This window comes from Triticum aestivum, chromosome 2D (assembly GCF_018294505.1).
Source record: "Triticum aestivum cultivar Chinese Spring chromosome 2D, IWGSC CS RefSeq v2.1, whole genome shotgun sequence".
NCBI classification, from domain to species: Eukaryota; Viridiplantae; Streptophyta; class Magnoliopsida; order Poales; family Poaceae; genus Triticum; species Triticum aestivum.
In genome coordinates, this window is record NC_057799.1 from 654,530,340 (window position 1) to 654,601,006 (window position 70,667).

Sequence of the window (70,667 nt, forward strand, 5' to 3'; positions counted from 1 at the left end):
GTAGGAAAGACCGCACTATTAAGAGGGGTTTGTGTGGATGAAAGTAGTGTGGGAATGCCATTGCCGAGCCTTACTCTCTTATCCTTCCCACTCCGATCACCTGAAGAACCTAGTGTGTGTGTTGTGGTACTCAGAAAGCTTACAACAGAAAGTTGCTGGGTACCCCGTGCGTACGGGGTCCTTTGACCCCCGTGTGCACGGGGTACTACGTAACTCTCTGAGTACCCCGTGCGCACGGGGTCTTTTGACCCCCGTGCGCACGGGGTACTGCGTAACTCTCTGAGTACCCCGTGAGCACGGGGTCTTCTGACCCCCGTGCGCACGGGGTGGTGTGATAGTCTCTGAGTACCCTGTGCGCACGGGGCTGACTTAGCCCGTGCGCACGGGGTCCAACGGGCAGAAATCCCCACCAGCTCAAGAACACTATAAATAGGGCCTTCTTCCACCTCCAACCTTTAACCCTAATGTCTTGTTGAGCTCCATCATTGCTACACCCCATTTTGCTCAATACTCTCAATCCCTCCACCCAAACTTGTTGAAACTTTGGGGATTGGGAGAGCAAGACCCGATCTACAACTTGACCAAACCAAATCGCGTTCCCCGCAACATTTCTTCCCCATTGACTTGTTACTCTTGAGCTTGGGCTCCTAGGCGGTTAGAGGTTCCTCCGGAAGCTTCCTTGCTTGTGGTGTGCTCCGGAGAAGTTTGTAAAGGTGTGGTGGTCGCCTTCAAGACCAACCCCGAATGATTCGAGGCTCATCCGTTGGGGGTGACTCGAAGGAGAATACGGTGAGCCTTCGGTGTCGTTCCGCAAGCTTTGGCTCCGGCACCGCTCCAAACGGGGAGTAGTTCTTTCCAAGGAAGAGTGAACTTCGGGTTAAAATCCGCGTCCTCGTCTCACTTGTGGTTAATCCTTTCCCGCACCTTACTTTGTTGTTGTTTGCTTGTTGGCTTGCTAATTAGTTTGTTGCCTAGCATATTTATCTTGGAGCCTGCTTGTCATATAGGTTGCATTCACCTAGTTGCATATCTAGTGAACTCTTTTATCCGCTAAGCCTTAAATACGACAAGAGAGATTAAAATTTATAGTCTCCTATTCACACACACACCCTCTAGTCGACCGTATCGATCCTTTCAGCGGGGCACTTGCACCCCAGACGAAGTCGGCAAAGGGCACGCGCACCCCACCGAAACACTCGAGGGAATAGACAGTACCGACGGCGAGACGCCCCTCGGCACCCGAGCACATTCCAAGGCTTCGTTCGTCCTCGTCGGGGGCAGCCAGCCCCCCGCCAATGAGGGTTATGATAGCGGCGCGATCCGATGCACCGGCAGTCGTGAGCCTGGGACGAGAACGTGATTCAGCCCGCGCTCAAGCACCTGCCACACCGTCGCTTCCTCGTCCGTCGTGTGCGAGAGGAGGGCAGGGAATGCCGCGGTGACAGGCCCACAGGGGAGCCAGCAGTCGAACCAGAAGGATTTCCTCCTCCCATCCTGCACTGCCACCCTGGAGAGGCTCCGGTAGAGCGGGAGCATGGCGCACAACGCCCTTCCGTGCTCCCCCATGCAGCGGAAGCTGGCAGGGCTAGGAGCGAGCTATCGTCGAGGCCCGTCCAGACCCATGCGGCCCAGCACAAGGACGAGGTGGCCATGTGGAGCCGGTGGAGCATCTTGAGAAGAAGGCACATGTTGTGTGTCCCGAGGAACCATCGGCCAAGGTGGGGAGATGGCCGAAGCACTGCATTTTCTGCGTCCCACCGCGCTTCAAGGTGGTCGATAGCAGGTAACTAAGGCCTGTTTGGTTCATAAGTCCTAGGACTTTTTTTAGTCTCAACTTATAAGTCCCAAGTCCCTAATAAGTCCCTACTTGTTTGGTTACTGAAACTTAACATGGACTAAAAGACCATATTACAACTATAAGTCCCTTCTTGAGAGTCTTATTTCATAAGTCCCAAATGTCCACTTTAAATCCCTATAAGTCCCTCTTGTTTGGTTTAGATGGGACTTAAAGAGACTTATTTAAGTCCCTACATCAATAAGTCTCTGTAACCAAACACCCCCTAACTAAGCGTCATGCACGCCACGCCACCCGCATCGATCGATCGTGCATATGTATTATATTACTGGCAAATTGAATGGCAGCGTCTACAAGCTACAGACGGTGTCTCTCGGCGCCCAGGACCTAAAATCCACGGAGGAGCACAAGTTGTGGGCCGTCCATCACCTCCTTGGCCGGGACAGCTGCAAGACCATCCTCGACCACCTCGTCACGGCCATGGAGGAGGTGGCCCACGAGCAGGAGGACACCTACATGGACCTGGGTGAAGAGTGGAGGGGCGAGGAGAACAGGGGCAAGTTACTTGAGATGATGATCACAAATGGTTGCTTCCTGCTGGAGGTGATGAGGACGGCCGCAACCCAGAGGGGGATTGCGCTTTGTAAAGAGCTATTCACATGACCCCGTCTTCAGCTGGTATGGCATGCAGCACATCAAGCCGTTCATGACATGCTCATGGTCAAGAACCAGCTTCCAGTGAGGTTGCTTCACCATGAACGGATGAGCTCTAGGCTGTCTGCTGCACTAAAAAAAACCTCCGTATCTTTAGTGTCAAGGGCATGAATCTGAAGATCGATGTGTGATATATGACTGCCCTAATAAATTATGGTGGCAGTCAGATGCCGGGGCGGAGGGATGCGGTGTTTCGATGTGCTCCCACACTCCCGCTGCTGTTGCTGCTCGACGGGAGGATAAAGAAGAGGGAACGAGAGAGGAATCAGATGTGGAAGGCAGGGAGGGTGCTTTGAGATACGTATTGCCATCTGTCAACATCTAAACAGGGTCTAACGATGGGGGGCATACGACCCAAGTCGTATAGGATTTTTTTTCCGCATGCATGTGCCTCGTCGATGATGATGATGGTTGAACCATGCATGCATACAGCGGCTTCCAGAAAATCCATGGTGCTCAATTTTCCGGGGCTAAAAGATGCACCGGTCGGAGACAAGCTGGGACTCCACCCACTCGGCATCTACCAGACGAGCCATCTCGAGAGCATCCAAAAGCATATTGATAGTCACAGCTGTCTGGTGGTGATGCGGTAGGTGAACCATCGTCCACAGAGAGAGAGCCCTGGCCCGATCGGCGCAGAAGCTGGCCGAGGCAGGGATCCGGTTAGTGCCCAGAGAGACAAGCTGCCTCAAAGACTTCAGGTTCGATGGGACTCATGGGAGGCTCCAGATGCATGACTCCACCGCCTATATGTTCCGCAACATGATGGTGTTCGAGGTGCTGCACCTCGTCACCTACCATGTTCAGATGCAAGGACCTAGTCGACTCCGCCTACCATGTTCGGCTGCTGGTAAGGAACGGGGTCCTGGAGCACGACCTTGCAACGACAAGGCTGTGGTGAGGCTCTTCGACAGCCTCGCCAGGGACATGACCAGGAACTTGGAGAATCAGCTGGGGAACATGAACGTGCGTCAAGGCGTGGAGAGCTACTGCACCAACTGCGTGCGCCTCTTCCTTTATGATTCGTGGGCCTACCTCATGACCAAGCACTTGAGTAACCCCTGGACGTTCCTTGCCCTCGTCACCGCCACCTTGATGCTCATCGTAGATATCGTGCAGGCCGTGTATGCGGTTAAATCGTACAAGGGTGGCAAAGAAATGAATTGATCTAAAACATTTCATACGTGTCTAGATGCATTTGTATCTAGACAAATGTAAGACAAGTAATATGAATCAGAGGGAATACTATTTTTATTCAATTGTTTTGAATTATTTCAGGCATATTTCATTTTTGAAAAAATAGTAACATACTACCTCCGTCCCATAATATAATATATAGACAAATCGTACAAGGGTGGAAATAAATGCACTGGTCAAAAGCATTTCATACATGTCTAGCCATATCTAGACAAATCTAGGATAAGTAATATGGATTGAAGGGAGTATTATTTTCAATTGTTTTGAATTATTTCAGGAAGATTTCATTCTTTGAAAAAGATCTGGTAACATAGTTCATATTTCAATAAAAAAATATTTCAGTAACATTCCATTTTTCCAATCCATGTTGTTTCAGCAACATGCTTCACAAACTTACTTACTTGCTAAGCCTTTTGTCCCAAACAAGTTGGGGTAGGCTAGATATGAAACCCTTTTACGAGGACTTCCCAGGAGGCCACCCATCCTAGTACTACTCTCGCCCAAATGGATTTCATACCCAAAGGATTGGCTAGTTTTTACGTTGGCTCGCCAAGCCTATCACAACCCTTAGATATGAAACCCTTTCCCGAGGACTTCCCAGAAGGCCACCCATCCTAGTACTACCCTCGCTCAAATGGGTTTCAAACCCATGGGACTGGCTAGTTTTTACGTTGGCTCGCCAAGCCTATCACAACCCTCCTCCTTTACCCGGGCTTGGGACCGGCTATGTCTAGAAGACATAGGCGGAGTTCAACATGCTTCACAAACTATTAATAAATATTTAAATGGGGGTTAGTGTTGGTACAAAGCTATTTTTCATGAGTCCTCCCTTAGTATATGTCATACACTCCACCCTCTTTTGGGTTTTTTTTCAACCTCACCTTGTCTCGGATTTCTTCTTCTTCTCGTGCATCCTCTGTTTTACTTGTAAACCTAGTCCGAGCAATGTGTCTGCCGATGCCTCTCTCTCTCTCCGCTCCAAATATCTACCACCCACGCCTTCGATACTGATTAACTCCGGCCATCTCAATTGGCACTGCTCCACGTGAGTGGGCCTCGTGGGAGGCCATGTGGGTAGTCGGCGTGGCTCCCACGCCCCCCCCCCCCCCCCCTCCCTCTGGTGCTTCTCTGGCAAGTGTCCTCCCTTGAAATTATGTGCTTCTGAGTTCTATTATATTTATGTTTGCTTCGGAAGGTCCTCATCAAAGACACTAAAATATGCAACTATCCCAAGTTGGCAGGTTAGTACAAATATAGTATGCATGAATTGATAAGGAAATGTCATGAAAATTCAAAAGTTATTGTTATGTTTGAGACGTTCTGTTCATAATTACGTAAGGTGCTCATATGATCTAAACATTGAATCCGATATAAATATATTGCTACATCGCTACTACTACAAACACATAGTCCAATGGTTGGATTATGCACACCTCATCAGGGAGTAGCTCAATGATGATATTGACAGTGTATTTCCCTTCCGGCAAGGTGCTGGAGAAACGATCTACAAGGGCCGCTCCGGATCGTGATATCTCTCCGTAGTGGCAGTGAAAAAAATGATATAAATAGTCTGGAGTTCAAGGGGTCTATATAAGCGATTAGTGATGTGACCAAAGGGCAAGGAGGAGGGCAAGGGGGAGGCTCATGGAGTGGTGTTCCCCGGCCTTTGTCCATGCCCCAGGGGTGCCCCAACCCCTGATGGGTCCCACTGCTTCCCCCTTTTGCAAGACGAAAGTTATCTTCGACCTTTTTTTTGCTCTAGAAGTTTCCTACAAACACTGCATACAACAAAGGAATTATGTCTGCTGGCATTTTATTGGTAATACACATGATTAAACTTCAAAATAAATTGATACGTTTAGGACGTACCATTCGTCAACTCCTATCGAAAGGCATATAACTCTTCAATAACAGCTCTACCATGAACTAATCTCCTGACTCCACCACTTGTACTAAGCAAGAGGAAGGAAAACAGCAAAGATCTGGATTGACCTTTTTGGTGGATTCTCTCATGGATTTTGATTGTATCTTAGATTTGTGTAAGCATTCATTCTCACTCTTTGTCCTTCCCAAAACCTCTCTTGATAATGCGGCTTCCATATAACTCAATCATAAAGAAAAGATATCCAACCACTTTACTTCACTTCTATCGAACTAAAAACATATTCATATACCCATGAATATCGTTAGCCGAGGTCGGGTGTTACTCATGCTTTGTATCCACTTGATTACAATTCGAGTTAATAAAAGTGTCCTTTATCGAAAAATGAATAGCATACCTTTCTTAAACTCTCGTGTGGCCTCCTTGTAGCCACTAGTAGCTTCTGTAGTCTCTGTGTACCTCACCCCTACTCTCCTGCTTCTGTACTTGCTCTAGCTACTACGCCTCCCCCCCCCCCTCCTCCTCTTTGTACATATGTAATTGTACTGCACTCTGAGACTTAATATAATGTCAGTAGGAGCCTCTCCCACTGTCCACAGTTTTAAAAAAATGAATATCGTTAGCCTCCTAGTTTCTTGTCACGAACACCAAAACCCACATGGCTGGGGGCAAAGATGTTGTTTCAAATTGTTGTAAGACATTTATGTAATGTGTAATCACTCGAATATGTGTGTTGTGTGTAGGTGGTATGGCCACAAAGGGTGGTTAGTTCTGCTTAATTTCCAATTGTATCTGGGGTAGTCTGTGTATCCGGCGATCTATTCGAGGCAGTCAAACACCACAAAAACATTAAAGAGACATACCTTCGAGGATGGTTGTAAGCAGTAAGCACACCCCAATGGTGGTTCTTGCCATGTCGTTGGGCATGTATTATTATTGAGTCTATTTTTTTTTCCTTTAGTTCACTTTGTGGACTACTCGAACTACTTTCTTTTGTTTAATGAAGATGGTTGTGTGCACCGTGATGGTGCTGAGGTCGGGGCAGTCTACTTCTAAAAAAAACAATTGTTGTCAGGTGACTGCTAGTGTGGTTCACGTGTAATGCCCGGGTTAAAAATGGGTCCACGTGATTCTCAAAAAAAAAAAATGGGTCCGCGTGTGGTAGTTTCTTCTGTGATGAGTGCTTTACGAAAATCCACATCGGTGAGCCACATCATTTATCTGAAAGCCACCGTCATCCACCTCCTACGACAGGTGGTTTTTCAGCGCACCCTTGTGAATCGAGCGATTACTGGCATATGTCATCGTTTGGTGGATGGTAAAGCGGTCAGATGACGCATGTGGTAGTAACGTGGATTAACTAGCTTTAGCATTCTGTTAAATATAAAAGGGCCGTAGCGATGCCACCCCAGTGAAGTTAAGCATAATGACAGAAGAATCCTACTATTTCCTTTTGGTAAAGCCTGATTTAATAGTAGTAGAAAACATCCTTCCAGCCAATGCTTTCTGCAAAGCACGCTAGTCTAAATGAAGTCAAGCATAATTCTGGTGTAATTAAGTTCCTTTGCACCTAACTCTAGGGGACAAGGCAAGTGACACCGTCCTATAATGATTCATTATCCATATCATGTCCCTATAACCCAGGCCTGCGTAAGTAAGGTATAATCCCGTGATAACACAGCAAGAAAGGAATATATATGGATGAGAAAGAAAGCCGGCTCTGTCAATTCTTCCCCTACATATACACAACAATTCAGAAGCACAAAGCGTGTGTAGGGAGACAAGCTACTTCACTTGGTTGCAGGATGTCGTCGTCGTGGGTGGTGGATGTCGACTACCTTGAGCCGCAGGCGAACGTGAAGGGATGGGTGGTGGACATGGAGAAGAAGCTCGAGGACGCAGAGCCGCCGGCAAAGGTGCAGAGATGGCCGAAGCACTGCATCTTCCGCGTCCCATTGCGCTTCACGAGCAAGATGGTGGATGGAATGTAAGCCGCACGCCCCATCAGACCATCACCCGCATTGTAGTAATCGCTGCTTTTGTATTTTTCTTTATGTGAAAATGTAATGGCAGGGCGAGCAGCGTATTCAAGCCGCAGACAGTGTCTCTCGGCCCATTCCACCACGACGACAAGGACCTGAAACCCATGGAGGAGCACAAGCTGAGGGCCGTCCGTCACCTCCTCCGTCGGGACAGCAAACTGACCCTTGGCGGGCTTGTCGCCGCCATGGAGACGGTGGCCGACGAGCTGGAGGACGCCTATATGGACCTGGGTGACGAATGGCGGGGCGAGGAGAACAGGGGCAAGTTCCTTGAGATGATGATCACAGACGGCTGCTTCCTGCTGGAGGTGATGAGGATGGCCATATGCATAGGGGGGAAGGGCTCCATTCCCAAGGACTACGAGCATGGTGACCCCGTCTTCAGCTGGCACGGCATCCAGCACATCGGACCATTTGTCCAGCGCGACATGCTCCTGGTCGAGAACCAGTTGCCACTGAGGTTGCTCGAGAAGATCGTCGCAGTGGAGGAAGGGACATCTCCGGTACTGACTGTTAACGTAGTAGCTAGCATCGTTGATATTGTACATTTGATAACGAAACCTGAACTGACAGGCCGTTTAATTTGCCCGACAATGATGCATGCATGCAGAGCGTGGCTTCGATAAACTCCATGGTGCTCAAGTTCCTGGAAAGGGAAGATGCCCCGGAAGGGACCGGCCTGGGACTCCACCCGCTCGACATCTACCGGACAAGCCGGCTCAAGGGCACAAGTCAGGTCAAGAATAACGGCAAGGGTCTTCAAAGAGGCGTGAATATGACGTCGGCGCCAACGGAGGTCGGCATCTTTCGTTCGCAGAAAGTGGTTCCCCGATCCGCATGGAAGCTGTCGGAGGCAGGAATCCGATTCCTGCCCAGCAAGACAGGCTGCCTCGACGACATCCAGCTGGACAATGGGAGGCTCTACATGCCCAAGGTCCATATGGACGACTCCACCGCCTACAGGATCCACAACATGATGGCGTTCGAGGCGATGCACGTTCGCACTGGGAACGACGTGACGGCGTACGTGTTGTTCGTCAAGGACCTCATCAGCTCTGCCGACGACGTGCGCCTGCTAGGGAGGAAGGGGATCCTGGAGCATGACCTTGCCGATGACGACGACGCTGTGGTGAGACTCTTCAACAGCCTCACCAGAGATGTGTCCAAGAATTGGGAGAGTCATCTGTGCCGCGTGCGTGACGCCGTGGAGCACCACTACACCAGCAACCATCTACGTGTCATCCTCTATGAGTCGTGGTCACACCTCAAGAGCAAGTACTTCAGGAACCCGTGGTCGCTCCTCGCCCTTGTCACTGCAATCTTGCTCGTCGTCGGAGACATCGTGCAGGCTGTGTATGCAGTCATATCGTATGATCCTAACGAGGGCAAGCCCAAAATACATTAACCAGGAAATGTTTCTCCTTTTTTGCAAAGAATAAAAAGTGAAATAAAACCAGAAAAGTTGTGTTACATTTTGTGTGTGTGTGTGTTAGGCAGGTGATCGTCTGACTACTTCTGTTGATGGTAACAAGAGATGGGAATGTGGACTGCTACCTTCTTCTCATTGTTTACTATTACCGCAATTATATGTGGGACAAAATGTTGCAGAAAAACATGTCAAAAAAAAATCTGTTGCACAAAAAGCACGAGTCACTCAGAGAGTCTGAGTGCAAGGTGAAGCTCATGGCATTCTATCTTCTAAAATTATGATACAAAATACACATAGTAGAATTTTAGAACATCATTTCGCCAGGCGTATTACTGGCATGTAGATCACCTGTGCACACTTGGGTCAATAATCATACCCGATTAGATAGTTTCATCTCTAACGAGTACTTCACAAAAATCCACATAGGATGAGCCATATCATTGATCTGAAAGCTACCGTCAGCGCCTATCTTATGCGGTTTTTCCAGCGCGCCCTTGTGGATGAAGCATTAGTGACATATGTCATCATTTGAAGGATGGTAAAGCGGTCAGATGTGGCGATTTCCACTCATCAAAGATGACCCACATTGCGATAATGTAGATTAACTAGCTTTATCATATCATTGTTAATTGTAAAAGTGCATTAGCAAGTAGCAACTCTACCACCCCATGAAGTTAAGCATAACCGTATGTTAGTCTTAGTTTGGCTCGGCCATGCAGCATCCTACTATTCCCTTTTGGTAAAGCCTGAATTGTTAGTGTTTGAAAACATCCTTCCAGCCAATGCTTTCTGCAAAGCATGCTAGTCTAATTAACTCTGCCACTACCCCATCAAGTTAAGCACATTCGAATTGGTAGTTTAATTAAGAACATTCGCATCTATCTTTGTGCCTAACCTAGGGGACAGGGCAAGTAACACGGTACCTATTGCTTTAACCACATGGCCTGCGTAAGTTTAAGGTACCTATTGAAATAATCACGTGATAATACAATTCGAAAGGAATGTGGATAAGAAAGCCGGCTCTTGCATGCTAGCTGTTCTTCACCTAGCTACATATATATACTCGTGCACACAGGAGTTCAGAAGTACAAAGCGTGCAGCTAGCTATAGGTAAACAAGGTAGAATTTGGTTGCAGGATGTCGTCATGGGTGGTGGATATGGAGAAGAAGGTCCAGGGCGCTGAGCCGCCGGCGAAGGTGGAGAAATGGCGGAAACACTGCATCTTCCGCGTCCCGTTGCGCTTCAAGGTGATCGATGGCAGGTATGGAGAGATACTTCATTGGTGTTGATTGCTTCAACATGACAATTTTTATGCCATGATATTTATTTATGTTTTTGTGTTTTCCTTTTCTTTCTTTCAATAGTTTGGGTGTCTGCTTCCTGAATGTGTCAATTGCACCTTCCAAAAATGAAATGTGGACTGCTGCTTCTTGACATTGTGATATTGTAGCCTGATATTAACATATCACCTTTCTTGAAAAAAAATAACACAAATTGCAGGGTGAGCAGCGTATACAAACCGCAGACAGTGTCTTTGGGCCCATTCCACCACGACGACAAGGACCTGAAACCCATGGAGGAGCACAAGCTGAGGGCCGTACATCACCTCCTCCACCGGGACAGCTGCAAGACCACACTTTCCGAGCTCGTCGCCACCATGGAGAAGGAAGGTGAGGAGCTTCAGGATGCCTACATGGAACTGGGCGACGAGTGGCGGGGTGAGGAGAACAGGGGTAAGTTCCTGGAGATGATGATCATCGACGGTTGCTTCCTACTGGAGGTGATGAGGACGGCCATAGGTGGGAAGTACTCCATTCCCAAGGACTACAAGCAGGATGACCCCGTCTTTAGCTGGCATGGCATCCAGCACATCAAGCCGTTCGTCCTACGCGACATGCTCCTGGTCGAGAACCAGCTGCCACTCAGGTTGCTCGAGAAAATCGTCACCGCAGAGAGCGGCAGATCTCCGGTACGCAGGTTACTGGCTTAGTGCTAACATCTACTCCCTCCGTTCCAAAATAGATGACCCAATTTTATACTAACTTGAGTCATCTATTTTGGAACGGAGGGAGTAGTGCTGTTCACCTAATCGCACAGTAAAAACTTACCCTCTCTGACTCTATGTATCCTCAATGTCTCAACTATTTTCTCATATCGTGTTATGTCATTGTAGTGGCTGGGTGTACTTGATACCAACTTATATATTGCCCTTTGTTTAAAAAACTTAACATAATGATGAATGGATGAACATGCATGCATGCAGAGTGCGTCTTGGATCAATTCCATGGTGCTTAAATTCCTGGAAGGCAAAGATGCCCCCGAAGGGTCCGATGAGTTGGGACTCCACCCGCTCGACATATACCGAAGGAGCCAGCTCAAGGGCCATCTGAAACCTTATCAGAGGGACAGAGGTGGCGTGGAGAACACCATACCGACAGCGAATGCCGTCGTTGCCGTCACAAGAGAGTGGTGCCCCGATCGGCGTGGAAGCTGTACGAGGCGGGGATCCGGTTCGTGCCCAGCAAGACGACCTACCTCGACGACATCAACCTGGACAATGGCAGGCTCCACATGCCCAAGTTCCATCTCGACGACTCCACGGCCTACAAGTTCCACAACATGATGGCGTTCGAGGCGATGCACGTCAGCACTGAAAATGACGTGACGGCCTACGTGCTCTTCGTCAAGGACCTCATGGACTCCGCCCAAGACGTGCGCCTGCTCGTGAAGAAGAGGATCCTTGAGCATGACCTCGCCGACGACGACGATGCCGTGGTGAAGCTCTTCAACAGCCTCACCAGGGACGTGTACAAGAACTGGGAGAGTAAATTGTGCCGCGTACGTGAGGACGTGGAGCACCACTACCTCAGCAACCGCCCGCGTGTCGTCCTGTACGAGTGGTGGGCAAACCTCAAAAGCAGGTACTTCAGGAGCCCGTGGACGCTCCTTGCCTTCATCACCGCCATCTTGCTCATCGTCGGAGACATCGTGCAGGCTGTGTTTGCAGTCTTATCCTATTATAAACCTGACAAGGATAAGCCCAAAATGCCTTAATTAGATAATTAATGCTTCATTTTTTTCTTTTTCTTTTGGCATGTTGGTTTCGAAAAAATAAAGGTGAAAACAAATCAGAAAAGCTGTACGCCACAAAACGCCCCCGATCTCTCCCTCTTCTGTTTGATGTTGTTAGAAGGGAGAGGGATTTGGTAGAATAGTTCGTTGTATTGCTTGAGCCTCGTGAGCATATATATAGGAGTACATGATCTACTTGGAGTACAAGACAAGTCAGAACACTTTTCTAGTCTATCCTATGTATCCAATACAATCACGTTACTCAACATCCCCCGCAGTCACAACGGTAGCGACGCAGACGCTGAGACTGGAGAAGAATCCGAAGGCAGCCCGACGGACACCCCCCACAATCGTAACGGTCGACGCATCGCGGAGTCGTGGTTGGAGTGGAAACCGACGAGGTTGCTCAAGCAAGGTGGTAGCCCTTTGTGCCGTTTGTCGAGGTAGCCGAGAGCGTATGGTGGTGCAGCCATGGCCGAGGTAGCCATGCGAAGAATGCCGTGGTCGATGTCGAGTCGGGGTAGCCGGTGTCGAGGAAGTCGCCGTGGAGCCGCGGGCTCAAGGGGGCGCCGAGTTAGTTGTAGGCGCAGTAGTGTCGAAGTAGTGGTGCGTCGGGGAGCAGACGTTGTTGACGACGCGTCGCGCCGGGGTTGCCAAGCCCGGGGACATACCATAGACGAAGGCACGCACCGGTGTTGCCAGCACCGGGCATGCGTAGACGGACGAAGACGAAGTTGACAAAGCGCCGCACCAGGCTTGCCAGGCCCGGGGACACGTCGTGGGCGAAGGCACGCTTCGGTGTTGCCAGCATCGGGCATGCGTAGACTGGGGCCTGCACGAGTTGTACGCCATGTCGAAGAAGTCGGAGAAGCCAGCGGAGAAGGACTCGACAACGGTTGCGGCGTCAATCAGGCGGGGCCGATGTCGCCCGCAGTGGTCGGAGTAGACGAAGTGGTCGGGGTAGATGACGGCGACGCTGACGACGGGCTGGTGCTGGACGAAGACGAAGGAGGTGGACGGGCGGCGGCGGCTACTAGGGTAGCGGCGGCGGCAGCCAAAGAAGAGCGGCGGCGGTGCTCGAAGTAGGCGAAGAACCCTGACAGTGTGACGAAGACCGGCGCGGACGGTGGCATTCCTGCGCCAAGGGAGGCGGCGCGGCGCATACCACAGGAGGTCGACGCGCGGTGACGGCGGAGTGGACCGCGGGCCGCGACGCTACGGCCCGAAGGGGCGACGCAGTGGCGGCGGGCAGGTCGGGGCGACGGTGGGAAGGCCTCGGGTCGGCGGCGGGGACCGCGGGCCGCGGCGCTACGGCCCGAAGGGGCGGCGCGGCGGCGAAACTCGGGTCGGTGCAACTGCGGGAACGGTCTCGGGACGGCGGCGTGGACCGCGTGCCATGCTCGCTACGGCCCGACGGGGCGACGCAGCGGCGGCGCAAGGGTCAATGTAGCCACGGGACGGCCTAGAGCGGACGCTCTCGGGGCAGCGGGGACCGCGGGCCGCGGCACTACGGCCCGAAGGGGCGACGCGGCGGTGACGCGGGTCGGTGCAGCCGGGAGAAGAACCACAGGGCGGCGGCGCTGCGGCCCGACGGGGCGACGCAGCGGCAGCCCATTGCTCGAGCGGTAGAGGAGCGCGCTGAACTCGGGACAGTCGTCACGGGGCCTGCGGAGGCGCGCGCAACCGACGGGCCAGGTCGGTCGCCCGGCGTAGATGAGGCGGATCGCGGCGGCGGGCGGGTGATCAAACCCGTGTGCGAGGTCGGGGACGCCGCTTGGTGAAGGCGGGATGGCGGCGGAGTCCGAGATGAAGCCGGCGACGGCGGGCGGCAGGGCAGCTATGATTGGCCGCCGCATGACACGAGGCCGCCGGGTCAGGGTGATGCAGGAGTCCCGGTCGGAGCAGGGCGGTGACGGCCGGCGTAGACGGGCGGGCCGGCGCGCGAACTGCGGCGATGAAGGGCCGCCGCATGACGCGAGGCCGCCGGGTCGGGGCGACCGGCGGGCAGACGCGCGGACGACGCGCGAGGCCGCCGGGTCGGTGAAGAAGCCGGCCGATCGCGCCGGTGTTGGAGTAGAGACGCACGGGGTCGACGACGGTGGTGGGCGACGCAAACCGATCAAGATTAGATCAAAAAACCAAAAAGAAACCACCAATCAAGATGACCAGCGGGAGAGAGAAAACCCCGGAGCAAGGGCTCGGGGAAAAGACTCTTTAGGGCAGCCGGTCAACACGACCGGCGGACGAACCCTAGGTACGGGCGGTGCGGCCCCCGGCGGCGGTCATGAAGGCCGACCGCCCGAGGGGCGGCGCGCGGTTGCGGAAGCGGCGGCGGCTAGGATTTAAAACCTGAAAACTGATACCATGTTAGAAGGGAGAGGGATTTGGTAGAATAGTTTGTTGGACAAGCCAGAATACTTTCTTAATCTATCCTATGTATCCAATACAATCACGTTACTCAACAGATGTCAAACAATCTCTGTTCCTGTGCGCGCAGATGTTTGTGAGAGAGGGGGGCAGGTGATCGTGCTTAGCTAGTTGTAGCATCAAATCTTTTATTGAACTGTCCGGTCATTGTTCGGACAAGAGAGAATAGAACAAAATATCACCCAACAGTATTCCTCATTTTGTCTTGGCCTGTGCGGGCAGTCCATAAATCCTTATATCCAAATCATATATGAAAAAGATATGAGGATGTCCGTGCAAGGTGGCACGTAGAATTTGGCCCACCACGGATCACTTTTTCTCTTTCTTTATTTTTTTTTTCTCTCTCTTCGTCTTCACCAATTATATGCATGTGACCAGATAATATGAGGATAATATAAGGAATGTGATTGTTTTGCAAGGAAAGTGATGGTTCAAAATAGACGTGCCCGGACACGGGCACGTCCACAAACATATAAGGAGTGAAATTAAGCAATCATGGTTCTAGATGCTCTTAGGAAACAACAAATGAGAATGTGCAGTACGAGCCAGTGGTGTAGATGGTGGTAGAGGAGGTGTGTCGCGTATCTTTTTTCAACAAAGGATGGATTTTATTAGTTTAAAATGGAGTACAAATGTAAAGAGCACATATTCAGCCTCTGCATAGCTAGGATGTACCCAACTCACACGAACACACGCGCGCGCACACACAAATCGCACCGGCAGCTAGCAAAGTCATATAAGACGGAAGGTGTGCGAAGGTGGATAGAAAACAAAGAGAAAAAGAGTAGCGATATTTCACGGCGAGCAGGTGTTGAGCCAATGAAGATGATTCAAGTGCATATGATACGGAAAATGCACTCATTATGCAAGCGTCCAAGCCGCCAAGCGATCCCATGCCTTCCACGCAATTGTTTGTCCCTCGTAAATCCTGGCATGACCTTGGCCCCAGACCCGACGTAGATAATGCTCAAGGCCAAGGCCATATGGCCATGGCCCGTCGGAATCCCTCCAGCAGGAGCAAGTCCATCTATTTGACGCTCATGAGCGTCATGGCTTCGACGTCCCGGCCTTCTTTTGCTGTTTTTTTTTCCTGCTTATTTTTTCCTTTTATTTTTCTTTTCCCTTTTTCTTTTTTTTCTAAATTCAAAATTTTCAAGAATGTTCAGAATTTCAAATTTTCTTCACAATTTTAAAAAATGTACGCTTCTTTAAAAAGTTGAAATGCCAAAATTTGTTCATGTTTTCAAATTTTGTTCACGTTATCAAAAAAGTTCACCGTATAGAAAAAAAATGTTCAGCGTACATTTGAAAAAATGTTCACTGTAACGTGTATAGGAATATTGTTCAGTGTGCATTTGAGAAAGAGTTTTCACCGTATATTAAAAAATGTTTAGTGTGTATTTGAAAAATATTCACCACATAATTAAAAAAGTTCAGTGTGTATTTTCAAATTCACAAATTTTTCAAAAAAATCACATTGATGTCTCCAAGCTGCTCCGATTGGGCTATCAACCGAGATTCTCATTGTTCTGACACGCCATGCATAGAGGATGTAATGGGGGTGTCTCATGGCAACATAGGGGCACCTTATGAGGCACTGAATCAACATTGAACGACCGTGCGCATCCTACTTCATGATGTCAGGTTGTTGGTCACCAGTCTCTCATAGTGGTCAATGTCGAAGGTGCTTGTCTACTACGAGAACGGCAACAAAAGCTCAGAGTGATGTACGTGCTCAACGATGAACGTGCATGTAAGCTTTGTTACTATCCAACATTGGCCCACCGCAACTCCATCGACACCATAGATGGCAAGATCATGCTCGTCTTCACCATGCAATCTACTCCCTCTGTTCCTAAATATAAGTATTTTTAGAGATTTCAATATAAACTACATACGGAGTAAAAAAAAGTGAATCTACACTCTAAACTATGTGTATATACATCTAAACTATGTCTGTATACATCTATGTGTAGTCCATATTGAAATCTCTAGAAAGACTTATATTTAGGAACGGACGGAGTAGCTGCAATCGGTGTTGTGCTCTATGTCATGACACGTGTCAAATGACTTGTAAAGGGTCCCTTTCCAGTACAGTGGCAACGTTGACATGTACAATTATACCAAGCAGATCAACACGAGTATAGTAGTGTTTGCATGCTTGTCATCGAGGAGGCGAAGACCGCCCAGAACACGCTTAAGGAAGGGGGTTGGATATACAAATTTAGCTAATAACTTTCATTTAGCATTCTCGCCAAATATAATATATTTTTTTGGTTGTCGCCCTTGACATGTCATTTGTGGCGGCTCGGGCGTCAACCCTAGAAGCCGCCGCCACCAAACACTAGAAGAAAGACAATGACAGAAGGGGAGGATGGCTAGAGAAGCCAAACCAAATCACCCGGCAGCTGACACCTAAAGCCGAAGGCCGAAGAAGGAGCTCAATAGAGGAACTCGTCACCCACGTACAAAAACCCACCTGAAGGGCAAGGGAGAAAAAATAGGCACCATAGTAGAGCTCATAGAGGAACATCGTTGGCACGATTGAAGGGCGTCAGATACCCGAGATCGTGCGGCGACCCAGTGTGCCGCCGGCGAAGCCGAATGACGACACACCACCAAGATCGAAGGGCGCGGCACCGATGTACCTTCGCCGAGGTCGAAAGGGAGCGCACCACTCGTGGCCGCCCCAGGACACCCAAGCAAGCAACGCCTGAGCCACCATGAAGTCAGCCCTGCAAGATGGAGACACCAAAGCAGATGCACGTCGAGTAGCGTCGATGGCACGATTGAATGGCGTCAGATAGCCGAGATCGTGTGGTGGCACCGGTGTGCCGCCAACGAATCCGAAGGACAGAACGCAACCGAGACCGAACGGTGTGGCACCGGTGTACCGCTGTCGAGGTCGAAGGAGAAGCCCGATGTGTGCTTCCTTTGTTTTGTTTCTTAACTTGTTCTTGATATAGTGTTGTTGTAGCAGCCGTGCATAATAACTGTCATGTTGATATCAATACTTCGTCCTTTATTAAAGAAGTAATGCAAATGGCAGGGTGAGTTGCGTATACAAGCCGTAGGCGGTGCCTCTTGGCCCATTCCACCATGGCGATACGGACCTGAAACCCATGGAGGAGCACAAGCTGAGGGCCATCCGTCACCTCCTTCATCGGGCTAACTGCAAGACAACCCTTGCCGAGCTCGTCGCCGCCGTGGACGAGGTGGGCGATGAGGTGCAGCAGGACGCCTACATGGACCTGGGCGAAGAGTTTCTCCAAAAAGATAAACACAGATGGCTGCTTCTTGCTAGAGGTGATGAAGACAGTTGCGGCCGTATAGAGGAAAAGGGGTCCATTTTCATGGCAATGGACTACACGCATGGTGACCCCGTCTTCAGCAAGCATGGAATCCAGCACATCAAGCCATTCGTCCAACGCGACATGCTCATGGTTGAGAACCAACTCCCAGTGATGTTGCTCGAGAAGATCGTTGCAGCGGAGGAATGCAAACCACCGGTAGGGTACTGACTGCTACTTGATACCAGCTTGATATTAATATGTTGTTTTTCCTCCAAAAAGATAAACACGACGATAAATGGGTGCACATGCATGTAGAGCGCGGCTTCGATAAACTTTATGGTGCTTAAGTTCCTAGAAAGGAAAGATGCCCCAGAAAGGGATCAACCTAGGACTCCACCCACTCGACATCTACCGGACGAGCCTGCTCAAGGCAGTGATGAAGACAAGGGGCAACAAACAAGGGCAACGCCACCCCCAAGGTTCGGGTTTTGAGAAGAATGATATGCATGAGAAGTCTTGTTTCCTGATATTATAGTTATACTATACTATTTTCCCCACTCATGAAGTTTACAACACAAAATCTGATAACTTAGGCCTCCTCAAGATTAAAAGTTGGATGTGTTCGTGCCTCAAGCCCCCCTCCACAGAATATCCATAGAGCCAGGGGTGTGGAGATAGAGACGGGGACACCGCATCTTCCCCATCCAAATATGCATCCGCAGAGAGTGGTGCCACGGTCGGCGTGGAACTTGTCTAAGGCAGGGTTTCGGTTCGTGCCCAGCAGCACTCTACATGCCCAAGGTACTTCTAGACGACTCGACCGCCTACAAGTTCCACAACATGATGGTGTTCGAGGCGATGCACGTGGGCACCAGGAACGACGTGACGACGTATGTCTTGTTCGTCAAGGACCTCGTGGATTCCGTCGAGGACGTGCCCCTGCTGGTGAAGAAGATGATCTTGGAGCATGACCTTGCCGACGGGGGGACGCCGCCATGGTGAGGCTTTTCAACGGCCTCACCAGGGATGTGTACAAGAACCGGAGGAGTCAGTTGTGCCGCGTGTGTGCTGACCTAGAGGACCACTACATCAATCACCATGTGTATGTCAAACTGTACGAGTACTAGTGGGCACACCTTAGGAGTAAGTACTTCAGGAGCCCCTGGACGGTCCTTGCCCTTCTCATCGCCGTCCTGCTCCTCGTCGGAGACATCGTGTAGGCCGTGTATGCAGTCATAGGCTATGATCCTAAGGATCATGGCAAGGCGAAACCCAAAATGAATTAATCCGAGAATGATTCTCTTTCCCATTTTTATTTTATCCCTTTTCCTTTTGACGAGAGAAATGCTTTTGTCTTGTCACACTGTTTCCTAACAAATTGAAGTGGAAGAAATCTGATTGGTATCGCTCGTGTTATTTACTCTCGCATGGTGCTTATTCGGTTCTCAAAATATATCGATGCACATTGTTATGATGTTTTTAGGATGTGTTTTCTGTCCAAAAAAATGTTTTTAGGCTGTGTGATCTTTTTACTCTATTTTTATGTTTACAGTAGTATTTATTTTTGCCATTGGGCACGGTTTCGACGGGCGAGTGCTGCGGGAGCGGTGGGCGCCGGACAGGCGGCGGCGGTCGCGCCCGGACCCGAAGAAATCTGGATCCATTCCGTCGCCAGCAGCAAAAAGGCTGGATTTTTCTTCCCCCTTTCCGTCGCCGCGCTTCCCTCCCTCCCCGATTCTTCCTCCTCGTGACCGAAATCCATCCTCTTTCCTTTCGCCCGATTATCTTCTTCCGAGCCTGCCTGCCTGGATCCACTCAATCATTCATTCGCCACGCCCCAGTCCAGATCTTTCTCCTCTTCTCTCTCTCTGTCTCTGGAATCTGGATTGCTGGATGCGATAAGGAGCCGGCCAATGGCGCTCGGGCACACGCGCCTCGACGTCCGGCGGCAGCAGCACGCCTCATCCTCCTGCTGCTCCGCCCCCGGCGTCGCCGCCTTCGTCGGGCTCTGCCTGGTTGCCGTCTGGATGGCCTCCTCCGCGCTCGTCACCCCAGCCGACTTCTCCCCGTTCCAGGCCCCCTTGTGGCGCCGCGCCGCCGCTCCGGCCGAGGCGAACGCGCCCCCCGCCGCCGTCAGAGAAGAAGAGACCGCCGCCGACGACCAGGAGCCTCCTGTGGCAGACCGGCAGCAGGCGGGTTCCACGGAGAAAGCAAAGGGGGCCGATGAAAAACAGAGCGCGGCAGAGAAGCCGGAGGAGAAGCCCGATGAGAAACCAAAGGTAAAGAAGGTGGAGGCCGAGGTGTTCCCCGACGCCAAGGACGCCGAGCTCCTCAATCAGACGGCGACGGAGCCGGGCTCGTGGCGCACCCAGGCCGCGGAGTCCAACACGGAGACCAACGAGCGAACGAACGCGTCTTCGAGTGTCCCGGCGGCGAGCCACAGCTGGAAGCTCTGCGACGTCGACGCCGGAGCCGACTACATCCCGTGCCTCGACAACGTGGAGGCCATCAGGAAGCTCCGGAGCGACAAGCACTACGAGCACCGGGAGCGGCATTGCCCCGAGGAGGCCCCGACCTGCCTCGTCCCGCTGCCGCCGGGCTACCGGAGTCCCATAAGGTGGCCGGAGAGCAGAGACCAGGTTCTTGTTGTCCACTGAATTTCATCTGCTTTGGTGCCTGACTTCAGTTATCTTCAGACATGGTTTGTTTACCTGACTGACAGAGGTTTTTTTTGGTTCAGATATGGTATAGCAATGTTCCTCATACCAAGCTGGTGGAGTACAAGGGGCACCAGAACTGGGTGAATGTCTCCGGGGAGCACCTGGTCTTTCCGGGAGGCGGAACTCAGTTCAAGCGTGGTGCTCTTCATTACATTGATTTCATTCAGGAGGTAACACTCAGACATGCTAGCATTCGTTCGAATATCATTTTCAAGCTGATTAAGTTCAGAGCCTTTGCATTGTGAAAAAACTATTGCAGCAATTTATACACAATAAGTTACTCTAGCCATGCTATGGTCAGATGATGCAAATGGTTTGTGCAGTAGGTGCCATCGACAAATTTCTGTAGAATTAAATTATCCTCCATAACTATGGTTACCGTATGCTGTCGAACAGAATAGGATTATTCTTTCCTTGTGAAAAAAGGATAATGCTCTGGATTTAGGAATTCAATTCAATGTAGTTAAAACCTAAAACTGAGGTTCTCTGTTTGACATGTCTGATGCTACTACACAGGCAAAGAAAGATGTGGCATGGGGAAAACGGACCCGTGTAGTTTTGGACGTTGGCTGCGGAGTTGCTAGCTTTGGAGGATATCTATTTGACAGAGATGTGCTTACGATGTCGTTTGCACCTAAAGATGAGCATGAAGCTCAGGTGCAGTTTGCCCTCGAGAGAGGAATCCCTGCTATATCAGCGGTTATGGGTACCAAAAGGCTCCCATTTCCTGGCGGGGTCTTTGATGCTGTTCATTGCGCACGCTGTAGGGTACCATGGCATATTGAAGGTGCTTTCTTTTACAACAAGAAGTTTCTTGTACAATGTCGTTCTCTGTTGCTGTTGTCTGAAATTATCAGTGTTGTCTGGCAGGCGGTAAGCTCTTGCTAGAACTGAATAGACTGTTACGGCCTGGTGGTTACTTTGTGTGGTCTGCTACTCCTGTATACCAGAAACTGCCGGAAGATGTCGAGATATGGGAAGGTAAATTAACTGATGATTACCGTTGAATTATTTTGCACTGTGGACATACCATTGTCGCCCAGAAACTCTATGTCAACTCCTGATGTAATGAAATGTTGAATCCTTATCTAATGTCAAATTTTTTTTGCACATTGTCAGCAATGTCTGTTCTAACAAGGTCAATGTGCTGGAATCTGGTCAATAAAGTAAAGGATAGGGTAAATCGAGTGGGAGCAGCGATTTTCCAAAAACCAATGGACAATCGATGCTATGATAGAAGATCTGCTGCAAACCCTCCACTGTGTGGAGAGTCTGATAATCCTGATGCTGCCTGGTAAGTGTTCTCATTTTCAACAGCCTATATCTTTGATGCTGATGACCAAACCGTGTACCTAATTTTAAGTTCATGTATTCTCTTATTACCCTTCAGGAATGTTTCATTGCAGTCTTGTATGCATAGATTGCCCAGAGACCCCACCATGCGTGGTTTACGCTGGCCAGAGGAATGGCCATTGAGGGTGGAAAGACCACCTTACTGGCTGAAAAGCTCTGAGACTGGAGTATATGGAAAGCCTGCTCCTGAAGATTTTCAAGCGGACTACGAGCACTGGAAGCGGGTGATAAGCAATTCGTATATGGAAGGCCTGGGTATTGATTGGTCTTCTGTCAGAAACGTTATGGACATGAAAGCTGTATACGGAGGGTAAGAACGGATCACATCATTGCTCCTTTTTAGCATCGAAAAGAATGAAAATGGTGCCACCCAGTCTGTCCTCTCCTTCCATGCCAATCTATGTTACCAGTGTTTATGTCAACTGTTCTTCACAAGCCCAGAAGCAGAAAATTTCATCATACTGCAGTACATAACATTAATCCGTGTCATCCGCTTCCTGTTTTAGGTTTGCAGCAGCTTTACGAAATATGAAGGTGTGGGTCATGAATGTAGTTCCAATTGATTCGCCTGACACACTCCCAATCATATACGAGCGCGGGCTGTTTGGACTCTACCATGACTGGTGCGAGTCGTTTAGCACCTACCCGAGAAGCTACGATCTTGTCCACGCGAACCATCTCTTCTCCAAGATTAAGAAGAGGTAATGGTCTTTTCACTCGAGAAAACCGACATGGTATGAGAACCACCATGACTGATCAAATGCTGTTTAATCTGCTGAATTTATTCATGAAAAACATGTCGTTGTTTTGGTTGTCGATAGAACAAGAGTTGAAGTTTGACTCAAATGCTGAATGATGCTGCTGTAGGTGTCAACTGTTGGGTGTGATTGTGGAGGTGGACCGGATCGTGAGGCCGGAAGGGAGGCTGATCGTCAGGGACGATATGGAGACGATACGGGAGGTGGAGTCGATCGTCAAGTCGCTGCACTGGGAGGTACGGCTGTCGTACTCCCAGGAGAATGAAGGCCTTCTGTTTGTGCAGAAGACCATGTGGCGACCAAATACTTCTTCGAGTTGATCGAAGCTAAAAAAAAGGGGGGATCTGGATGAACCATGCATCCATTGGTATAGACATTGTGTTTGTGTAGAGGGATGAGTGTAGCATAGCATATTGAAATGATATTGTTACTGCCGATTTTGTTCTTATGTTAGCGGAGCGGGCAAGGGCAATGAATGTGATGTATGTATGTAATGCATGATTATTATTGTTCATGTTGTTACGGGGGAGTAGGCTCAGCAAGATTGAGCCTAACATACATAGCTGATAATAAGATGCACAAATTCGTCGATGAGATGCGTGTATTTATATTTTGTTTTGTTGAAAATGTTCACTCATTTGACAAAGATGAGACATTTTTGTTTTTCAATCTCAAGCAGTGCATGATTTTTATCATTATTTTTATGTGTAGTAGGCCATAGAGGATAGTAAGATTATATACATGCACTAAAGTTATGCAATACAAGTATGATGGCATTATTCGTGCACAACCAATCTGCATATTAGTGTTCTAAAAGTTTTAAAACGATTCAGACCACGAAAAAAAAGAGCTTCATTAAAGGTATGAAGCTTGACATAAGCCCCAGAAAATATGTGGTGCCCCATTCATGGCATACTCCCATGGTTGCATATTTTAAAACTTCGATCTAATTTTTTTCAAGAAATCTGGAACTTTTTTGGATGTTCACAAGACAGTCTACTTGAGATAGAAATTGTCCTTTTATTCTGAATTTGTCCTTTTTATTTACTCTAGATTACTTATAAATGCCAATGTAGAATTTGTGATTCTAGATGTGACGTCGAACCATGTAACTAATATTGATCATTATTGTTGCCCTTAGAGCGATCAACCTAAACCAAGGGGTTATCATGTACATAGAGCATCTCTAGTTGATCCCTTAAAAACCTATATAAGAGTACATTTGAGAGATAGCCTTAAACCGTTAGAGGAGAAATTTTTTAAGGAGTTATCCCCAAAAGCCAGCCCAGCTCTCTCAGTTTTACTCCTCCGACGCCACTTCTCGGGATAATTTGGGCCGCTCTCCCTCCGCCCAAGTTGCCACCACTTCCTGCCCGAGCCGCCCAATCTCGCCGCTGCAGCCCCCGAGTCCAACCATAATGGAGCTGGAAGGCTCCTCTGCTACCTCGCCTGCCACATCGCCCCACCTCTCCCCGCCTGCCGGAACCATCGACTTCTAAGAACAATGAATTTATGCCCATTTGAATATTCATGTAGCATATGTTCTCTTAGTAGCACATCAACCTCATATCCCTTGGCGATGAATTTGTCCTCTATAATTTTCCCGGGACTTCTTATTCCCAAGAAGAATCATATCAGATAGTAAGCATGGAACTGAGTGGATACGACATGGTACCACATGATATTCCATAAGCAAGTGCATTATCTGAGTTGCTGTGACTATTTTGTAAATAAGTGAGTGGTTGCTTTGGTGTAAACAACGGATAACAAATAAGCCAAATTGGCTAGCTACCAATTGATCTCGTCCAATTATCAGAGCCTGCCAATCCTTGCAACTTTTGAGAGTACCAAATATTGACATGTCAAAATATTGGCTATGCATCTTTTTTACTTTCCAACCAAGCATGCCCTAAGTGCATTAACCATATAGGGTTTTACGGTTAACCAGATAGTTGTGACTATATTGAAACTTCATCTTCTTATGGTTCTTTCTTACTCCCATGATTCTTAAGACAAAGGCATATGATTAGTGCCATGTCCCTTCGAATTTCACATGTTTGAAAAACTAGAGTCATGTGCATCAACGAGTGTTTGAGATTACAAGACAAACAAATGAATTGGAACAAGATATTTGCAATGCGGTCCTTAGAAAAAAATTCCTAAAGAAATGTTCGCTGGGAGAAGTTGGCATTTGCGAACATTCCAGGTGGCAAGTTTAGTTGTATGGGGTTAATAGTTTCTTCAGAAACACATGACATTTTCTGAGAAGAAGAGAACTTTTGCGGCCAAAAAAAACAAGATTTGCAGTCTCTTACCAACTAAACTTGCCAAAAAAAAAAACATTCGCTTGCCATCCCTCTCCCAGCTGACGTTTGCCAGATAACATTACCCAAAAAAATAACAATTTTATTATGAATCAAATGTGTACATAGGGAAACTTTTCCAAGGAACGAAATCAGCCTACAATCTGATGATTTCCCTTCGAATCAAAGGAGCTCGAAATATGAGTCGAAATCATCCAAAAAACATGTGAATCCTACGAATTTAATTTGAATCAACGGTTCAGATAAGTGATGGATAAACAGACAGACAGTTGCCCTGCCTGGAAACAAAAGAATTGATTTTTTCCAGATAAGTCGTCCTCTCCAATCCACCATCGTCCGGCGATGCGGCTGGCGGCGGCGGCGGGGGTCCTCCGCCCCACGGCCGCCCTCCTCTTCCACTCCCGGTCCTGGCCGCACCGCCTCCTCCCCTCCCCGCGCCGCTCGTCCCTCCCCTTCGCCCGCCGGCGCCGCCACTCCTCCTCCTCCTCCACCGCCACGGCCCTCGACGACCCCCCTCCTCCCGCGGCGCCCGGTCCGCCCTCCCCCGCTCCGCCGACGCCGACGGGGGAGGGCGTGGAGACCAAGGCCGCCCGGCGCCGGCGCTTGCGGGAGTCCCCGGAGGGCATGCTCAGGCACCGGCTCGACATGTGCTCCCGCGACGCGGACCTCGCCACGGCGCTGGAGCTCTACGCGGCCGCGGTCGACCCGGCCACCGCCGTCCCGCTCGCCCTCCACCACTACAACTGCCTGCTCTACCTCTGCTCCAACGCGGCGGCCGAGGACGCCGACGCCGCGCGCCGCGGCTTCGAGATCTTCGCCGCCATGGAGGCGCAGGGCGTGGAGCCCAACGAGGCCACGCTCACCAGCCTCGCCCGCCTCGCCGCCGCCGTCCGGGACCCGGCCATGGCCTTCTCCGTCGTCCGCCGCATGGCCGCCGCCGGCATCCCGCCGCGCCTCCGCTCCTACGGCCCGGCCCTCTTCGCCTACTGCGACGCCCGCGACGCCGTCGGGGCCGCCGAGGTCGAGGCCCACATGGACGCCGGAGGGGTCGTGCCGGAGGAGACCGAGCTCGCCGCGCTGCTCCGGGTCAATGCCGACACCGGGAGGGCCGACCAGGTGTACAGGGTGCTGCACAGGACGCGCACGCTCGTCAGGCAGGTGTGCGAGGCCACCGCCCAGGTGGTCGAGGCCTGGTTCCGGTCGGACGCCGCGGCGGAGGCCGGGGTGGAGAAGTGGGACGCCAGGAAGGTCAGGGAAGGCGTGGTGAAGGGCGGCGGCGGCTGGCATGGCCAGGGCTGGCTCGGCAAGGGGCAATGGGACGTCGGGCAGAGCGAGATGGACAAGAACGGCAAATGCCAGCGCTGCGGCGAGAAGCTCGTGTGCATAGACATTGATCCTTCTGAGACAGAGACCTTTGCCAAGTCCCTTGCCGAACTCGCGTGCAAGCGCGAGGTCAGGGACGATTTCGTACGGTTTCAGGTACAATGCTTGGTTCATTCTCTCACCCCCAAATAGTTACATGTTGATTCTATAATGCTTACACACAATGTTGCTTTCTTTACCACAACACCCTACTACTGTATTACCAACAATTTAACGTAGTACGAGTATGCATACTTGTTTCCATATACTCCATGTATGGATTTTGGTAAGGATTCGGAGGCCCCATCGGCCCATCTTCTCAGTTGTCATGGTGGCTGATAAGAATTTTGGAATGGTTAGAACACATTTTATAATGTGCAGTGCTATAATTTTTTATAGGAATGCACACATTTTGTGTGTGGCTTGCGACCTTTTAGCAGATTTCAATTTCGGGTACTGTGAGAAACTTAACCTAGACGCACAATGTAACACCCATCTGTACCAAGTTATGTCTTTTGGCTGTTATTTTGGTAGTACTAACCAGCGTAGTAAAGAACTCGTTTGGCCTGATTGGAGCTTCTCCAGTAAACAAACCATTTTTGTTATGAAAACTGTCCAACAAGCCACACCAAGTTTAAGCTTATTTGGACCATATGATATGAGAGCTTATTGAGTTATTGCCTCCAAATTAAGTTGCTTGTTTAAACTTGACTTCAATGTATGGGCTCATAACTGAAGGTGAACCACACATAATAAGAGTTGTAATGGGAAGCTACTATTGCCAGTCATTGTCATTACTCCATAAAACTTGATGCAGCTTGTCAGCATCAAATGTTTGATCATGGACGGAAGCGCTTCTGCCAACATGTTATTTGTTCGCACTTCACCTCTTGGTTTAAGTTTTTACCCATATAGTAACCAAAATCCTTTTGGGTTGAGTTACTTGGCAAGTTTATTTCTGATGACAAAGATTGTTTTACGACCGTTTGTTTTGTTCTTTTTTTGTGATTTATTTAATTAACTGCTTATATTCTGCACCGGAAGCTTCTCTGTCTAATTGATAACCTGGTCTCTCCAGGACTGGCTCCGTCGAAATGGACCATTCGACGCTGTTATTGATGCTGCTAATGTCGGCCTTTACAACAGTAAAGCTTTCAGTTTTTCTCAGGTAAAAGGAATGCTGTCCGGCAGGCAAAATCCTAGTATGATACAATTGTTCTTGACATGCAGGCAGAGAAACACGGCTAACGCTCCTGCTATGAACTATGATTTTTGTTGCAGGTGAACTCTGTTGTAAATGGCATACAGAGAGTAACCAAGTCAAAGAAATTGCCACTGATCGTTTTGCATAGGAGCCGGGTAAATTGTGGCCCTGCAAAAGCACCACAGAATCAGAAGCTCATAGAGAGTTGGCGGAATGCTGGAGCACTATATTCTACTCCTCCTGGTTCCAATGATGATTGGTGAGCCCATGTTTCCTGCTTAACATATGCATTATTGTCTGCATCCCTTACTTCAGCTAGCTGGGAGTAGTAGGCTCTAATGAAGCAACCGTTGTGCTCTTTACTGTTTCATAAATTTCAATAGATAATCGTGAGAAATTTGAGGCAGAGATTTGGGATATGACTGCTCCCCCAATTGATGAATTTATTTTTCTAGCCCTGAGTTGTGCTTTAGCTTTTTCACCTTTACAAATAATCTCTCCCCTTTTCTGCTGCAGGTATTGGCTGTATGCAGCAGTTAGTTGCCGTTCATTGCTTGTTACGAACGACGAGATGCGGGACCACTTGTTTCAACTTCTCGGCACTAGTTTCTTCCCCAGATGGAAAGAAAAGCACCAGGTTTGTTTTCTTACTGCAGAACCCAACACATCTTAAGCCCTGGTTCAGTGTCAATGCATCAGTCGTGGATGCACTGAATTATCTCTTTGAGAATTTTGATCTAAAGAACCCCGGCAAACTCTATGCAGGTCAGGCTAACATACTCGGGCCGCGGTCCTACTTTCCACTTGCCGCCTCCTTATTCAATTGTCATTCAGGTGATTAATCTAACTCCGAGTCAGGCGCATTGCCCTGCGTCAGCATCAGCAGTTCATGAATGCATGCTGAAACAAACGGAGTTGTCGTCCTTGGATGCAGGAATCCGAAGCCGGGAGCTGGCACGTGCCGACGACGACCGGAGACGACATCGAGAGCCCGCGGCAGTGGGTCTGTGCCACCAGGAAAACTTCGGAGGGACCACCTTCTCCACCGCCCCAAGCTCGCGCCACCAGCAAAACTTCGGAGAGACCGCCTTCTCCACCGCCCCAAGCTCGCGCCTCCAGCAAAACTTCGGAGAGACCGCCTTCTCCGCCGCCCCAAGCTCGTGCCACTAGCAAAACTTTGGAAAGATCGCCTTCTCCGCCGCCCCAAGCTCGCGCCACCAGCAAAACTTTGGAGAGACCGCCTTCTCCGCCACCCCAAGCTCGCGCCACCAGGAAAACTTCTGAGAGACCGTCTTCTCCACCACCCCAAGCTCGCGCCACCAGGAGAACTTCAGAGAGACCTTCTTCTCCGCCGTCCCAAGTTCCGGCCACCAGGAAAACTTCAGAGAGACCGTCTTCTTCGCTGCCCCAAGCTTCCACCACCAGCAAAACTTCCGAGGGATCGTCTTCACCACCGCCCCAAGCGAGGTTAAGTGATCTGGGTTGGTAGCCTTTGCTAGAACTCATGTTATGGGGGTGCATGAGCATATAGCAGAAGTAGAAAAATAGCACCCAGATTTGGGCCTATTTATTTTAGATTTAAGAAGAAACAGAGCCACTAGTGCACCCTATAGCTTAGCAGCTCTTGATTGAGGCTGAGGTTATGCAGCAAGTAAAGTTGAGCTGGCCACCAACATCTTACATCTGTGAAGTTACTCCACAGTTCACATGGCCCATGAAAATGAAAATTTTGTTTGCTGTAGCAAGGTAATTGCTGAATGTGGATGATTTTTTTAACCCTGTAAACTCATTGTACTCCTACAAGAATTTGGTATCATCATGGTGTAATTGACTGCTTGAGCCACTGGTAATTTGGCAGTAGAAACAACTGTTTTTTACAGTCATTTTTAGATGATTGTTTTTTTTAGCAGCATTTTTAGATGATTGTTAGATGCCCTTAATGTAGCTGGTTTGAGAAAACTGGGTGTGGTGGTGGGTCCCTTGGTGTCAGTGAGGGAATTGGGTGTTGCGTTATCCATGCATGTGCAAGGCAGCGAATGGGAGCGCGCCACGTGTGATCCCTTGGCGTGGAGCCCGCCGCTGCGTCGTCCACAGCCATGGAAAAATACTAGGGGCAAGCGGCAGCCATGGATTGCTGCCCACCCAATCCACCTCTCTCTCTCTCTCGTGCAGCTCAGGCAGCAGCCACGTACATCCCTCTCTCTCACTTCTTGTGCCAAGCACGCGGCACCACCAGCCACCGGAGGAGGAGGAGAAGGAGTTTGGGCGGGCGGCCGGTCGGAGCAGCAGCGGGAGGAGGCGGCTGCAGGATGCCACGGCGAGCAGGGGCTTGTTGTTGATGCGAGATTCCCAATGGCGTCGCGCAGCGCCGCGCTCTGCTTCTCCGCCGCCGTCACCAGCACCACGGCCACCGGCGGCGGCGGCAGGGGCAGGAGCCGGAGGCGCTTCTTGGTCGTCTGCTGCGACGGCGGCCGGAGATCCGACCTGCTCTCTTCCTCCCTCGTAAGCTCAACTAGCTTGCTTCTTCTTCCTTTCTTCTTCTCCCTTAGCTCACACCTGACAATCGGAGCGGCACCTTTTTCTGCTCTGTCCAGGCGGCCAAGGTGCTGGGCGCGCCGACGACCTTCGACGCGGCGAAGCTGACGGTGCAGTACGCCGGCGCCGGTGAGGCGTTCCCGAGGGCCTACACGCTGAGCCACTGCGACTTCACCGCGAACCTGACGCTGGCGGTGTCGGAGACCATCACGAGCGAGCAGCTGCGGCGGTGGGGGTGGCGGCGCGACGACGTCTTCGCCGAGTGGAAGGAGATGACCTGCACCGGCGGGCCGGGCGGAGGGGAGATGACGCTGCACCTGCACTGCCACGTCAGCGGGCCGAACCCGCTGCAGGAGCTGGCCGCTGGGTTCCGCTACTACGTCTTCTCCAAGGAGCTGCCGCTGGTGCTCAAGGCCGTGGTGCACGGCGACGCCGCCCTCTTCGCCGCCCGGCCCGAGCTCATGGACGCCAGGGTGTGGGTGCACTTCCACTCCTCCTCCCGCAAGTACAACCGCATCGAGTGCTGGGGCGCCCTCCGCGAGGCCACCAAGGTAGTGCTTCTTCATCTTCTTCCTCCTCTTCTGTCATGGTTTGCATCTACTAATTGTGAATTTGTGATGATCAATATATTGAGCAATTCTGATGTGGTTGGGGGTTTATATGAATGGATTGCAGAGGAGTCTGCTGGACGGGGGGCTCGTCGACGAGCTCCAGAGCGAGATCACCGAGAGACGAAGGACATGGAACATATTCAACACCCTCGTCTCGTTTCTGCTATGATCGGGTCTCCGATCCGGTAATGCGGTCCGGGTAACATTGAGAAAGATTTGAGAGATAGGGCGCGAAAGAGAGAAAGAAAGAATCATGCTTTCATTTCATTCTTTTGCTCTGTCTGGTCATTCTTTGCATTGCCTTGGCAAGAGAGGAGGAACTCTAGACACCATTCTTCAATTCTTGAGATGTACATTACCAACCAAAGTGTTCACCTTGTTAAGCAAGCATTTCACCCCCTGTTTATCTAATGTTTACGACATTTGCTGATTTGATTTTGATTATTGTTCTTCAGTACCGTCGTCTGTTTTCTAGTATCTTTACTCACCAGTCTTGCTGCACATTTCTCAAGATATATACCTCCGATCCAATTGAGTTTCAGGACTGGATAAGCACAGCATGTGTCTTAATCCTCTATGTTAAGCTAGCTGCTGGCTTTCTTTGATTAGTATGGACATACTGTTTCAAGGTTTGTTGGTGGCAAATTTACAGTCAGGTTAGATTGTTGCGTATGGGCATGGCTCAGACTGTTATGCCCCCCGGGCAAGTTTAGCCCGCAAGTTATCTTAGTTTTTATTTCACATCGTGGTTATATATACAAGTTGTAAAACTATTTTGAGATTTAAGCAATAAGACTATTCCTATTGCCCGGCTCCCAGAGGAGCCGGAAACCCTAAACCCTAGCCGCCTCTTTCCTTCAGCGCCGGCCGCCGCGCTCCAGCCCTCGCCCACCTCCCTCGTTTCCCTACAGCCTACGTCCGAGACTGGGAAGAACCCTAGCTCCTAACACCTTGGTATCAGCTAGCTTGGTTTCGAGCATGTCCTCACCACCACCAACCTCGTCGCTGCCCCTCACCACCACCGCCGCCGTGACATCGCCGATCACCATGGCCCCGCTGACCCTGCCCTCGGCGCCGATGGATTCTTCCTCCGGCGCGTCGACCGGCCAGTCGCCGCCCCCCGCCACGGCTCCGCTGCCATCACCGTCCACCATGCCGACCCTCTACTCCCAAGAGGCCATGGCCGATGTCCTCAATGACCCGGTCGTCGCGGTCCAGGGAATCCGACTCTACCTGGCCAGCCCGTACGGGCCGCCACCGCCGCCCGTTCCCTCCGGACCGCCGGCCCTGCCTTGGTACTCGGTCCCCGGGGCAATCACCAGGGGCTACCCGGCGCTCCAGCCGCCGGCCGCGCCAGCGCCCTCCTGGCCACAGTGGCCCGCGCCAGCGCTCGCGGCGCCACCCGCGCTGTCCGCGCATGCCTCACCCCCACAGTGGTCGTCTTGGCCCGCGCCGGCCCCAGCCGCGTCATTCGCACCGGCTGCGTCGGTCCAGATTCCACCGCCGCTGCCCTGCCCCGGCCTGGTCCAGTCCACACTGGGCGGTCTCCCGATCCAGCAGGTCCGGTTCCCACCGTCACCATCTCCGATCCCGGGCTGGCTCACCGGGACGTCGCCACCGCTAGTTTATACGGAGGCCGGGGACCCGTCGGTGCCCATGCTGCAGTCCAGGGCCTCGTCGGGCCCCACGGGGGCCTACGCCGGCCTCCCCACCATGGACCGGGCACCGTCATCAGCTCTCCGCATCGCCGAGCCGGTGGGCCCTGGCGCGACGACCCAGACGCCGCCCCGGTTCGCCAAGATCGACTTCGCCACATATGATGGCTCGGACGACCCGCTCAACTGGCTCAACCAGTGTGACCAGTTTTTTCGTGGGCAGCGCACGCCCGCGTCGGAGCGCACTTGGCTGGCTTCCTACCACCTCCGCGGTGCAGCCCAGACATGGTACTACGCCCTCGAGCAGGACGAGGGCGGCATGCCTCCGTGGGAGCGTTTCCGCGAGCTGTGCCTCCTTCGTTTCGGGCCACCGACGCACGGGAGCCGCCTGGCCGAGTTGGGACGCCTACCCTTCACCTCCATGGTGCAGGATTTCGCCGACCGTTTCCAGGCTCTCGCGTGCCACGCGCCGGGCGTGACGGCCCTACAACGGGCTGAACTCTTCGTCGGCGGCCTTCCCGACCACATCCGCGTGGACGTCGAGCTGAAGGGGCCCCAAGATCTTCAGACGGCCATGTACTATGCTCGGGCATTCAAGCAGCGCGCCCAGGCCTTGACGCGGACACCCGCGTCTCGTGGGGGCCGGCTCCCTCCCCGACCACCCCCGACAGCACCCGCACCTTCGGCCGCATCACCGGCGGCCACCCCGGCCGTGACGCGCCCTTTCCGGCGCCTCTCTCAGGCGGAGCAGCTCGAGCGCCGACGCTTGGGGCTTTGCTTTAACTGTGATGCGCCCTACGCCCCGGGCCATGTCTGCCCACGCCTCTTCTACTTGGAGACGACCGACGAGACCGAGGATGACACACTCGATGATGGACTCGGCAACCCAGCCGCCGCGGAGCCCGCGCCTGCACCCGCGCACGCTCCAGCGACGACCCTCGTCGTCTCGCTTCACGCATTGGCCGGCATCCGTGATGAACGGACGATGCTTTTACCGGTCACGATCCAGGGCGAGCGTCTGGTGGCCCTCGTGGACACAGGTTCCACGTATAACTTCCGGCCTGAGGCCACCATGCGGCGCCTCGCGCTACAGCCGACAGGCGGAGAGCAGCTGCGGGTCACCGTCGCTAATGGCGACTGCCTCCGCTGCCATGGGCTCGCCCGGGACGTGCCCATCACTATCGGCGACGAGCACTTCACCATCACCTGCGCCGGCATTGACTTGGGCTGCTTCGACTTCATCCTCGGCGTCGACTTCTTGCGGAATCTCGGTCCCATCCTTTGGGACTTCGACGCCCTGACGATGACCTTCTGGCGTCTCGGCCGCCGCGTCCGGTGGGAGGGTGCTACCTCTTGAGCATTGCGTTGGATTTCCCCGAAGAGGAGAGGATGATGCAGCAAAGTAGCGTAAGTATTTCCCTCAGTTTTTGAGAACCAAGGTATCAATCCAGTAGGAGGCTACACGCAAGTCCCTCGTACCTACACAAAAACAATAGCTCCTCGCAACCAACGCGATTAGGGGTTGTCAATCCCTTCACGGTCACTTACGAGAGTGAGATCTGATAGATAATATTTTTGGTATTTTTGATATAGATATGCAAAGTAAAAAGTAAAAGACAAAGTAAAAGCACAACAATAATAAAGTGATGGAGATTGATATGATGAAAATAGACCCGGGGGCCATAGGTTTCACTAGTGGCTTCTCTCAAGAGCATAAGTATTCTACAGTGGGTGAACAAATTACTGTTGAGCAATTGATAGAATTGAGCATAGTTATGAGAATATCTAGGTATGATCATGTATATAGGCATCATGTCCGAAACAAGTAGACCGACTCCTGCCTGCATCTACTACTATTACTCCACTCATCGATCGCTATCCAGCATGCATCTAGAGTATTAAGTTAAAAACAGAGTAACGCCTTAAGCAAGATGACATGATGTAGAGGGATAGTTTCATGCAATATGATAAAACTCCATCTTGTTATCCTCGATGGCAACAATACAATACGTGCCTTGCTGCCCCTTCTGTCACTGGGAAAGGACACCGCAAGATTGAACCCAAAGCTAAGCACTTCACCCATGGCAAGAAAAACCAATCTAGTAGGCCAAACCAAACTGATAATTCGAAGAGACTTGCAAAGATAACCAATCATACATAAAAGAATTCAGGGAAGATTCAAATATTATTCATAGATAGACTTGATCATAAACCCACAATTTATCGGTCTCAACAAACACACCGCAAAAAGAAGATTACATCGAATAGATCTCCACAAGAGAGGGGGAGAACATTGTATTGAGATCCAAAAAAGAGAGAAGAAGCATCTAGCTAATAACTATGGACCCGAAGGTCTGAGGTAAACTACTCACACTTCATCAGAGAGGCTATGATGATGTAGAAGCCCTCCGTGATGACGGCCCTCTCCGGCGGAGCTCCGGAACAGGCCCAAGATGGGATCTCGTGGATACAGAAAGTTGCGGCGGTGCAATTAGGCTTTTGGCTCCGTATCTGATTGTTTGGGGGTACGTAGGTATATATAGGAGGAAGGAGTACGTCGGTGGAGCAACAGGGGGCCCACGAGGCAGGGAAGCGCGCCCTAGGGGGGCCCACCCTCGTGACCGCCTCTTTTGTTCCTTGGAGTAGGGTCCAAGTCTCCTGGATCACGTTCGGTGAGAAAATCACGTTCCCAAAGGTTTTATTCCGTTTGGACTCCGTTTGATATTATGTTTCTCCGAAACACTGAAATAGGCAAAAAACAACAATTCTAGGCTGGGCCTCCGGTTAATAGGTTAGTCCCAAAAATAATATAAAAGTGGAAAATAAAGCCCAATATAGTCCAAAACAGTAGATAATATAGCATGGAGCAATCAAAAATTATAGATACGTTGGAGACTTATCAGAGAGCATTGGAGGCACCCTGGCGACGCCCCCGCTCCAGTTGGCCGCGACCATCACCGAGGCCGAGCACCCGCTGTTGGACAGCCTCCTGCAGCAACACCGTGATCTCTTTGAGGAGCCGCAGGGCCTTCCACCGGCCCGGGTCTACGACCACCGTATTCACCTCCTGCCAGGCTCGGCACCGGTGGCAGTACGACCCTACCGGTATCCTCAGCTGCAGAAGGACGAGTTGGAGTGGCAGTGTGCACTCATGCTTGCCACGGGCATTATCCGGATTTCCACGTCGCCATTCACTGCGCCGGTCCTCCTCGTTTGCAAGTTGGACGACACGTGGCATTTCTGCATCGACTACCGCGCCCTTAATGCTCTCACACTTAAGGACAAGTTCCCTATCCTGGTGGTCGATGAGCTCCTGGATGAACTACATGGGGCGCGCTTCTTCACCAAGCTGGATCTCCGGTCAGGGTACCATCAAGTGTGCATGCACCCAGACGACATCGCCAAGACGACGTTTTGGACTCATCACGGTCACTTCGAGTTCTTGGTGATGCCTTTTGGTCTCTCCAACACCCCGGCGACCTTTCAGGCCTTGATGAACGATGTCCTTCGGCCCTACTTACGTCGGTTTGTGCTCGTTTTCTTTGATGACATTCTTATCTACAGCGCCTCTTGGGCAGAGCACCTCCAGCATGTGGCCATCGTCTTCAACGAGCTTCGGGCGCATCATCTTCATCTTAAGCGCTCGAAGTGCTCGTTCGGGACACTGTCTGTCGCTTACCTCGGCCACGTCATCTCAGCCGAGGGGGTGGCTATGGACGCCGACAAGGTGGCGGCCGTCGCTGCCTGGCCGATCCCGCAGTCTCCGCTGGCTCTTCGCGGATTTCTGGGCCTCGCGGGGTACTACCGGAAATTTATCCGGGAGTTTGGCCTCATCGTGGTCCCGCTCACGCGCCTTCTCCGTCGCAACGCCTTCTCTTGGGATGAGGAGGCTACCACCGCGTTCGAGGCCCTCAAGGGGGCCCTCACGACGGGTCCCGTCCTGCAGATGCCTGATTTCGACCTACCGTTCACCGTCGACTGCGACGCCTCCGGTGCAGGGTTTGGTGCAGTTTTTCATCAGGTCGATGGGCCCCTCGCCTTCTTCAGCCGACCCTTTGCCGCCGCCATCTTAAGCTGGCGGCTTATGAGCGCGAGCTCATTGGCTTGGTACAGGCGGTGCGTCACTGGCGGCCCTATCTTTGCGGTCGATCCTTCCGGATCCGTACGGATCACTACAACCTCAAGTTCATGCTGGATCAGAGGTTCTCGACTGTGCCGCAGCACCAGTGGATCATTAAACTCTTCGGGTTTGACTTCACTGTCGAGTGCCGTCCGGGTCGCCTTAACACCGTCGTGTAGGAGATATGCCCTAGAGGCAATAATAAATGATATTATTTATCTCCGAGTTCATAATTATGTTTATGTTCCATGCTATAACTGCTATGGTTCTCGAGTCTGCAATAACCACGAGGCTCGGAGGAAGACTCATATGCACGTGTGGAATAATAAACGGTAAAATGTATTCCTAGTCTGGCCTCTAAGACTAGCTCAAGTGTTGCATGATGGTTATGTTTTCCTGATCATGGGCATGTCTATGTCAGCAACCTTGAGGGCACAATGTTAAGAGAACATTTGTGTTGAATCGACCCGGATTGATGTTATGCTATGAGATTCATTCGTCACAAGTTTATTGGTACATAACACAGAGATGGTCAACGTTTGCATGATTCCTTAGACCATGAGAGTATCGAGTTTCTTCATGCTTGCTTCATGAACTTTGGGGTTTGTTAAACGTCATCCGTAAATGGGTGGCTATTACGGCGGCTTACGGGTTCATGGAAAAGTGTGTCAAGTAACTTGATAGCTCAAGATTGGGATTTGCTCCTCCGACGATGGAGAGATATCTCTGGGCCCTCTCGGTGTTACGGTATCCATCATCGTCTGGCCAGACACTTTGTGATTTGATCACGGGGATGCCGGAACACGATAACGAGAAAAGAGAACAATACCGGTAACGAGGTAACTAGCATAGTGGACAAGTTGTTGATCCACGGGAATGCCAACAAGTCTCACCTCGGGTATTTGTAACATATCACGAAGCAACAGGAATAGCACACGGCAACTGGAGGTTCACTCGAATATTTATTCGTGTGGGTATAGGGGTCAATATGGGTGTCCACGGCTCCGATGTTGATCATTGATCGGAAGGGGTTCCGGGTCATGTCTATACTTCACCGAACCTATAGGGTCACACGCTTAAGGGTCATCTATCTGCTGAATACTAGACAGGGAGTCTGAGAGAAAATCACCGAAAAAGTTTCGGACACCGAAAAGTTTCGGACAGCGGAATCGTACCGCAGAGAGAGGTCATCGGATAAGTTTCGATGATACCGAAAAGTTGTTTCGGGATACACCATTAAGTCAAATTGGTTTCGGCACATGACTGATAATTCTTGGAGGATGCCAGAATCATTCTGGAAGCTTTTTGGAATTTTCTGAGATAAAAACCGGAAATGTTCCGGAGCTGCCGGAGCCACTTCAGATGCGTTTCGCAGATGAAAATCACTAAAACCGGAATTGTTTCGGAATGCGTTGAAAATCATTTTAGTGGGTACTGGAAATGTTCTTAGCCCACATAAATATTTTCAGTTCGATCAGACGCTGAAAAATGTCGTCGTGAATAGTGAAAATCAGCTTTATGGTTACTTTATGGAAAGCCACCTTTTGGGGCTTTGCTCCAAAAGATCTTGGGGATGACATGGATGGATAGGAGCCATTTTTTGGGCCCCTCATGGGGGTGTGGCCGGCCACATGGGGTATCCCCCCTTGGGGACCCTCTTGTTCCTTGGTTTCACTCCTAGGTCCTTGTGGAAGGACTTCATTCATGTGCATTTTGGGTTTTTTGTGAAACTACCCTACCCCCTTGGGATTTCCTATAAATAGAGGTGGAGGGGCAGCCCTCCAAACTCATCCCTTGCTCTCATACACATGCCATGCATTATCTGGCTTCTTCTCTCCCTCCCACGAAAAGAGTTTCGTAGAGCCGTAAGGCTGTCTGGGTTCCGGCAGGAACTAGTTCTGGACGGCGAAGCCCTGCCGGATAGATGACACCGTATGTGTGCAACTTTGTAGAGAGATCGTAGTTTCGGTCTTAGTTCGTGAGTGCCTCCCGAAGGGCTGTCCGTGTGACCGTCCGAGTTTCGAAGGTCCTCCTGAAGGGCTGTCCGCGACACCGTCCCGGGGGCTGTTCGACCGCCTCCCGGAGGGCTGTCTGAGGAGCAGATGAGGGTATACATCCTCGCGGTTGGGAGGTTGTAAATCCTAGCTGCGGGGATCTGCACCGCCGATCGTCATCGACTCTACTTCCCGCTGCGCTACGAGTCGGTAACGAAAAAGATCAAACCATGTATGCAGTCTCCATAGTGGTCCTGGGCTGGTGCGTAGGTCGGAAAATTTTTGTTTTCTGCTGCGTTCCCCTACAGTGGCATCAAGAGCCGTGCTATGCGTAGATGCAGGTTTCGATCTAGAATACATGGAGATGTATGGGTATTGCATAATATAATTAGGTAGTAGATGAGATCTATTGCTGAAAATTATTTATGCGGGTGACAGATGAAATCTGTTACCCGAGGTTCTTGTTGCTTCCCTAGAATTTGCGTTTGCTCAATCTCGAGACAGCATGGTGGAATTTGACAAAGTTCTGGCAATCTGTGATCCTGATTGATCATGGAAGTGCTATCAGTTCTTTGGGTTCTGCCGTAGTCAAAAGAAAGATGAAATTCGCAGATGAAAGGGCATTGCAGATATGATCTGCACGGGGGTCATGCGTATGACGAAGTTTAGTATGGGGCTCGAGATTTAATTATCCCGTGTTTCATACACCCCGAGATGTTAATGTAGCAACTTGAATAATCATACTTGATGATAAAACGTTGGTAGCTGCGGTTTAAGTCAAAACCTTAGAAGCCACGTAAAATAAAATTTTGCATAAACCTATTAGAGGCGTCTAACTTGGTTTTGCAGGATGTGCATGTGATGTGGTATAGCAGTGCTCATACTAATTCGATTATGTATGAGATGACTATATGATGTAATTTGATTAACATGACCTGCGTGTCATGATTCGGCATGATGGCTGGAGCCATATGATTGCACTTTAATGACCTGCGTGTCAACCTTGTTGTAATGCATTATTTTGTTAGCTATAGAGATAGCAATATTATCTGGTGCATCAACAAGGTGGTGGCAATCTTCGCGAAGGTGAACACAGACGCGAATGCCAAAGACGAAGAAATGAAATACTTCTCCGTCAGAAAGGGCTATACCATATCATGCTATTATGAATTGCCTGAGATGTTTATCCCTTATGATGCACCCTTCTTGATTGCGCGGTAGTCGCTTTTATTAGGGTGATCTCTCACTTAAAATATCAAGTAGTTAGTGTTCTCCCAAGTGTAGCACCGTCACGGCACCTATCTTTTCGGGGTGCGCCATGGATGCATGGGTACGAACGATTAGAGAAGTGTGAGGCGGGTGAGGTCAGACCTCGCAGCAAGATCACTTGGTTGTCTTGACGTTCATGGCAGGATCGTCCTGAGCTCGGAACACACGCATCGAAAGATGAGCAAGAGTCACATAGAGATGTGATCGGCAAGTTGGCCTACCGATTAAAATTCCCGTTATGAGATGATGATTCTATGGCGATGAATTGAAGTCTGGATCTTGTATCACTCAAAATTAATTGTGAGAGATATTGATTTGAGTGGGAGCGCACTGTTGAATTAACATGTTTAATTCTAAGTGCAATTAATTATGAACACTGTCTAAGTGTTTCTTGCATAATAGTTGTAGAATAATGGCTCGCATTTCCACCTTCCCTATTAAAATTGAATAGCTGTTAAATATCTGGTTAAAACTTTACGATTGGTAACGTAATATGAGGATTGTCCTCAAAAGTGCCGAGAAGGACATTGTCCTATCGCATGCTTTCCGTATCCTCCCGCTAATGCTATGGATCATGTGACTCTCGTCCTTCGATCCAAAAGCTAGGATTCTGTTACAGTTAAGTGGAATATGTTTGCTTCCATGAAACCCAAACTTCGAAAGTTGGGATAGTTATATGATATTCATGGAACTGAAAATTATTTTCAGATACAAACAAAGCAATGTTTGTTTGCAAGTATTAGTAAAAGTGTTTACTATGCATTTGACTGTTGGGAAAGGGATCCAGAAGAACGCCTGTCATATAATGAAAGGTGAATAAAACAACAACTTAAAGAGAAAGGAAGTGTCCAAAGGGTGTTAGTATGACTTACACGCCTAGGAAGTCCGGGGCTAATGCCACTCTTAAGTTGGGTGCTTCTTCTGAGAGTAGGAGAAATACTAAAAGTTAAACTGTTAGAAGTATAAAGGCAAAAGGAAAGAAGACTGGAATATCTAGCTCATGTATGAATGTCATACAAGTTTTTGATGTATAGAAGGCTGGTCAAAGATATAGTTCTTGCGAATTATGGTTAAACATGTTAATCACTAATTCTTGGGTATTGTGAGTTCATCACAAAATTGCCCGCTCGATTGCATTCTGTTGCAACTCGATGTAAGAACTACTATGGCCTGAAAGACTAGCTAGAAATGAAGTTAAGGTATACACAGGGAACATAGTAAATGTTACTATACCTTCCATCGGTGTATTGCCGTCTGTATTTATTTTCATAATTCATTTAGAGTTTTACAAACTCTATCCCATTGCATAAAGTATCTTGCAAGAAGGTTGTTCATAAGAGAACTTTTTATGTTCGATGTTATGAATAACACAAGGACCATACTTTCATTATGAATGAGATGTATGTTATGAATATTGATAATAATACAATACCTCTGGGTTTACTTTCATAATTCATTTTAGAGTTTCATACACTCTAGCCCATTGCACAATGTTTGTTGCAAAAGAGTTGTTCATAAAAACAACAATTGTTGTTAAGTATTATGAATAACATGAAGGGCCATGCTTCCATCCAAGATGGCATGTATGTTATGAATATTGATGGTAATATGATACATCCATAACACTGGCGCTAAATGTCGCAAGACTAAAAGAATACCACACAAGTGTGGCACTACATTTGGTCACATTGGAGAAACCGCATGGAAAATTCCACTATGATGGATTTTGAAGTCTTCTTGATTTTGAATCATCTGACACTTGCAACTTTCCTCCAAAAAGTGAAGTGACTAAAATACCGTTCACAGGCCATAAGGAACGAACAACAAACTTATTAGTGATCATACATTTGATGTGTGTAGTCCGATAAGTGTTGTTAGTGGTGGATTTATTTATCTTCAGAAATGACTCAAGTAGATATATGGGTATTTACTTGATGAGACGTAAGTCTGGATCTTTTGAAATCATTCGAAAGGTTCTCAAAAATGAAGTAGAAGTTATTGTAACAAGAAAATTATGTTTCTGCAATTTGATTGCACAAAGGAATATTTGAGTTACATGTTTAGCGAATGTCTGATGAGTTGTGAAAGGGGTTTCATAACTTGCACCTCCCGGAACACCACTGCAAGTGGAAAGTCTGTGGAGATGTAATCAAACCATTTATGACATGGTAAGGTGAAAGATGACATAAATAAATTTGCCATTATCCCTTTTAAAGTGATGCTTTAGAGACTGCGGTTTTTACACTGAAAAGAGCTACATCGGGTCTGTTGAAATGAAGCCATGGTATGGTACGCCCAACCATGTTATATCTTTTCTTAACATTTGGAATATGGGGCTTATGTAAAAGGTTACAAACCTATTCCAAATCAGACAAGTGCTACTTTGTAGGTTATACCAAAATGTTGGGTATTCCTCCCTCACTATACCGAGGCAAATAGTTTTGCCGCGAAACGGTGTGCTTTTAAAGAGAATGGTTCTTTCAAAAAGGTGAGTGGGAGAATAGTGCAACTCGACGAGATAAACAGTATCTACGTCATCAGATCAAAGGAAAGAGACCTTGGAAGTAATTCCATAGTTTCCTACCGCGACTGATACGGAAGTCTCTACAATAAAATGTATGAACTTCGGTCGAACTTGCAGCTGAACCACGTAGGCAAGGCTCGTGCAAACCTCTCAGGTGCGCAAACGAGATATTGTTGTTAGACAACATTATACCTACGATACACAAGGAAGCATTGATGGGCCCTGACTCCGGAATTGGCTAAATGCCAATACAACCCGAGTTAGTTTCCATATAAGTGATTCAAGATTAAAACCTTGATACACCTTTCGGAAGACTTAGAGTCTAAAGAATATTTATGGAACTTAAAACTGATACGGATAAAATGTTTTATCCATAAAGCTCGACTTGTTGGAATAACAAGTTCAAGAGTTGACTACGATGAGGTTGTTTTCATCGTAGCGATGCTTAAAGTCGGTTCGGGTTGAACTAGCAATTAATACATATTTCAATCATGAGATATGAAACATGGATGATAAAAGGATTTCCATCTAATGGAAATGAAAGCTAGGACTTGTATATGATACAGTCCAAAGTAATTTGTCGATCCAGAGGATGCTAGTAGGTATGCAAACTTCAGAGTTCCAGCAATGGACATAAGAGAGCAAAATGGAGTTGGAATCTTCGGGTTTTGATGAAATGGTCAAAGGGGTTCTGACTTCATCAATGGGTAACGAAGATGCTTGTAATTCAAGAAAGTAAGTGGGAGCGTAATAATATTTCTAAAAACCTTATGTGCTTGGCACATTGGTAATTGGAAATAAATTTCTTGACACAAATTAGGACTTCATTTGAGAATAGTTTTTCGATGAAGTGCTTAGGCTAAATAGCCTCAATATTAGGCATGATGATCTATGGAGATAGATTTACCTAATGGGGCTAAGCAATGAATACATATTGACAAGATGCTAAAACCTTTTAGCATTTAAAACGCCAAGGAGTGATTCTTGCCAAAGTCACATGGAAAGAGTTTTTGCAAGACTCGGTGTCCCAAAACACTGATGAGTAAAATACATGATGCAGATTCCACACACTTTTGTGTTTGGATTAATCATGTATTCCATGGTATGTAAAACAACCAGATATGTCCGATACTCCCATGGTGTTGCGAGTATGGATACTAAAGTGATCAAAGTACTGATCGTGGGACAACAGTGAAAGATGTCATTGAGTACTAGAGTAAGTACTGATGATATGTTTTCTTGCAAGCGGAGATCATGAAGAGTTCGTTGTAAAATGTTACATCGATAGTCTTCATCTTTTCACCGTGCGATTTTCGATTTAAGTTAAGGGTTTTGTGTAACACACATTGTGGTGGCACAGTTAGTTGGAATTTGTTCAAACTAGTTAATGTGGCAAATTCTATAACAAGGGCTAAGTATGTTGACGCTTTAGAAGCGACAAAGAAGATGTTGAATCATATAGTTCATTCATGAACTTAGTATAGTTCCAAGATGGCTTTTGACAATGGGACACTACTGCAGGTAGTTGCTCCAAAACTCAGTCTGAGGAATCCAGGTTCGACCTGTGATTCACATACATACAAAGCCAAGTCCACACAAAATATGAATTTTGTGAAAACGTGAAAACGCGAGGACATGCAAAGATACACACGGAACTGAAGTCGTCAGATCCGTTGGACATCAGGCTATACCACAAGCGAAGCATATTTACACCGGTGTGCCACAGGTGTAAAGTGCATTAGCATTAACTAGATTATTGACTCTAGTGCAAGTGGGAGTCTATAGGAGATATGCCCTAGAGGCAATAATAAATGATATTATTTATCTCCGAGTTCATAATTATGTTTATGTTCCATGCTATAACTGCTATGGTTCTCGAGTCTGCAATAACCACGAGGCTCGGAGGAAGACTCATATGCACGTGTGGAATAATAAACGGTAAAATGTATTCCTAGTCTGGCCTCTAAGACTAGCTCAAGTGTTGCATGATGGTTATGTTTTCCTGATCATGGGCATGTCTATGTCAGCAACCTTGAGGGCACAATGTTAAGAGAACATTTGTGTTGAATCGACCCGGATTGATGTTATGCTATGAGATTCATTCGTCACAAGTTTATTGGTACATAACACAGAGATGGTTAACGTTTGCATGATTCCTTAGACCATGAGAGTATCGAGTTTCTTCATGCTTGCTTCATGAACTTTGGGGTTTGTTAAACGTCATCCGTAAATGGGTGGCTATTACGGCGGCTTACGGGTTCATGGAAAAGTGTGTCAAGTAACTTGATAGCTCAAGATTGGGATTTGCTCCTCCGACGATGGAGTGATATCTCTGGGCCCTCTCGGTGTTACGGTATCCATCATCGTCTGGCCAGACACTTTGTGATTTGATCACGGGGATGCCGGAACACGATAACGAGAAAAGAGAACAATACCGGTAACGAGGTAACTAGCATAGTGGACAAGTTGTTGATCCACGGGAATGCCAACAAGTCTCACCTCGGGTATTTGTAACATATCACGAAGCAACAGGAATAGCACACGGCAACTGGAGGTTCACTCGAATATTTATTCGTGTGGGTATAGGGGTCAATATGGGTGTCCACGGCTCCGATGTTGATCATTGATCGGAAGGGGTTCCGGGTCATGTCTATACTTCACCGAACCTATAGGGTCACACGCTTAAGGGTCATCTATCTGCTGAATACTAGACAGGGAGTCTGAGAGAAAATCACCGAAAAAGTTTCGGACACCGAAAAGTTTCGGACAACGGAATCGTACCGCAGAGAGAGGTCATCGGATAAGTTTTGATGATACCGAAAAGTTGTTTCGGGATACACCATTAAGTCAAATTGGTTTCGGCACATGCCTGATAATTCTTGGAGGATGCCAGAATCATTCTGGAAGCTTTTTGGAATTTTCTGAGATAAAAACCGGAAATGTTCCGGAGCTGCCGGAGCCACTTCAGATGCGTTTCGCAGATGAAAATCACTAAAACCGGAATTGTTTCGGAACGCGTTGAAAATCATTTTAGTGGGTACTGGAAATGTTCTTAGCCCACATAAATATTTTCAGTTCGATCAGACGCTGAAAAATGTCGTCGTGAATAGTGAAAATCAGCTTTATGGTTACTTTATGGAAAGCCATCTTTTGGGGCTTTGCTCCAAAAGATCTTGGGGATGACATGGATGGATAGGAGCCATTTTTGGGGCCCCTCATGGGGGTGTGGCCGGCGACATGGGGTATCCCCCCTTGGGGACCCTCTAGTTCCTTGGTTTCACTCCTAGGTCCTTGTGGAAGGACTTCATTCATGTGCATTTTGGGTTTTTTGTGAAACTACCCTACCCCCTTGGGATTTCCTATAAATAGAGGTGGAGGGGCAGCCCTCTACACTCATCCCTTGCTCTCATACACATGCCATGCATTATCTGGCTTCTTCTCTCCCTCCCACGAAAAGAGTTTCGTAGAGCCGTAAGGCTGTCTGGGTTCCGGCAGGAACTAGTTCTGGACGGCGAAGCCCTGCCGGATAGATGACACCGTATGTGTGCAACTCTGTAGAGAGATCGTAGTTTCGGTCTTAGTTCGTGAGTGCCTCCCGAAGGGCTGTCCGTGTGACCGTCCGAGTTTCGAAGGTCCTCCCGAAGGGCTGTCCGAGTGACCGTTCGAGTTTCGAAGGTCCTCCCGAAGGGCTGTCCGCGACACCGTCCGGGGGGCTGTTCGACCGCCTCCCGGAGGGCTGTCTGAGGAGCAGATGAGGGTATACATCCTCGCGGTTGGGAGGTTGTAAATCCTAGCTGCGGGGATCTGCACCGCCGATCGTCATCGACTCTACTTCCCGCTGCGCTACGAGTCGGTAACGAAAAAGATCAAACCATGTATGCAGTCTCCATAGTGGTCCTGGGCTGGTGCGTAGGTCGGAAAATTTTTGTTTTCTGCTGCGTTCCCCTACAGGTCGCCGATGCCCTGTCTCGGTGTGACGCTGACACTGACGACGGTACGGCTGAGGGGGCGGCCTTCTGCATCAGCGGCGGGCCCTCCTTCACCCTCTTCACCGACATCCGGCGGGCGACCGCAGCTGCGGCCGACGCGCTCCTCCTTCAGCAGCAGTTGGCTGCGGGGGTGCTGGATGAGCCGTGGCGCCTCGCCGACGGCCTGCTCCTCCATGGCCGCCGGGTTTTTGTTCTGGCACATGCCGACCTCCGTCATCAGGTGTTGCGCCTCGCCCACTCGGCGGGCCATGAGGGTGTGCAGAAGACACTTCATCGTCTCCGCGCCGACTTCTACATTCCAGGTGATCGTGCCCTGGTCTGTGACTGGGTACGGTCTTGTGTGACGTGCCAACGCAACAAGACGGAGACTCTCCGGCCGGCTTGCTTGCTCCAGCCTTTGGAGGTGCCGTCCCAGGTCTGGGCGGACATTTCCATGGACTTCATCGAGGGCCTCCCCAAGGTGGGCGGCAAGTTCGTCATTCTCACGGTGGTCGATCGCTTCTCCAAGTATGCCCACTTCATCGCGCTCGGGCATCCCTACACAGCGGCGTCTGTCGCTGATACGTCTCCAACGTATCTATAATTTTTGATTGCTCCATGCTATATTATCTACTGTTTTGGACTATATTGGGCTTTATTATTCACTTTTATATTACTTTTGGACTAACCTATTAACCGGAGGCCCAGCCCAGATTTGCTGTTTTTTACCTATTTCAGTGTTTCGAAGAAACGGAATATCAAACGGAGTCCAAACGGAATGAAACCTTCGGGAACGTGATTTTCTCACCGAACGTGATCCAGGAGACTTGGACCCTACGCCAAGGAAGAGGGGAGGCGGCCACGAGGGTGGAGGGCGCGCCCCCTGCCTCGTGGGCCCCCCGAAGCTCCACCGACGTACTTCTTCCTCCTATATATATACCTACATACCCCCGAACGATCAGATACGGAGCCAAAAACCTAATTCCACCGCCGCAACCTTCTGTACCCACGAGATCCCATCTTGGGGCCTGTTCCGGAGCTCCACCGGAGGGGGCTGCTACCTCTTGAGCACTGCGTTGGATTTCCCCGAAGAGGAGAGGATGATGCAGCAAAGTAGCGTAAGTATTTCCCTCAGTTTTTGAGAACCAAGGTATCAATCCAGTAGGAGGCTACACGCAAGTCCCTCGTACCTACACAAAAACAATAGCTCAATGCAACCAACGCGATTAGGGGTTGTCAATCCCTTCACGGTTACTTACGGGAGTGAGATCTGATAGAGATGATAGATAATATTTTTGGGTATTTTTGATATAAAGATGCAAAGTGAAAAGTAAAAGGCAAAGTAAAAAAGCAAAGCAATATTAAAGTGATGGAGATTGATATGATGAGAATAGACCCGGGGGCCATAGGTTTCACTAGTGGCTTCTCTCAAGAGCATAAGTATTCTACGGTGGGTGAACAAATTACTGTTGAGCAATTGACAGAATTGAGCATAGTTATGAGAATATCTAGGTATGATAATGTATATAGGCATTACGTCCGAGACAAGTAGATCAAAACGATTCTGCATCTACTACTATTACTCCACTCATCGACCGCTATCCAGCATGCATCTAGAGTATTAAGTTAAAAACAGAGTAACGCTTTAAGCAAGATGACATGATGTAGAGAGATAAATTCATGCAATATGATATAAACCCCATCTTGTTATCCTCGATGGCAACAATACAATACGTGCCTTGCTGCCCCTTCTGTCACTGGGAAAGGACACCACAAGATTGAACCCAAAGCTAAGCACTTCTCCATGGCAAGAAAAACCAATCTAGTAGGCCAAACCAAACTCATAATTCGAAGAGACTTGCAAAGATAACCAGTCATACATAAAAGAATTCAGAGAAGATTCAAATATTGTTCATAGATAAACTTGATCATAAACCCACAATTCATCGGTCTCAACAAACACACCGCAAAAAGAAGATTACATCGAATAGATCTCCACAAGAGAGGGGGAGAACATTGTATTGAGATCCAAAAAGAGAGAAGAAGCCATCTAGCTAATAACTATGGACCCGAAGGTCTGAGGTAAACTACTCACACTTCATCGGAAGGGCTAGGATGATGTAGAAGCCCCCCGTGATGACGGCCCTCTCCGGCGGAGCTCCAGAACAGGCCCCAAGATGGGATCTCGTGGATACAGAAAGTTGCGGCTGTGGAATTAGGTTTTGGCTCCTGTTCTGATCGTTTGGGGGTACGTAGGTATATATAGGAGGAAGGAGCACGTCGGTGGAGCAACAGGGGGCCCACGAGGCAGGGGGCGCCCCCCACCCTCGTGACCGCCTCTTTTGTTCCTTGGAGTAGGGTCCAAGTCTCCTGGATCACGTTCGGTGAGAAAATCACGTTCCCGAAGGTTTCATTCCATTTGGACTCCGTTTGATATTCTGTTTCTCCGAAATACTGAAATAGGCAAAAAACAGCAATTCTGGGCTGGGCCTCCGGTTAATAGGTTAGTCCCAAAAATAATATAAAAGTGGAAAATAAAGCCCAATATAGTCCAAAACAGTAGATAATATAGCATGGAGCAATCAAAAATTTATAGATACGTTGGAGACGTATCAGGCATCCCCAAGCTTAATTCATGCTCGTCCTCGAGTAGGTAAATGATAAAAAGAGAATTTTTGATGCGGAGTGCTACTTGGCATAATTTCAATGCAAATCTTCTTAATTGTGGTATGAATATTCAAATTCGAAAGATTCAAGACAAAAGTTCATATTGACATAAAAATAATAATACTTCAAGGATACTAACAAAGCAATTATGTCTTCTCAAAATAACATGGCCAAAGAAAGTTATCCCTACAAAATCATATAGTCTGGCTATGCTCTATCTTCACCACACAAAGTATTTAAATCATGCACAACCCCGATGACAAGCCAAGCAATTGTTTCATACTTTAACATTTTCAAAACTTTTTCAATCTTCATGCAATACATGAGCGTGAGCCATGGATATAGCACTATATGTGGAATAGAATGGTGGTTGTGGATAAGAAAAAAAGGGTGGAAGATAGTCTCACATCAACTAGGCGTATCAACGGGCTATGGAGATGCCCATCAATAGATATCAATGTGAGTGAGTAGGGATTGCCATGCAACGGATGCACTAGAGCTATAAGTATATGAAAGCTCAACAAAAGAAACTAAGTGGGTGTGCATCCAACTCGCTTGCTCACGAAGCCCATCATTGGAATATACAAGCCAAGTTCTATAATGAAAAATTCCCACTAGTATATGAAAGTGACAAAATGAGAGACTCTCTATCATGAAGATCATGGTGCTACTTTGAAGCACAAGTGTGGTAAAAGGATAGTAACATTGTCCCTTCTCTCTTTTTCTCTCATTTTTTTTGGGCCTTTTCTCTTTTTTTTATGGCCTCTTTTTTTTTCGTCCGGAGTCTCATCCCGACTTGTGGGGGAATCATAGTCTCCATCATCCTTTCCTCACTTGGGACAATGCTCTAAAAATGATGATCATCACACTTTTATTTTTCTTACAACTCAACAATTACAACTCAATACTTAGAACAAAATATGACTCTATATGAATGCCTCGGTGTACCGGGATATGCAATGAATCAAGGGTGACATGTATGAAAGAATTATGAACGGTGGCTTTGCCACAAATACGATGTCAACTACATGATCATGCTAGCAATATGACAATGATGGAGCGTGTCATAATAAACGGAACGGTGGAAAGTTGCATGGCAATATATCTCGGAATGGCTATGGAAATGCCATGATAGGTAGGTATGGTGGCTGTTTTGAGGAAGATATATGGTGGGTGTATGATACCGGTGAAAGGTGCGCGGTATTAGAGAGGCTAGCAATGGTGGAAGGATGGGAAAAAATGCGTATAATCCATGGACTCAACATTAGTCATAAAGAACTCATATACTTATTGCAAAAATCTAGAAGTTATCAAAGCAAAGTATTACGCGCATGCTCCTAGGGGTATAGATTGGTAGGAAAAGACCATCGCTCGTCCCCGACCGCCACTCATAAGGAAGACAATCAATAAATAAATCATGCTCCGACTTCATCACATAACGGTTCACCATACGTGCATGCTACGGGAATCACAAACTTTAACACAAGTATTTCTCAAATTCACAATTACTCAACTAGCATAACTCTAATATCACCATCTTCATATCTCAAAACAATTATCAAGCATCAATCTTTTCTTAGTATTCAACGCACTCAAAAGAAAGTTTCACAAATCTTGAATACCAAGCATATTATATTTAAGCGAATTACCATGCTATTAAAGACTCTCAAAATAATTTAAGTGAAGCATGAGAGATCAATAGTTTCTATAAAACAAATCCACCACCGTGCTCTAAAAGATCTAAGTGAAGCACATAGAGGAAATTATCAAGCTCAAAAGATATAAGTGAAGCACATAGAGCAAAACTACATAGCTCAAAAGATATAAGTGAAGCACATAGAGTATTCTATCAAATTCCAATTCATGTATGGCTCTCTCAAAAGGTGTGTACAGCAAGGATGATTGTGGCACACTAACAAACAAAGACACAAATAATACAAGACGCTCCAAGCAAAACACATATCATGTGGTGAATAAAAATATAGCTCCAAGTAAAATTACCGATGGAAGTAGACGAAAGAGGGGATGCCTTCCGGGGCATCCCCAAGCTTTGACTTTTTGGTGTCCTTGGATTATCTTGGGGGAGCCATGGGCATCCCCAAGCTTAGGCTCTTGCCACTCCTTGTTCCATAATCCATCAAAAGATTTCACCCAAAACTTGAAAACTTCACAACACAAAACTCAATAGAAATCTCATGAGCTCCGTTAGAGAAAGAAAACAAAAGACAACTTCAAGGTACTGTAATGAACTCATTCTTTATTTATATTGGTGTTAAACCTACTGTATTCCAACTTCTCTATGGATTATAAACTATTTTATTAGCCATAGATTCATCAAAATAAGCAAACAACACACGAAAAACAGAATCTGTCAAAAAACAGAACAGTCTGTAGTAATCTGTAACTAATGCAAACTTCTGGAACCCAAACAATTCTACCAAAATAGGACGACCTAGGCAATTTGTTTATTGATCAGCAGCAATTGGAATCAGTATTTTATCACGTTCGGGTGATTTTTAACAATTCGGGCACTGAGAGCAAAGTTTCTGGAAATTACAGCAAGATCAAATAACTCTTATCCAAGAAGATCCTATAGGTTTAACTTGGCACAAACACTAATTAAAACACAAAACCACATATAAACAGAAGGTAGATGGATTATTTATTACTAAGCAGCAAGGAAAAATATTGGGTTGTCTCCCAACAAGCGCTTTTCTTTAAAGCCTTTTTAGCTAGGCATTGAGATTTCAATGATGCTCACAAGAAAGACAAGAATTGAGGCACAAAGAGAGCATCATAAAACATGTGACAAACACACTTAAGTCTAACATACTTCCTATGCATAGGCATACTATAGGCAAACAAATTATCGTAGCAAGCAAAAACTAGCATATGCAACGAAGCGGAAAGGAACAATAGCAATGTCAACATAACGAGAGGTAATTTAGTAACATGAAAATTTCTATAACCATATTTTCCTCTCTCATAATAATTACATGTAGGATCATAAGAAAATTCAACAATATAGCTATCACATAACATATTCTCAACACGATCCACATGCATGCGAAGTTGACACTCTTCCAAAATAGTGGGATTATCATTAACTAAAGTCATGATTTCTCCAAGCCCACTTTTATCAAACATTTCATAAGATTGAATGTTATCCAAATATGTGGGATCTAAAGTTGACACTCTTCCAAACCCACTTTCAATACTATTGCAAACACTATTATCAATCTTATATTCATCATGGGGCTTAAATAAATTTTCAAGATCATAAGAAGAATCTCCCCAATCATGACTATTGGACATAGCAAAACTAGCATCCCCAAGCTTAGGGTTTTGCATATTATTAGCATAATTTACATCGATAGAATTTATAATAAAATCATTGCAATCATGCTTTTTATTCAAAGATCTATCGTGAAGCACTTCATCACAATTTTCAGATTTACGGATTTCAGGCAAAAGCTTATAAAGATAATCTAGTGCATCCAAATCACTAGGAATTGGTTCATCATAACTGGATCTCTTAAAATGATTGGAAAGCGGATGAGGATCCATAGATATTAGCTTCTCTATTTAGGAATAAATACTCAACTATTTCGACCAAGCGAGAAAACGAGCCAAGAAAGACATCAAGGCGAACGGAAAAAAAGAGGGCGAATAAAACGGCAAGGGTGAAGTGGGGGAGAGGAAAACGAGAGGCAATTGGCAACTAATGTAATGAGAGAGATAGGGATTGTGATGGGTACTTGGTATGTAGACTTAGCAACAGCGTCAAAAATGACTTGTTGTTGGAAGTCAAATCTTGGCTTCACTTGGTGTAGACCTCCCCGGCAACGGCGCCAGAAATTCTTCTTGCTACCTCTTGAGCACTGCGTTGGATTTCCCCGAAGAGGAGAGGATGATGCAGCAAAGTAGCGTAAGTATTTCCCTCAGTTTTTGAGAACCAAGGTATCAATCCAGTAGGAGGCTACACGCAAGTCCCTCGTACCTACACAAAAACAATAGCTCAACGCAACCAACGCGATTAGGGGTTGTCAATCCCTTCACGGTTACTTACGGGAGTGAGATCTGATAGAGATGATAGATAATATTTTTGGTATTTTTGATATAAAGATGCAAAGTGAAAAGTAAAAGGCAAAGTAAAAAAGCAAAGCAATATTAAAGTGATGGAGATTGATATGATGAGAATAGACCCGGGGGCCATAGGTTTCACTAGTGGCTTCTCTCAAGAGCATAAGTATTCTACGGTGGGTGAACAAATTACTGTTGAGCAATTGACAGAATTGAGCATAGTTATGAGAATATCTAGGTATGATCATGTATATAGGCATCACGTCTGAGACAAGTAGATCGAAACGATTCTGCATCTACTACTATTACTCCACTCATCGACCGCTATCCAGCATGCATCTAGAGTATTAAGTTAAAAACAGAGTAACGCTTTAAGCAAGATGACATGATGTAGAGAGATAAATTCATGCAATATGATATAAACCCCATCTTGTTATCCTCGATGGCAACAATACAATACGTGCCTTGCTGCCCCTTTTGTCACTGGGAAAGGACACCGCAAGATTGAACCCAAAGCTAAGCACTTCTCCCATGGCAAGAAAAACCAATCTGGTAGGCCAAACCAAACTGATAATTCGAAAAGACTTGCAAAGATAACAAATCATACATAAAAGAATTCAGAGAACATTCAAATATTGTTCCTAGATAAACTTGATCATAAACCCACAATTCATCGGTCTCAACAAACACACCGCAAAAAGAAGATTACATCGAATAGATCTCCACAAGAGAGGGGGAGAACATTGTATTGAGATCCAAAAAGAGAGAAGAAGCCATCTAGCTAATAACTATGGACCCGAAGGTCTGAGGTAAACTACTCACACTTCATCGGAAGGGCTAGGATGATGTAGAAGCCCCCCGTGATGACGGCCCTCTCCGGCGGAGCTCCGGAACAGGCCCCAAGATGGGATCTCGTGGATACAGAAAGTTGCGGCGGTGGAATTAGGTTTTTGGCTCCTGTTTTGATCGTTTGGGGGTACGTAGGTATATATAGCAGGAAGGAGTACGTCGGTGGAGCAATAGGGGGCCCACGAGGCAGGGGCGCGCCCTAGGGGGGGGGGTGCCCCCACCCTCGTGACCGCCTCTTTTGTTCCTTGGAGTAGGGTCCAAGTCTCCTGGATCACGTTCGGTGAGAAAATCACGTTCCCGAAGGTTTCATTCCGTTTGGACTCCGTTTGATATTCTGTTTCTCCGAAATACTGAAATAGGCAAAAAATAGCAATTTTGGGCTGGGCCTCCGGTTAATAGGTTAGTCCCAAAAATAATATAAAAGTGGAAAATAAAGCCCAATATAGTCCAAAACAGTAGATAATATAGCATGGAGCAATCAAAAATTATAGATACGTTGGAGACGTATCATGGGCATCCACCACGGAGGGCTTCTACATCATCATAGCCTCTCCGATGAAGTGTGAGTAGTTTACCTCAGACCTTCGGGTCCATAGTTATTAGCTAGATGGCTTCTTCTCTCTTTTTGGATCTCAATACAATGTTCTCCCCCTCTCTCGTGGAGATCTATTCGATGTAATCTTCTTTTTGCGGTGTGTTTGTTGAGACCGATGAATTGTGGGTTTATGATCAAGATTATCTATGAACAATATTTGAATCTTCTCTGAATTCTTTTGTGTATGATTGGTTATCTTTGCAAGTCTCTTCGAATTATTAGTTTGGTTTGTCCTACTAGATTGGTTCTTCTTGCAATGCAAGGAGTGCTTAGCTTTGGTTTCAATCTTGCGGTGTCCTTTCCCAGTGACAGTAGGGGCAGGAAGGCACGTATTGAATTGTTGCCATCGAGGATAACAAGATGGGGTTTTTATCATATTGCATGAATTTATCCCTCTACATCATGTCATCTTGCTTAAGGCGTTACTCTGTTTTCATTAACTTAATACTCTAGATGCATGCTGAATAGCGGTCGATGAGTGGAGTAATAGTAGTAGATGCAGGCAGGAGTTGGTCTACCTGTCTCGGACGTGATGCCTATATACATGATCATACCTAGATATTCTCATAATTATGCTCAATTCTGTCAATTGCTCAACAGTAATTTGTTCACCCACCGTAGAATACTTATGCTCTTGAGAGAAGCCACTAGTGAAACCTATGGCCCCTGGGTCTATTCTCATCATATTAATCTTCCATCACTTTATTATTGCTTTGCTTTTTTACTTTACCTTTTATTTTACTTTGCATCTCTATACCAAAAATACCAAAAATACTATCTATTATCTCTATCAGATCTCACTCTCGTAAGTGCCCGTGAAGGGATTGACAACCCCTAATCGCCTTGGTTGCGTTGAGCTATTTGTTTTGTGTAGGTACGAGGGACTTGCGTGTAGCCTCCTACTGGATTGATACCTTGGTTCTCAAAAACTGAGGGAAATACTTACGCTACTTTGCTGCATCATCCCTTTCCTCTTCAGGGAAAACCAACGCAGTGCTCAAGAGGTAGCAAGAAGGATTTCTGGCGCCGTTGCCGGGGAGTCTAGCAAAAGTCAACATACCAAGTACCCATCACAATCCCTTATCTCTCGCATTACATTATTTTCCATTTGGCTCTCATTTTCTTCTCCCCCATTTCACCTTTGCCGTTTTATTCGCCCTTTCTTTTTCCTTTTGCCTTCTTCCTTTTTGCCCCTCGCTCTTTCTGTCGCTATGTCTGAAATTGGGGAAATTATTGCCGATATGGGCAATAATAATATCATGGAAAATTCTGATGCTCCGGCTGAAGAACCCCCTACCTTGCATACAAAAAAATTTCGAATTGGTAGTGGTAATATTATTGGAAAAGGGGTTATTCAAGATTTCTTTACTTGTGCCGGTGCTTTTCCTTCTATGGGAGGTCCTATTCTTCATAGAACTAGTAGTCTTGCGGACGCTATTGCCATGCTTATAGTTGAACTTGAAAGGCAATTTATGCACATGCATCCTTGCATACAAAGACTTTTCTTAGAATTCTCTAATATTGAGCATTCTTCTGTTAAGCGTGCCGCCACTATCTTTTTGGCTAATGAGTTTAGATTTATAATAAAAGAGGCCAAATAAATCTTTGCGCATTATAGGGTGGACGCTGGCCGTCCTCCCATAGAAGCTATCATCTTTGATCAAGAAGAAATAATGCGTTTTCAATCTCTAGACTATGTTGTTTTCAATGAAAACCTTAGAAAAAAGGTTCCTACCAATGTTCTAGTTGATAGAATTTCTGAACTTAACGATGATTTGGCTATTCGAAATAATGAGTTAGGACATTCTCTCGAGTATAGGCTCACCAAGTTCTGTCGAAAGAATGCTTATAATGATGAATTGGTTGTGCAATACGAAGGGCCGAAAGAGGAACCTATACCTCCTAAAATTGATCTTGGGGACTTTTGTCCCATTAAATTTAGCCCTTTTGATTACTTTTGCTTGCCTCAAAGAAAACTTGCAGCCGAACGTAGAGAATATGAGATGAGTTTCACCGATCTATCCTATTACTATGGTACCACCTAGATCTATCCTTACTTTTATGCCTAGCTAAGGCCGTTGAACGATAGCGCTTGTTGGGAGGCAACCCAATTTTATTTTTAGTTTTTTTGTTTTTGTTTCTGTTTAGAAATAAATAATCCATCTACCTTTCGTTTAGATGTGGTTTTATGTTTTAATTAGTGTTTGTGCCAAGTTAAACCTATAGGATCTTCTTGGATGATAGTTATTTGATCTTGCTGTAATTTCCAGAAACTTTGTGCTTAGTGCGAGAATTGTTAAAAATCACCAGAACGTGATAAAATACTGATTCCAATTGCTGCTGATCAATAAACAAATTTCCTAGGCCGTCCTATTTTGGCAGATGTTTTGGAGTTCCAGAAGTTTGCGTTAGTTACAGATTGCTACAGACTGTTCTGTTTTTGACAGATTCTGTTTTTCGTGTGTTGTTTGCTTATTTTGATGAATCTATGGCTAGTAAAATAGTTTATAAACCATAGAGAAGTTGGAATACAGTAGGTTTACCAGCAATATAAATAAAGAATGAGTTCATTACAGTACCTTGAAGTGGTCTTTTGTTTTCTTTCGCTAACGAAGCTTACGAGATTTCTGTTGAGTTTTGTGTTGTGAAGTTTTCAAGTTTTGGGTGAAATCTTTTGATGGATTATGGAACAAGGAGTGGCAAGAGCCTAAGCTTGGGTATGCCCAAGGCACCCCCAAGATAATCCAAGGACACCAAAAAGTCAAAGCTTGGGGATGCCCCGGAAGGCATCCCCTCTTTCGTCTACTTCCATCGGTAACTTTACTTGGAGCTATATTTTTATTCACCACATGATATGTGTTTTGCTTCGAGCGTCTTGTATGATTTGAGTCTTTGCTTTTTAGTTTACCACAATCATCCTTGCTGTACACACCTTTTGAGAGAGCCATACAGGAATTGGAATTTGATAGAATACTCTATGTGCTTCACTTATATCTTTTGAGCTATATAGTTTTGCTCTAGTGCTTCACTTATATCTTTTAGAGCACGGTGGTGGATTTGTTTTAAAGAAACTATTGATCTCTCATGCTTCACTTAGATTATTTTGAGAGTCTTTAATAGCATGGTAATTTGCTTAATAATCTTAATATGCTTGGTATTCAAGATTTGAAAAACTTTCTTTTGAGTGCGTTGAATACTAAGAAAAGTTTGATGCTCGATAATTGTTTTGAGATATGAAGATGGTGATATTAGAGTCATGCTAGTTGAGTAGTTGTGAATTTGAGAAATTCTTGTGTTAAAGTTTGTGATTCCCGTAGCATGCACGTATGGTGAACCGTTATGTGATGAAGTCGGAGCATGATTTATTTATTGATTGTCTTCCTTATGAGTGGCGGTCGGGGACGAGCGATGGTCTTTTCCTACCAATCTATCCCCCTAGGAGCATGCGCGTAATACTTTGCTTTGATAACTCCTAGATTTTTGCAATAAGTATATGAGTTCTTTATGATTAATGTTGAGTCCATGGATTATACGCACCTTCTCATCCTTCCACCATTGCTAGCCTTTCTAATACCGCGCACTTTTCGCCGGTGTCATACACCCACCACATACCTTCCTCAAAACATCCACCATACCTACCTATCATGGCATTTCCATAGACATTCCGAGATATATTGCCATGCAACTTTCCACCGTTCCGTTTATTATGACACGCTCCATCATTGTCATATTGCTAGCATGATCATGTAGTTGACATCGTATTTGTGGCAAAGCCACCATTCATAAGTCTTTCATACATGTCACTCTTGATTCATTGCATATCCCGGTACACCGAGGCATTCATATAGAGTCATATTTTGTTCTAAATATTGAGTTGTAATTGTTGAGTTGTAAGAAAAATAAAAGTGTGATGATCATCATTTTTAGAGCATTGTCCCAAGTGAGGAAAGGATGATGGAGACTATGATTCCCCCACAAGTCGGGATGAGACTCCGGACGAAAAAAAAGAGAGGCCATAAAAAAAAGAGAAAAGGACCAAATAAAAAAAAGAGAGATAAAGAGAGAAGGGACAATGTTACTATCCTTTTACCACACTTGTGCTTCAAAGTAGCACCATGATCTTCATGATAGAGAGTTTCCCGTTCTGTCACTTTCATATACTAGTGGGAATTTTTCATTATAGAACTTGACTTGTATATTCCAATGATGGGCTTCCTCAAATTGCCCTAGGTCTTCGTGAGCAAGCGAGTTGGATGCACACCCACTTAGTTTCTTTTGTTGAGCTTTTATATGCTTATAGCTCTAGTGCATCCGTTACATGGCAATCCCTACTCACTCACATTGATATCTATTGATGGGCATCTCCATAGCCCGTTGATACGCCTAGTTGATGTGAAACTATCTTCTCCCTTTTTTTCTTCTCCACAACCACCATTCTATTCCACATATAGTGCTATATCCATGGCTCACGCTCATGTATTGCGTGAAGATTGAAAAAGTTTGAAAATTCAAAAGTATGAAACAATTGCTTGGCTTGTCACCGGGGTTGTGCATGATTTAAATACTTTGTGTGGTGAAGATAGAGCATAGCCAGACTATATGATTTTGTAGGGATAACTTTCTTTGGCCATGTTATTTTGAGAAGACATGATTGCTTTATTAGTATGCTTGAAGTATTATTATTTTTATGTCAATATGAACTTTTGTCTTGAATCTTTCGGATCTAAATATTCATACCATAATTAAGAAGAATTACATTGAAATTATGCTAAGTAGCACTCCGCATCAAAAATTCTTTTTTATCATTTACCTACTCGAGGACGAGCAGGAATTAAGCTTGGGGATGCCTGATACGTCTCCAACGTATCTATAATTTTTGATTGCTCCATGATATATTATCTACTGTTTTGGACTATATTGGGCTTTATTATTCACTTTTATATTACTTTTGGGACTAACCTATTAACCGGAGGCCCAACCCAGATTTGCTGTTTTTTGCCTATTTCAATGTTTCGAAGAAACGGAATATCAAATGGAGTCCAAACGGAATGAAACCTTCGGGAACGTGATTTTCTCACCAAACGTCATCCAGGAGACTTGGACCCTACGCCAAGGAAGAGGGGAGGCGGCCACGAGGGTGGAGGGCGCGCCCCCCTGCCTCGTGGGCCCCCCGAAGCTCCACTGACGTACTTCTTCCTCCTATATATACCTACGTAACCCCGAACGATCAGATACGGAGCCAAAAACCTAATTCCACCGCCGCAACCTTCTGTACCCATGAGATCCCATCTTGGGGCCTGTTCCGGAGCTCCGCCGGAGGGGGCATCCACCACGGAGGGCTTCTACATCATCATAGCCTCTCCGATGAAGTGTGAGTAGTTTACCTCAGACCTTCGGGTCCATAGTTATTAGCTAGATGGCTTCTTCTCTCTTTTTGGATCTCAATACAATGTTCTCCCCCTCTCTCGTGGAGATCTATTCGATGTAATCTTCTTTTTGCGGTGTGTTTGTTGAGACCGATGAATTGTGGGTTTATGATCAAGATTATCTATGAACAATATTTGAATCTTCTCTGAATTCTTTTATGTATGATTGGTTATCTTTGCAAGTCTCTTCGAATTATCAGCTTGGTTTGGCCTACTAGATTGGTTCTTCTTGCAATGGGAGGAGTGCTTAGTTTTGGGTTCAATCTTGCGGTGTCCTTTCCCAGTGACAGTAGGGGCAGCAAGGCACGCATTGAATTGTTGCTATCGAGGATAACAAGATGGGGTTTTTATCATATTGCATGAATTTATCCCTCTACATCATGTCATCTTGCTTAAGGCGTTACTCTGTTTTCATTAACTTAATACTCTAGATGCATGCTGGATAGCGGTCGATGAGTGGAGTAATAGTTGTAGATGCAGGCAGGAGTCGGTCTACTTGTCTCGGACGTGATGCCTATATACATGATCATACCTAGATATTCTCATAATTATGCTCAATTCTGTCAATTGCTCAATAGTAATTTGTTCACCCACCGTAGAATACTTATGCTCTTCAGAGAAGCCACTAGTGAAACCTATGGCCCCCGGGTCTATTCTCATCATATTAGTCTTCCATCACTTTATTATTGCTTTGCTTTTTTACTTTTCCTTTTATTTTACTTTGCATCTCTATACCAAAAATACCAAAAATATTATCTATTATTTCTATCAGATCTCACTCTCGTAAGTGACCATGAAGGGATTGACAACCCCTAATCGCGTTGGTTGCGTTGAGCTATTTGTTTTGTGTAGGTACGAGGGACTTGCGTGTAGCCTCCTACTGGATTGATACCTTGGTTCTCAAAAACTGAGGGAAATACTTACGCTACTTTGCTGCATCATCCCTTCCTCTTCAGGGAAAACCAACACAGTGCTCAAGAGGTAGCAGTCGCTCGGGCCTTCTTCGACGGTATTGTCCGTCTACACGGGTTTCCATCTTCGATCGTCAGTGATCGGGACCCCGTGTTCACAGGACACGTGTAGCGCGACCTCTTCTGGATGGCAGGCGTTAAGCTCCGCCTGAGCACAACTTTCCACCCGCGGACGGACGGCCAGTCCGAGGTTGTTAACAAGGTGATTGCCATGTATTTGCGTTGTGTCACAGGTGATCGCCCTCGCGCATGGGTGGATTGGCTATCGTGGGCGGAGTACTGCTACAACACCTCTTATCACTCCGCCCTCCGTGCTACGCCCTTTGAGGTGGTTTGTGGCCGGCCACCCCCGCCAATTCTTCCTGTTGATCCAGCCCTGGCACGGACCGAGGCGGCCGGGACTCTTCTGCGGAACCGTGACGAGATGCTGGCAGAAGTCCGGCAACGCCTCCTCCAGGCCCAGCACTTGGCCAAACATTACTACGACAACAACCATCGCGAGGCGGAGTTCGCGGTGGGTGATTGGGTGTGGCTGCGTCTACTTCATCGCTCTACGCAGTCCTTGGACCCACGCGCGACGAGGAAGCTGGGTCCTCGCTATGCCGGTCCCTTTGCTATCCTGGAACGCATTGGGAAGGTGGCTTACCGTCTTCAGCTTCCGGCAGGTGCGCGCATTCATGATGTCTTCCATGTGGGTTTGCTCAAACCCTTCCGTGGAGAGCCACCAGTGGTTCCTCCCACACTGCCGCCAGTCGCCGACGGGCGCCTACTTCCTAAGCCGGCGAAGGCGTTGAAGGCTCAGCTGCGTCGAGGCTCCTGGTTCGTGTTGATTCAGTGGGATGGACGTTCCGAGGAGGACGCTACTTGGGAGCAGCGCGAGGAGTTCCGCCAACACTATCCAGACTTTCAGCTCGAGGACGAGCTGTTTGCGTAGGTGGGGAGAGATGTTATGACCGGCCGGACCGACTGCCGTAGGAGGCCCACCGGGCAAGTTTAGCCCGCAAGTTATCTTAGTTTTTATTTCACATCGTGGTTACATATACAAGTTGTAAGACTATTTTGAGATTTAAGCAATAAGACTTCCTATTGCCCGGCTCCCAGAGGAGCCGAAAACCCTAAACCCTAGCCGCCTCTTTCCTTCGCCGCTGCCGCACAGCGCAAGGACGGCGCCACGCCGCCGGCCGCCGCGCTCCAGCCCTCACCCACCTTCCTCTTTCCCTACAGCCTACGTCCGAGACAGGGAAGAATCCTAGCTCCTAACACCGACTCTGATTTGTGGTTGCAACAACGGCGAGTGGATGAGCTTTCTAGGATGCTTTGTTATTAACAAGCACTAGTAGCTGTGAATTGAATTATCGCTCGTAGATGAGCCCGGGCTCCAAATTTAATTATCGCTAGTAGCTGCACATGTTCTCTAGGATATATTGTTTTGAAAGAAATTTAGTTGCGCCGTGCGACTCCCTCTGTAAAGAAATATAGAGGGAGTATACTTCTAAATATAAGCCCTTTTAAAGATTTCAATATAAACTACATACAGATGTATATAAACGTAATTTAGAGTGCAGATTCACTCATTTTGCTTTGCATGTAGTCTGTCTTAAATTCTCTAACAGGGCTTATATTTAGGAACAGAGGGAGTAGTTGTTTCCGAGAAGTAACTAAAAACAAATCTGGTTTCCACCATGATGTAGTGCATATACATTTTTTATGAGTCAAACTTTGATGGGGATTATCGAGAAAATTATGAATATCTACAATTAATGCCAAACATATTGTTCGAAAATTGTGTCTTATGACGTATCTATTAATGTGTATCTGATACTCTAGATGCGCATACTTTCCTCTATAAACTTAGTTTCTTTTTGTAGATTTTGATTTCTAGAAAAAGCTACATGCACCATATATTATAACCAAACCCCTATATCCGGGGATGATTTCGTCACCAGGTTCACCCACTTGGTCGACGGCGACGTGGTAAATCGATGTGTGTTGACACGCGTATTAAATTGGGAGGTGACTGTAGGCTGCTTGTGGAAATTTTCTTAACGTGATTTGCATGTCCGGATGTGCATCTAGCTATTTTGCAGTCAGAGTTGGTTATTGGGACCGGCTGTTTTCATTGGTGCGTATGTGCGTGGTGGGTCCGCCTGGTGATTTGACGTGCATGTCTGTGCCTTTCCCTCTGTTTTTTATTCCTTTCATTTCTTCTCCCATGCACGTGTATGCCTGCATGCCCGCGCTGTTGTTCGGCTCATAGCTCATAGGCTGGTGCATTGTTGTTGTACTTGGAAGATGCCACGTTCGGGGTTGTTTAGGATTTGGTTTTGCCTCACGCCACATGGCCCATTGGCTTGATTTAGAGGCAGCATCTTCTGGGTGTTTCATGTCTAGATAGGTCGTCGGAGCTGCTTTCAAATTGTTTTCCCCTTCTTTCGGACCTGCTAGAAATATGGGCTCTCCCTGTTGTTGCTCCTTCAGTCACCGTTGGTGCTACCTGCTCATTTTGCCTTTGTATTTATGATGGTTTCTCCTACCACGGTTCATTCTGGTCGAGGCCGTCGGGGTCATCCTCCAAGAATCTGCATGCGCAGCCAGGGAAGTCGTCCTCAGCTGCGCACAACCGGCAACTACATTCCGCGACCGCCGGCGCCGTCGTGTGCTCCCCGCCCTTCTCATCATCATAGGAGAAGGCACGAACAAGACAACGGCAGTTTAGCATGGCACGCCAGCAGGTAACCACCTACCAGAATGAATTTGTAAGACAAACAAGAATTCTAGCAAAAGTATGTGACAACTTCTTCGATGTGATATCACTCTATATGTACCCCTAGCGCCCACATATATAGTAAAGATTCTATTATTACATACACAAGGTGCCAAGCCGCTTGTGGGCCGGAGGCAACAATTTGCAAAAGCTCTTTATCACTTCATCATGGGCACTAATCCTGCAGGAGACTATGGATGATCTAATCTAGCAATAATAATCTATGTTTCTTTCATCTTATTGCAGTAGAGTCGTGCCATGTTTGGCAAGAATAGATGATCCCTATCAAAAGATGTATGGACATGTGTTTTGCTCTTTAGCAACATCCAACATGCATGACAATAAATTCACTTATTCCTACTTATTTTTCTAAGTCCACAATTTTACTCACAATAAATTCACCCATGCAAAGTCTAAATGGGTGGGGTAAAAATTAATATTACTCGGAAATTAGGTATAATATATCTTTTTGAGATAATGATTAAATTAGAATTTTTTGAGGTGATTGATTAAATTAGATAGGAATGACACTCTTAATTTTTTTGAGCAAGGAATTGACATTCTTAATGTGTTTAGAGCATCTCCAACAGCCGCCGAACGCGACGCACGCTAAAACATACTTTGCCGCGCGCCCATCGCCTGGTTTGGCGCGGAGGGCAGCGCTTGCTCCAGCAGCCGCGGCTAAATTCAGCGCGCGCAGCTCCAGCAGCACGCGCGACTCGCACAAACAACATATGCATTCCAAAATAGAAGAAAAAGATCAAACATAAACAAAATAAATCAACAATAAATAGTTCAATTTCGTTATTACAACTCAAACAAATAGTTTATCGTTCAATACAACAAATAATGCAATAAACACAACAAATAGTTCATCAACAATACAATGTCGAACGCACAAATCATGATGCTCTTTGTCGTTCTTTTCATGCCCACCACTCCTCAATGAGATCCTTCTGAAGATCATTGTGCGCTGCAGGACGTCGAATGGCATGATAGGAGGCAACAAAACGGGCCACCCTTTCAACCCTTCGTCGCACTCGCACGGGATGTCCCAAGAGCTCATACTGTGAGTAGTCTACATCTTGGCCACGCTCATTCTCAATGATCATGTTGTGCATGATGTACCAAAGCATTTTTTGATCTCAAAATCTAGCCGGTCCTCTCACAATAGCAAATTGGGCTTGCAAAATTCTAAAAGCTCTCTCCACATCTTTTCTAGCCGCCGCCTGAGCATTGTGGAAATCAAGATTTTTTTTACCTTCCGACTTTTTAACGACTTGACGAAGGTTTGCCACTTTGGATAGATGCCATCCGCTAGATAATAGCCATAGTGGTATGTACGACCATTTGCTACAAACTGCACCGGTGGCAACTCACCATTTGCAATCTTATTCATCAGTGGTGACCGGTTGATAACATTGATGTCATTCAAAGATCCAGGCATTCCAAAGAATGCATGCCAAATCCAAGTCTCTTGATCGGCCACCACTTCAAGGATTAAAGTGGAACCCTTTTTTGGCCTTGGAATTGCCCATGCCATGCCTTTGGACAATTCTTCCAACTCCAATGCATGCAATCTATTGAGTCAAGCATGCCAGGAAAGCCGCGAGCTTTGTTCATCTCCAATAGCCTTGCGGCATCTTCAGCATTGGGAGATCTCAAATACTCCTCGCCAAACACTTGCACAATTCCGACTGCGAAGCGCTTGACACACATGATGGCTTGGCTCTCACCCATAGCCAAGTGATCATCAACTAGATCAACCGGGATACCGTATGCCAACATACACAAAGCGGCTGTCACCTTCTGAAAGGTGCTATGCCCGAGCTCTACGGCGGTGTTCCTCCTTTGCTGAAAAAACCAGTCATGGCTCGCTAGTTTCTCCGCAACGCGCCTGAACAACGGTGCTCATCCTAAACCGGCGACGAAACTACGACTCCGGATATGTGGGATTCTCCACGAAATAGTGCCTCATCAGTCTGTTATGGGCATCGATCCTATCCCTCCAAATTTTCTGCCGACCCATAACCGAACCACCGTGCTTCGGGTTTTTATTGATGTGCATAGCTAGGATCATTGCAAGATCCTCCTCCTCTTCCATATCATATTCTTCTTCGGAAGAATCATACGACAAACTCATCTACAATGTTTAATACTATGCTAAAAAAACTACAATCAACATGCACCAAATTCATGAAGTTTGAGCAATACATACCTTGCAGGCGTTTTGTCGAACACCTTGCGGGCGCCGAGCGGCAGCGAGCGCCCGGGTGCTATTCGTCGGAGGACGGACGCGCGCGAGGGGCGGCGGTGACTAGAGGGAGCGGAGGAAGCCGCCGCGGCGCGGGAATAGGCCGGGGAAGCGCCGGAACGGTTGCCGGATGGGGCGGGCGGCGGCGGCGCCGCGGCTGGAGGGGGGGGGGGGGTGGAGTTGCGAGCGAGCGCGCGAGAGTCCAGCGCGCGGGAGCGGACGCAGCAAATAAGCGGCGCATGATTAAGTTTCGGCCCGCTCGCTGAACTAGATATGCCGCGCTCTGTTTTTGCGTGCCCGCTGGAACCACTATACCGGTTGCGCGTGCGCTAAAATGGGCAATTTTACGGCGCGGCGCTTGTTTGACGCGGCTGTTGGAGATGCTCTTAGGCCGGGTAGGGGTGGGCTCGGATTTTCATAGCATGCTTCGTTTGGCTCGGCCCTTATCCGACATGGCCTGGGGTACGTATGATGTCTTGTCCAGTCCAGGGCTTTATAAAAACTTGTTTTTTATCCCCAAATCGGTCCGATCGTCTCTTCTTTAAGCAATGGGGCGAAAGCGACACCGAAACAAGGCCGCCGCTGCCGCCGTCGCCGCCGCTGCGGCCCCCGTCGCCAGCCTCCCCGTGGATATGCTGGCCAATATCCACGCCCGCCTCAGCTTCCTCGACCGCCTCACCTTCGCTGCCGTCTTCCGCACCTCGCGGGACGCATTCAAGCCGGAGGCCCCCTGTCTCCTCCTGCACGGCACAATCTTCTCCCTCGCCGAACGCCGCGCCGCAGCCGTGCGCGCCCCGGGGCCCGACCACGCCGTACTGGGCTCCTCCTCCCGCGGGCGGCTCGTCACCGCCGATGACCGGGCCCGGCTGTGCCTCCTCAACCCGGTCACCGGCGAGCGCCGCGCGCTCCCGGCCATCGACACCAGCCCCCACATCTTCGCCCACGGCGGGCGCCACCACTTCACCGTCGACGTCAAGTGGTTCCTCAGGGGCCCGCCGCCGTACCCCTACGGCACCATGACGTACACCACCGAGAGGGTGCGCCACGCGCTCTACCGCAAGGTCGTCCTCTCAGACTCCGCCGACGTCGCCATGCTCATCACGGGGCCGGAGTACGGCGTTGCGGCCTTCGCCACGGCCGGCGGCGGCGCGTGGAGGCTGGCACCCCCGCGCGACGGCATCGAGCCGATTCCTACGTCGGAGGCCGGCTCGTGGAGGCTGTGGCACTCGCGCAACGGCGTCGAGGATGCCGTCCACCACGAGGGCAGGTTCTACTCAGTCACGTACTCCGGCGAAGTGGAGGCGTGGGAGGAGCGCGAAGCCGATGCCGCCGGCGTGTTCACGAGCGCGGTGGTTGCGCCGAGCCTGCTGCTGCCGGCCGATACGGACCATCGCAAGTACCTCGTGGTGGCGCCGGCCGGACGGCTGATGGTCGTGCTCAAGGAGACAACAGGTCGACGGACGTCGCCGTCCTTCAAGGTGCAGGTCCTCGACGCCAGCAGGCAGGGGTGGAAGGAGACGGACGACATTGGCGAAGCCGCGCTGTTCGTCGCGGTGAACGGTTCCCTCTGCGTGTCGACGAGGGAGCACCCGGAGCTCAAGGCCGGCTGCGTCTACTACTACACCGAGGATGATCTGGGGCCGTGCAAGGATGCACGCGACGACGACGACGAGGAGAATGGCGTCAGGGTTTTCAGCCTCAAGGACCGCAGAACAGAGACGGTGGAGGGCCTTGGATGGGGCCGGAGCTGGCCGCCCCCGGCGTGGTTCATTCCTTCCATCCCATGATGATGGATACGGTGAATGGTTTCATAGCTTTATTATGTTGCATTACTACAGTAGAGATGCCGTAACAGGATTCCGAATTAAGGAAACAGTTTGGTTTGCAGCATCTTCTTTTTGCCTTTCAGATTGCAACACAACAAACAAAGGTGGCCCTTTTAGTTGTTGGACGGGAGGATATGGTCTAATAAGTCTGCACTTCTTGCTCAGATTTTATTCTATGCTTTGATGTGTAACCAAGATTATCACTTGACTATTGCCTTGTGCGGTTTCAGAGTAATTATGATCGTTTATTTCCAAGCTAACAGAAAGCTGCACTTGTTTTCCAGGATGGATAGATTATTTTCAAAGGAATTTATTGCAGTGTGCAGCCGAGCTACCTAAGGCCGTGTTTGGAATGTCGTTTTGGTTTCCGGTTGGAAAGAGAGAGCTCTGGGCCGGTAATTTACACCTGTAAGTTATACACACCTGTATAAGATTACATCCATACCAAGCGCGGCCTAAGGTAGTGTACTTCATTTAGCTCAGTAAATACAGATATGCATTTGGTTTGCAGCAGGGTTCAGACAGACCCAAAGTTGTATTGCATTGTGTTTAGTCTAGCCTTTTGTGTTTCTCTTGCATTGTGGTTGTTTCAAACTGCTTGCTATGAGTTTGTCTTGCTAGTGTCAGACTTGAGGCTGCTTGCTATGAGAAGCTGCACATGTTCTTCATGACACATCATTCAGAAGGAACTACACTGTGTAGCAGCAGCAGAGGTACTAGCAGCTAAGGTAGATCATTAGACTCACTGAGGCAGAGAAGCAAGCAGGGTTCAGACTACTCCCCTGTGTTGGTTTTGCCTTGAGCAGAGTCAGTTGGGATTTGTTTGAACAATTAGGAACAATGAATGTGCAGCCCAGCCTCTCTAAGACATGTGGCATGTGTTGCATCCATCATCAGTCTTTCATTTCATAGCACAAGAGTCTGTCATTGTGCATCTCCAAGACATGTTTGTTGCTGTCTTATGATTGCATATTTATGTTTTTCTTTCCTTTTTCAAGATAGCATAGTTGCCAGACAAAAAAGAGCCGGAGTCCATATTAATTGTCAATAGCAAAAGAAGAAATTGGTTATTTACCCGAAAGTTTACAAGTTTTCAGACGAATCTGCTAGATGGACGGCATGTCGATGAGCTGCAGAGATCATCAAGGACGTGTATGGTTGCCTGAAATTTCCTTGACGAGGCCCGCGCGGGAAGTTTGTGGCCCGTTTGGTTGCCCGCATACACTATTGGGCCTGCATCACATGAACTTTAAAGCAGCTATGGGTCCGTCTCGCTAGGAATGCTCGGATCGGCAGTTTTTCCAGAGCCAGGCCCCCGCGATGCACGTGGGCGGCGAGGACTGCATGCTCGTGAAGCCACATTGCTTCCCGAAGCGCCGGCAGTTATTACCCTCATCGCTCCATCATCCCTATCTCCACTCTCACCGACGGCGGCGGCGGCATGAAGCAGATCGAAGAACAGCAAGGCGACATCCGACCCCTACAAGGGCATCCGCAGCATCACCTCCGGCACGACAATTGCAGGAAGCACTTTTTTCACCTTCTCACATACTCATTCGAATTGGATCCACGTTTAGGTTCGATCCGTGTTAGGGGAATGGGGAATGGTGTAAATTGCCATAGGAGTGATCATAACATCGTCATGAGTTCATAGTACCGATAGATTAGATTTGAGGTTACCGGTCGGGATTGAGTACGAGGTATTATTGGGGGTAAATCTTACACGGTAGTCATAAATCTTAGCCTCGGCGACCCTCGAGGCACTTGGAGTGGCGGTGCCCTTGCCCTTTTTTTTTCTTCTCGAGCTGCATCACCGTATCTTCTTCCTCGCCGGAGTCTAGATCGATTGGCATGCTTCGGTGTCCTGGCTCTGGCGCCCTTACAACCATCGTCCCCGCAACTTCTTCTTCCACCTCCATGGCCACAGCTTCTTGTTCCTCCTCCACCACCACCACCACAGTCCATGTCGTGAAGTATGCTGCGGCACGACGGTCATGAGGATGCCTGCACTCTCTGTACTTGGGCCACTTTGATCTCTGTCGAGCGTCGCCGGAGTTGGCCTGATTCATGGCCTGATACATTTGTTTTTACGACCGTGTCCATGTTGGAAAAAATAAATACTCCTGGGTGTTGCATCCAAGCTGGAGATTTGAGTTGATACAGCTATGGTGAGCATAATTTAAGATGATACTATATGCAACAAGGAGCAGCTAGCATGAAAAGGATTAAGGGTGATGCCGCCAAGGAAGGAGAAGCCAACAAAGCGAATCTGACATTTGGTTCCCTTGATCACTGAAAGGAATCAAGCTTGGCGGTTTTGCCAATTTCTGCTGCTGCTGCTTCGTTTACTAGCACCGCTACTCTTACTGCACTTACAAAAAGATCCTGGTTTGCAGCTTATTTCCTTTTCTCCCTTTTGAGCCGCAGCAGATGAACAGTTCAATTTATGTAATGGTTCATTACTCATGTATATATGGTTGCGGTCATGATGAGCCGCAGCAGATAATCCACTTCTTTTTACATGTATGCGATTATTCCTAGTAGTACTTTTTTTTTTGTTTTCACACATGTAATATACTCCCTCCATTCCTAAATATTTGTCTTTCTAGACATTTCAAATGGACTACAACATACGGATGTATTAGAGTGTAGATTTACTCATTTTGCTTCGTATGTAGTCACTTGTTGAAATAGACAAATACTATTTGGGAACGGAGGGAGTACTTGTGATTGAGGATGCCGGTATATATTCGTCTCGTTCCGTATTTGATTCATTCGTTTTCACGACTGGGTCCAACCTGGGCGTTCTCGCCAAGGAGAAGCCAACAAAGCGAGATTGGTTGGTGGTTCCGCCCACAATTTGTATGTATGTGAAGGTCATTATTTCATTAGGCTAGTCCTCACATTCTCATCCATCCATTATTTCTCTCCTCCCGCTCTTACTGCTGCTGCTGCTGCTGCTGAGCATTTGAAGGAGCCGCTC

The 70,667-nt window shown here is 47.7% G+C and overlaps 4 protein-coding genes and 1 pseudogene across 4 annotated transcripts; all 5 read left to right on the plus strand.

The window, feature by feature from the left end:
• Nucleotides 1–7,378: 7,378 nt before the first annotated feature.
• On the plus strand, nt 7,379–9,035 carry LOC123050866 (UPF0481 protein At3g47200). The gene is made up of 3 exons (XM_044473594.1): nt 7,379–7,575; nt 7,662–8,133; nt 8,241–9,035. The coding sequence occupies exons 1-3, from the start codon at nt 7,394–7,396 to the stop codon at nt 9,033–9,035; spliced, it is 1,449 nt and encodes a 482-aa protein (XP_044329529.1). The 5' UTR covers nt 7,379–7,393.
• Nucleotides 9,036–10,196: 1,161 nt separating this feature from the next.
• Nucleotides 10,197–12,216, plus strand: LOC123056214 (UPF0481 protein At3g47200-like; annotated as a pseudogene).
• Nucleotides 12,217–19,457: 7,241 nt separating this feature from the next.
• Nucleotides 19,458–23,293, plus strand: LOC123055431 (probable methyltransferase PMT26). The gene is made up of 8 exons (XM_044479450.1): nt 19,458–20,491; nt 20,593–20,742; nt 21,089–21,359; nt 21,443–21,553; nt 21,692–21,866; nt 21,963–22,235; nt 22,432–22,626; nt 22,793–23,293. Exons 1-8 carry the CDS (start codon nt 19,766–19,768, stop codon nt 23,001–23,003), a joined length of 2,112 nt encoding a protein of 703 aa, XP_044335385.1. The 5' UTR covers nt 19,458–19,765; the 3' UTR covers nt 23,004–23,293.
• A 1,988-nt stretch (nt 23,294–25,281) lies between these two features.
• On the plus strand, nt 25,282–29,479 carry LOC123055432 (proteinaceous RNase P 1, chloroplastic/mitochondrial). The gene is made up of 6 exons (XM_044479451.1): nt 25,282–26,486; nt 27,448–27,537; nt 27,651–27,832; nt 28,090–28,210; nt 28,339–28,407; nt 28,508–29,479. Exons 1-6 carry the CDS (start codon nt 25,350–25,352, stop codon nt 29,060–29,062), a joined length of 2,154 nt encoding a protein of 717 aa, XP_044335386.1. The 5' UTR covers nt 25,282–25,349; the 3' UTR covers nt 29,063–29,479.
• Nucleotides 29,480–29,574: 95 nt separating this feature from the next.
• On the plus strand, nt 29,575–31,173 carry LOC123055433 (protein STAY-GREEN LIKE, chloroplastic). Its single transcript, XM_044479452.1, has 3 exons — nt 29,575–30,075; nt 30,168–30,659; nt 30,784–31,173. The coding sequence occupies exons 1-3, from the start codon at nt 29,590–29,592 to the stop codon at nt 30,886–30,888; spliced, it is 1,083 nt and encodes a 360-aa protein (XP_044335387.1). The 5' UTR covers nt 29,575–29,589; the 3' UTR covers nt 30,889–31,173.
• Nucleotides 31,174–70,667: the final 39,494 nt, after the last annotated feature.

What these genes read in the sequence shown, in the direction of transcription:
- LOC123055432 (XM_044479451.1), top strand. Translation starts at nt 25,350, where the DNA reads ATGCGGCTGGCGGCGGCGGCGGGGGTCCTCCGCCCCACGGCCGCCCTC. An exon ending in AAGCTTTCAGTTTTTCTCAG is followed by an intron (nt 27,538 to 27,650) that starts GTAAAAGGAATG and finishes TTTTTGTTGCAG; the next exon opens with GTGAACTCTGTTGTAAATGG. An exon ending in GATGGAAAGAAAAGCACCAG is followed by an intron (nt 28,211 to 28,338) that starts GTTTGTTTTCTT and finishes AACTCTATGCAG; the next exon opens with GTCAGGCTAACATACTCGGG.
- LOC123055431 (XM_044479450.1), top strand. Translation starts at nt 19,766, where the DNA reads ATGGCGCTCGGGCACACGCGCCTCGACGTCCGGCGGCAGCAGCACGCC. An exon ending in GGTACCATGGCATATTGAAG is followed by an intron (nt 21,360 to 21,442) that starts GTGCTTTCTTTT and finishes GTTGTCTGGCAG; the next exon opens with GCGGTAAGCTCTTGCTAGAA. An exon ending in TTCTCCAAGATTAAGAAGAG is followed by an intron (nt 22,627 to 22,792) that starts GTAATGGTCTTT and finishes ATGCTGCTGTAG; the next exon opens with GTGTCAACTGTTGGGTGTGA.
- LOC123050866 (XM_044473594.1), top strand. Translation starts at nt 7,394, where the DNA reads ATGTCGTCGTCGTGGGTGGTGGATGTCGACTACCTTGAGCCGCAGGCG. An exon ending in AGCAAGATGGTGGATGGAAT is followed by an intron (nt 7,576 to 7,661) that starts GTAAGCCGCACG and finishes ATGTAATGGCAG; the next exon opens with GGCGAGCAGCGTATTCAAGC. An exon ending in TGGAGGAAGGGACATCTCCG is followed by an intron (nt 8,134 to 8,240) that starts GTACTGACTGTT and finishes GCATGCATGCAG; the next exon opens with AGCGTGGCTTCGATAAACTC.
- LOC123055433 (XM_044479452.1), top strand. Translation starts at nt 29,590, where the DNA reads ATGCATGTGCAAGGCAGCGAATGGGAGCGCGCCACGTGTGATCCCTTG. An exon ending in ACCTGCTCTCTTCCTCCCTC is followed by an intron (nt 30,076 to 30,167) that starts GTAAGCTCAACT and finishes TGCTCTGTCCAG; the next exon opens with GCGGCCAAGGTGCTGGGCGC. An exon ending in CCCTCCGCGAGGCCACCAAG is followed by an intron (nt 30,660 to 30,783) that starts GTAGTGCTTCTT and finishes AATGGATTGCAG; the next exon opens with AGGAGTCTGCTGGACGGGGG.